Here is a 72,089-nt window from a genome sequence, read left to right as displayed (position 1 = left end):
CTGGGTTTGGAACTCCTCCACCTTCCTCTGGATTCTCCTTTAGCTTCTCCACTTCCTGGGCCAGGTGTGTGAGTTTGGCTTTGTGACAAAGTGTCTTGGCTTTTACAGGATACCCATACCGTTAAGGTCAGAGGAAACAAGAACTGATACGGGTTTTAGTCCATCCTTGAGGGTGCCAGCTTGTGCTTGTGGATTCCACCTTACAGTAGTTCTGCTACTCTGATTGAAGCCTGACTGACACACTTGGAAATAAAATTTCACAAAAAAGGAAGCGTATTTCCACTACTGGCCAAATTGGTATAATATAGACTGAATTTACTCTCCCACTAGAAATAAAAAACTTTGAAAGTGGACAAAAGATATGAAATGGTGGCTTTTCAGTCACTGAGCATTAAGTAATGAAGGACAGTGATCCCTGAAAAATGGGAAAGAAATGAGGTGAGACCCATGTTTACTCAGCATACTGTCTGGAGAGAGTTTGCAGGCCATGACACAGGGAAGAGGAACTCAGGTGGAGTCTGGAAAACTCCATGAGTTAAAGAGGAAGGGGGGAGAATCGGGGAGACCAGAGTGGCTAGGGATTGTTAGACAGAGTACCAGAGAGGGGAAATATAGATAGAGAGGACTCCAGAAACCTGCAGAGGGTTCTTTTGAGTAGTAATGGTCCCCTGAAGAACCGATGGACTCATGGCTCAAGGATGTCAAATTAAAAAAAAAAAGAACTGATGGACACATGTGAGGAAACTACCTAAGGCTAAGGAATTAACCACACAAAAGAACTGGCACACACAGAGCTGGAAATAGTGCCTGTTCCCTTTAGCCAGGCTAGTAAAACCTCATAATTCATGGAACATTGGGTAGAGTACTAAAAAGACTCTTGCATTAATAGTGAAGAATAGTTGGACTCAGAGTGAACAGTGTTCTTGATCTATCTAAAACACCATAAAAGCAAGACCCTAAAGAATCAAACTGTTCCTGTGTATCTAACTGTGTCTGAGAACAAAGCTCAAGAATATTTATAAGAATACAAACACAACAAATATCCCAAAGTTAAAATTCAACAACATTGAGCATTCAATTAAAAATTACCGAGCATGGAAAGAAATAGAAAAACATGACACACAATAAGGCAAAATATCCAACAATCCAAACTAACCCCAAAGTGACATAGACGTTGGAATTAGCAGAAAAGGACATTAAAACAGTTATATCTATATTCCATATGTTCAAAAAATTAAGTAAAGACAGATAATGTAAGAAGGCAAAAATAAAGTTTCTAGAGATGAGATAAACTATACTAGATGGGATTAACTGCAAATTGGACATTGCAGAAAAAAATAGTAAACTTGAAAATATCGCATTAGAAACTCTCCAGAATGGGATATCCAGAAGAAAAGACATCTAAAGCAATGAGCAAAACATCAGTTAACTGAGAGAAAATGATTTGTTTTCTCAAAAAACAAATATATATTCCCAAAAGGGGAGTACAGAAAATATTTGAAGAACGAATAGATAAAAATTTTTCCAAATTTTATGAAAACTATAAACTCACAGATCCAAGAAGCTCAATACATCTCAAACACACAAAAAACTGAATACTGCACCAGGGCATATCATGATTAAATTACTCACCTGAGTGCCAGAGACGATATTAAAGCAACCAGAATAAAAAGTATGTTACATAAAAGGGTGACAATAGATTTAATGTCAGATATAATGTGAGATGACAGAGGAGCAAATTTTTAAATTATTTAAAGAAAAATAATTTTTAACCTAGAATTTTATACCCAGTGAAAATATCAAGAAAGAAGGTGAAATAAAAACTTATTCAGACATAGAAAAACTGAATGCATTATTAGCAAATCCATACTGCAAGAAATGTTAAAGAAATTCCTTCAGGCAGAAGAGAAATGATAGGTGGAAATACAGACTTACATAAAGGAACAAAGAGCACTGGAAATGTTTGAGACAAGAATATATATTATGTGTGTGTGTGTGTGTGTGTGTGTGTGTGTGTATACAAATATCTTCCTTTTAAATAAACGTTTTCCTATTATTTAAATCTCTGAAATATAATTGAGTGCTAAAACAATAATAACAATATAGCATAGGGTTGATAATATACGTAAACGTAAAATGCATGACAATAATAGCTCAAAGGCTAGGAGAGGAGAAATAGAAATTTACTACTATTGTAGTAAATTTCTAAATGGTTTAATATCACATTAAGGTAGACTGTGATAACTTAAAAATGTATACTATAAACTCTAAAGTGACCCTAAAACAACAAAACAGAGAGCTAATGCTAATAAACCAACAAAGGTTAAAAAATTTAAATCATAAACAACATATAATTAATCCAAAATAAGGTAAAAAAACAAGGAAAGTGAAACAAAGAATAGATGAGACAAAGAGAAAACACATAGCAAGATGATAGATTTAAACTAACTAACCATATGAATAATCACATTTAATATCAATGGTTTTCCCCCAGTTAAGTAAGAGATTATCAGACAGTATATTTATGTATGTACGTATTTATTTATTTTGAGGCAAGGTCTCACTCTATCACTCAGGCTAGAGTGCAATGGTGCGATCTCATATCACTACAACCTCTGTGTCTTGGGCTCAAGCAATCCTCCTATCCCAGCCTCCTAAGTAGCTGGAACTACAGGTGCATATCACCATGCCTGGCTAATTTTTTAATTCTTCATAGAGATGAGGGCTCACCATGTTGCCCAGGCTAGTCTGGAACTCCTGGGCTCAAGTGATCTGCCCTCCTCAGCCTCCCAAAGTGCTGGGATTACAGCTGTGACCCACCTCACCTGGCCCAGAGAGTAGATTTAAAAGCAAGACCTAACTATATGTTGCCTCAAAGAAACACAACTTAAACATAAAGACACAAATAATTTAAAAGTAGAAGGATGGATTTGGCAATGATTTCTTGGATATGAGACCAAAAGCATAGTCAATAAAAGAAAAAATAGATAAATTGGACTACATCAAAATTAAGAACTTCTGTACACAAACATGATCAGCAGAGTGAAAAGACAAAATATTTTTTCTATTCAGAATAGAATAAAACCAGAGATTATATAGTACAAGGAAAATACTGTAAGTTAGAGATTGTCAGGATAAAAAAAAAAAAGCAAGACCCCTGGTTATTTCAAGAAATCAATGAAATTGATAAATACCTAGCCCGACCCATTAGGAAAAGAAGAGAAAAGACACAGATTACCAATATAAGGAATGAGAGAAAAGACATCACTACAGATTCGTCCTGGCATTATGAGGATTATAGGGGGGATATTATGAACAACTTCATGTCACTAAAAGTGACAGTATAGAGCAGGGATCCCCAACCTCCAGGCCACAGACTGATACCAGTCCATGGCCTTTTAGGAACTGGGCTGCACAGCAGGAGGTGAGTGGTGGGAAAGCAAGCATTACTGTCTGAGCTCCACCTCCTGTCAGGTCAGTGGTGACATTAGATTCTCACAGGAGCACGAACCCTATTGTGAACTGCGCATGTGAGGGATGTAGGTTGCGTGCTTCTTATGACAATATAATGCTTGATGATCTGAGGTGGAACAGTTCCATCCTAAAACCATGCCCCGACCTCATTCCATGGAAAAATTGTCTTCCACAAAACCAGTCCCTGGTGCCAAAAAAGTTAAGGACTGCTGACCTAGAGACATACTAAGATAAACTCTTTTCTCTAAATCTTTGTCTGCTGTGACTTGAATGTATGTGTCTCCCCCAAATTCATATGTTGTTACCTAAGACCCAGTGTAATAGTAGTCAGAGGTGGGGCCTTTGGGAGTTGATTAAGTCATGAGGGGTCTACCCTTAAAACAGGGCTTGAGGGAACTAGCTAGGTGCTTTTGCCCTTCTGTCTTCTGCCATGTGAGGATGCAGCAAGCCCTTACCAAACACCAAATGCTGGCACCTTGATCTTGGACTTCCTATCCCTAACTGTGAGAAATAAATTTCTATTGTTTATAAATTATCCAGTCTTTGGTCTTTTTAAATACCAGCACAAATAGACTAAGACAGGATCTGAACATCATGGTTTGTGTTGCAGTTTGGGTTCTCCAGAAATAGATCCTGAAATGGAGTTGAGGGTACAAAAAGAGGATGAAGAAGGACTGAGTGAATGGAGAAGCTGAAATATGATGTAGGCCAAACGAAACCTTGGCATGCCCAGCAAAGAGCTCTAGAATGAATATTGCTAATCAGAATGATCCCATGTCAAGCTCACTCAGTTACTAATCGTAGGCTGTCCCAGGAAGGGTGTAACTGGAGCAAAGAGATTCTGCAGCTGAGTCACATCCTAAAGAAGCTGACAGCTATATCCTGCCTGCTGACTGCTCTCTCCAGAGCTGAGCAGTAAGTTCTTCCTAAAAAGGGATCTGGGTACTGTGTCTCTGTTTCTGCAACAATATATCACTTTTGCCACTTGGATACATTTCTCTCTATAAAGCTGGGGAGCAGCTTCTATAGGACTGGAGCTGGCCTTTCCTCCTGAGAGAAAACTCAGAAGAGGGAGGTTAGTGTTACAAACTAAAACCAATACTGTAGTAGTTGGTCTCGGGTTCACAAATGATAATTACAATCTTCTTCTTTGACTACCCATTCTAACTTCTTCTCACCCTCAATGTACAGCCTCCATTGCCTCAGTGGCTTAGCTAGTGGTATGACCTTTCCTCCTTGAGGGGCCTGATTCTTCATCATCATGTCCTTCTCAGTTCAGAATTGCCATACCTGTTCATATACAGTATTTCCCCTGTCATAACTGGGAAAGGTAGGTAGTACCTAGAAATATTCAAGTGGATCATCTGGGTTCTACACATATTTCTGTAGGGAAATAGTTCAACCATGGCACTCTGGCAACGTTGAAGATATTCACGTGGGCAACATAGACAATGCTCAATCTGTCTGACCTAAGTCTTGACAGAATATTCTATGATACTTCCAGGAACATGGCAAGAAAATAGTCTTGTAAGGAGCTATTACAAGGTTATTTCTCATCAGCTTCTCTATGTTGTGGGAGGATGCCATGAATCAGGTTCTCATCTACCTCCCTGGTCTCATGAGGTGTGGCACTATCCACCTTTGTCTCCTTAATATAAAGCTGCAGTCTATAACGCTGATTAGCTGCAGTTTAGAATTGATTCTTCAATGACAGAGTGACCTACCAGTCATGTCATCTGTCACTTGACTCCTATGGTTCAGTATTGTCCTGTGGGATTAAGGATGTGGGGAGCTGACATTGTGTTGATTTTGCTTATGCTGTCTATGTCAGTAATGAACTATGTGTGTTCATTTGGGCTTGTTACCTTACCAGCCAAATCTGGTAGCAAGAATAGCAGCTAACCAGCAGCTGCTTCTGTTCAGACACTGCTGGACAGTTCCTCCCTGTTCCCACTGTGTACCAGTACCCCTACCTCCTCCTGATAATCAGGTTTGACTGACCAAGTTAAGATGGTGACTTTTCTTGCCTGCTGGTCCAAATGCCTAGGTGGCAGCCACAAGTTGTAGTTCAATATGAATCTTGTCTTCTCCATTGGCTAGAGCAGTGGTTCTCAACTTGGGGCAATTTGGCTCCCCAGGGAACATTTGGCAGTGTTTGGAGATACTTTCATCACAGTTGGGGAAAATGTACTACTGGCTTCTAGTGGGTAGAAGCGAGGGATGCTGTGAAATACGTCATAATGCACAGGACAGCTCCCACTACAAAGAATTATCCAGCCCAAAATGACAATAGTGACAACATTGAGATAGTTTGAGTTAGAGTGAGCTCTCTTCAGGGCCGGGACCTCTAACCCTAGAAAGTTCTGAATTGCAGGTAATGGCAAAAGCAAAGTCCCTGAATGTGTCATTAGAAGTGACGGTAAGTGTGGGTGCGCTTGCTTCCACTCCTTTGTTTCTGAACCCATGTATTATTATGTTTTTTAATATTATAGAGATGGGTAACTCACTACGTTGCCCAAGCTGGTCTTGAACTCCTGGCCTCAAGTAATCTTCTTGCCTTGGCTTGCTAAAGTGCCGGGATTATAGCCATGAGCCACTACACCCAGTCTGAACCCATGTATTCTTACTGAAGACGTACACCGTATAAAATTATTTGATTCAATGAATATACTGCATTCTGGAGAATAGGACCCTAACCTCACAGAATATTGATTTTGAGTTGGCGCTTCAGCTGTTCTTCAGCAGGCAATTCCACTACTCTGTCAAAATATCAGTTTTCTGGGTGGTATCATACAGTAGGGAACTAGTAGATCTCATCTTCACAGGTCCACTTCTGTATCTTTTTTGCTGAAAATGAATCCCCTGGTCTAATGTGATGTTATATGATATCACACAGCAATTGACAAAATAGTCTAAGATTTCAGATATCAGTGTTGACTGGGACCCTGTGGTTAAGAAAGGTAAACCCATACCAGGAATATATGTTCACTGCTGTGAAAACAAACTGCTGGTACATCCAGGATAGAAGTGATCTACTGTAGTCAAATTGTTACCAAATGGTCAGTTGGATACCTGAAGTGGTGGTGCCATACCAGAGGCTACACGGTGTCAGGTTGCAGATTAGAGGTGGCAGCAGTTAGACCAGTCTTGTTAAGTATGAGTTCATGCTGTTGGTCTCCTGTTTAGTCTCCACCTCCGCCACTAAGGCTACCCTGTCCATGTCCAATATGCCAGCATTGAAGTGGCTGGCTGATGTTAACTGACCAAGTCATTTTGTATACTTGGTTTTTCTGTGCTTCTTCCATGGTAGACAATCTCCAGTGAGCATTAACATGTGACACAAAGACCTTCACACTTCGTAACCACTGCCATATGTTGATAGACATTCCAGACTCTGTCTGCAATCTTCTGTTTGTGCTCAGAAGCCAATACCTCAAAATAGGGGATGTTGACATGGTGAACAAAAGAAGCCTCAAGGTGTCTCTGACCTCTCTCTATCATCTCTCCCAAAGAAGTTGAAGTTCCTTTATCTAAGATCCAGACCCACCAAAAGGAACAATTGTTTTTTCTTCCCCTCCTTGGGTCGGGGAGGGGAAATGTAAGACCAAGAATGTAACCATTCCTGAATAGGCCCTTTCACAAGATAATGTACAAATTAGTCACTGTTCCCTGATCCATTCATTCTCCCTAGTAAGCCCCTCAACAAAATTCTACTTCTCCCCTGTCCCACAATCTGTTTTGCCAGGATGGTATATAAGCTTCTGAACCACACTGGGGGTGGGTAACCACTCAATGATTTTTTTTTTCTGTGCACATGTTGCGTACGTGTTAAATAAATTCGTATGCCTTTTCTCCAACTAGTCTGACTTTTGTGAGTTTATGTTTTAGGTGACACTTCAGAGGGCCAAGACCCTTGGCCCCTACACTTCCAGTCTTTTTCTTTTCATTTAGATCCTTTCAGTGAAGTTGTGTACCACTGTCCACAAATCTGTACATTGTCTAACCTTTATACATGTATTTTATGTGCTTGATAAACTAGAGGAGAGATTGAACATTATAAGTAAAGACATGGAAGATATAAAACAAATCCAAATCAAACTTGTAGAAATGAAAGCTTCAATATCTGAGATGAAATATATACTGTATTAGATGAATGACAGAGTAGCAATTGCAGAGAAAAAGGTTGGTGAACTTGAAGACACAGCAATAGAAAGTATTCAAAATGAAACACAGAAAAAGACTAAAAATAATTAGAGTATCAGTGAGTTGTGAGAGAATTTCAAGCGACCCAATAAATGTGTATTTGGAGCCCCTGAAGGAGAGGATGGTGTTAGAGTGGTGGCAGAAAAAAATGTCAAGAAATAATGGCTGAGTTTTTTTTCCAAACTTAATGAGAACCATAAGCCTACAGATCCAAGGAGATCTATAAACTCCCAGCACAAGGAACATAAAAATTATGCCAAGTACATCATATCAAGTTGCTTAGAAATAGTAATAAAAAGAAACTCTTAGAAGCAGCAAGGAGGAAGAAAAGGCACAAGGGTAAGGCTGACATCAGATTTCTTGAAGGAATCAACTAGAAGACAGTGAAACAATATCTTTAAAGAAGTGAAAGAAAACACTCTCAATCTAGAATTCTATACTCCTCAAAATATTGTTCAAAAACAAAGACAAAGTAAACTTTACAGGCATATAAAAGCTGAAAGAAACCATCAGCAGTTCTGCACCACAAAAAAATGTTAAAGGACATTCTCCAGGCAGAATGAAAATGACACTAGTTGAAAACCTGGATCTACACAAAAGAATAAATAATCAACTGGAAATGGTAACTATGTGATTAGATATATATAAGATTTTTACCTTATAATTTAAATCTCTTTAAAAGATAATTGTTTAAACGAAAGTATTAACAATATGTTGTGGGGCTTATAACATATGCATACGTGAAATGTATGATAACATTAGCATAAAGTTACCGAGGAGAGAAATAGAAGTATTCTATTGTAAGATTTGTATACAATACATGAAATAGTATAAATAACTTGAAGGTAGATTGTGATGTTAAAGACATAAACTATAAACCAGTGGTTGTCAATCGGGGTGATTTTGACTCCTCGGGAATATTCAGCAATGTCTGAAGACCTTTTTGGTTTCCAAAACTGAAGGGATTATGTGATATTGTGAAATATATATTTGGTCTTCATCCCAGTTTCTTAGCATACAACTCCTGAAATCCTTGGGATCTTCAAAATGGTGTGTCTTTTTGTATGTTTTGTTTTCGTTAAAATTTTTTTCTCACACCATTCTCCCTAACACTTGTATGCTAATGGGTAGGCTAATGGCTGGCAGCCCCTAGGATGGAAACACTAAGGTAGAATTAAAGGGTTGGGACTTTCAACCCCACTCCGAGCCTCTAGGGAGGGAACAGCACTGAAGGTTGATCACAAATTGCCAGTTATGTAATCAATCATGCCTACTTAATGAAGCTTCCCTAAAAACCCAAAAGGACTGGGTTCAGAGAGCTTCTGGATAGCTGAACACATAGAGGTCCCTGGAGGGTGCCACGCCTGGAGAGGAAGTGGAAGCTCTGTGCCCTTCCCACACTCCTTGCCTTACGTATCTCTTCATCTATATCCTTTAAAATATCTTTTGTAATAGACCAGTACACATAAGTTAAGTGTTTCCCTGAGTTCTGCGAACTCCTCAAGAAAATTAATAGAACCCAAGGAGGGGGTTGTGATCACTTTGATTTATAGCCAATTGGTCAGAATCACAGATAAAATAATCTGGGTCTTGCAATCAGCATTGTAAGTGGGGCTTAGTCCTGTAGGACTGATTCTTCAACCTGTATGATCTGATGCTATCTCCAGGTAGATACTGTCAGAATTGAATTAATTAGAGGATGCCCAACTGGTGATGTCTGTTGAAGAACTGATTGCTTGCTTGTTGATGGGGAGAAATCCCCATATATCTGATAGCAGAAGCGTGATGTGAGTGTACAGTAGAAATTGAGTTTGTTTCTTCTTTCTTTCTTTTCTTTCTATTTTTTAGAGAAAGTGTCTTGCTCTGTCACCCAGGCTGGAGTGCGGTGGTGTAATCATAACTCACTGTGACCTCAAATTCCTGGGCTCAAACGATCCTCCCTCCTCAGCCTCCCAAGTAGCTAGGACTGCAGGTGTGCGTCACCATGTCCAGCTAATTTTTAAATTTTCTGTAGAGACAGGATCTCACTATGTTGCTCAGGCTGGTCGAACTCCTGACCTCAAGTGAACCTCCCACCTTGGACTCCCAAAACGTTGTGATTACACATGTGAGCCACCATGCCTGGCTGAGTTTGGTTTTTGTTTTACACAAGGTACTAGTGGTAGCTATTGGATAGAGGCCAGGGATCCTGTTAACTATACTAAAATGTACAGGAAAGCCAAAATAAAAAATTATGAGGCCCCAAATGCCAATAATTCTGAGGTTGAGAAAACCTACTATAAATCCTAAAGCAACATTGAGATAGAACTTTTCTTGCAGAAATTGACAAGCAGATCCAAAAATTCACATGGAAATTCAAGGGATGCAGAAAAGCCATCTGTTGAACAAGTGGTTGTTAAAATAATCTTAAAGACTATTTCCTGATTGCACAACTTACAGAAAAGTACAGTAATTAAGTGTGGTAACTCAAAATAGTTGTAGATCTAAATGTAAGAACTAAAGCTACAAAACACTTAGAAGAAAACATAAGAGTAAATCTATTGTGACCTTGTATTAGGAAATGGTTTCTTAGATATGACACCAAAAGCACAAGCAACAAAAGAAAAAAGATAAATTAGACTTAATCAAAATGTAAGACTTTTGTGCTTCAAAAGATACTGTCAAGAAATTGAAAAGACAACCCACAAAACAGTAGAAAAATTTTGCAAATCTTTTATTTGATAAGGGTCTGGTATCCAAAATATATAAATAATTCTAACAAATTAATAAAAAGACAAATAATCCAATTTCTAAATGAGCAGAGTATTCAAATAATTTCCCCAAAGAAGACATACAAATGGCCAATGTGCACATGAAAAACTGCTCAGTATCATTATTCATTAGGGAAATGGAAATCCAAATCACAATGAGATGTCACTCCACACCCAGTGGGATGGCTATAATAAAAAAATTGGACAATAACAACTGCTGGCAAGTATGTGGAGAAATTGGAACCCTCATATATTGCTAGTGGAAATGTAAAATGATGCAGGTACTTTGGAACACAGTTTGACAGCTCCTCAAAAAGTTAAAACATAAAGCTGCCATATGAGAAATTTCTCCTTCTTCCTTCCCACATTTTGTTCTGTCTTAGTCTATTTGTGCCGCTATAACATGATACCACAGGCTGGGTAATTTATTTAAAAAAATAGAAATTTAGAGGCCAGGCACAGTGGCTCATGCCTGTAATCCCATCACTTTGGGAGGCTGAGGCGGGCGGATCACCTGAGGTCAGGAGTTTGAGACCAGCCTGACCAACATGGAGAAATCCTATCTCTACTAAAAATATAAAATTAGCTGGGCGTGGCGGTGCATGCCTGAAATTCCAGCTACTCAGGAGGCTGAGGCAGAAGAATCTCTTGAACCTGGGAGACAGAGGTTGCGGTGAGCTGAGAGCATGCCATTGCACTCCAGCCTGGGCAACAAGAGTGAAACTCTGTCTCAAAAATAAATAGATAGATAGATAGATAGATAGATAGATAGATAGATAGATAGATAGATAGAAATTTATTTCTCACAGTTCTGGAGGCTGAGAAATTCAAGATCAAGGCATCGGCATTTGGTCTGATGAGGATTTTCTTGCTGTGTCCTTACATGGCAGAAGGCATGAGAACAAGCTAACCAAATGCTGTGAAGCATCTTTTATAAAGGCCTTAACCCCATTAACAAGGGTGCAGCCCTCATAGCTTAATCACCTCTTAAAGCCCACCTCCATATATATGTATAGTCATCCCCATTAGAAGTCTCTATTCCTCCTCCCTCCAACCTCGGGTTACCACTGGTCTATTTTGCATTTTATGAAAATTATAGCCATCATAGAGGGTGTGAAATGTATCTTTTTCCCCAACTTTACTGAAGTATTATTGACAAATAAAAATTGTATATATTTAGGGTGTACAATGTGATGCTTTGATATACATATATACATTGTGAAATGATTAACACAATTAAGCTAATTAATATATCTATCACCTCACATAGTTACCTTTGTCTGTGTGTGTGTGGTGAGAACACTTGAGATCTACTCTCAGCAAATTTCAAGTGTAAAATATATTATTACTAACTATAGTCACCATGCTTTACATTTGGTCTCCAGTATTCACTCATCTTGCAACTGAAGGTTGGTACCCTTTGACCAATATCTCTCCTTTCCCCCCATGCCCTAACCCCTGATAACCACCCTTCTATTCTCTGTTACTATGAGTTCAACTTTTGTTTTCAGATTCTGCATATAACTGAGGTCATGCAATATTTGACTTTTTGTGTCTGGTTTAGTTTGCTTAAGATAATGTCCTCAAGGTTCATCTGCATTGTTGTAAATGGCAGGATTTCCTTCTTTTTAAAGGATGAATATATGTATGTGTGTGTGTGTGTGTATATATATATATACACATTGTGTGCATTCATTCATTTGCTAATGGACACTTAGATTGTTTTTCTATCTTGGCTACTTTGAATAATGCTGCAGTGAATATGAAAACACAGATATGTCTTTGAGACAGTGATTTTATTTCTTTTGGATATATACCCAGAAGTGGGTTGCTAGACCCTGTGGTAATTCCATTTTTAATTTTTTGAGGAACCTCTGTACTGATTTCCATAATGTTTGTACCAATTTACATTCCCTCCCAACAGTGTACAGCAGTCAAAGGGTTTCCTTTTCTCCACATCCTTACCAACATTTGTTATTTTTTTATAGAAAAAAAATTCTAAAATGCATATAAAACCACAACAGAATCCACACAGCTAAAACAATTTTGAGCAGTAAGAACAAAGCTGCAGGCATCATATATCCTGATTTCAAACTATAGTACCAAGCTATAGTAATCAAAATGTGGTACTGTCATAAAAGCAGACACATAGACCGATGGAACAGAATGGAGAGCCCAGACATAAACCCACACATATATGATCATCTAATCTTCAACAAGGTGCCAAAAATATATAATGGGGAAACAATAGTCTCTTTAATAAATGGTGTTGGGAAAACTGGATATGCATATTCAAAAAAATAAAATTGGACTCTTATTTTACACCATTCACAAAAATCAGTTCAAAATGGATCAAAGACGTAAACATAAGACCTTATTGTGGTTTTAATTGGCATTTCTCTAAAGAGTAATGGTGTTGAGCATCTTTTCATGTGTTTATTGACCATTTGCATATCTTCTCTGAAGAAATATCTATTTGGATTCTTTATACATCTTCAGTTGGGTTATTTGCCTTTTTATTGTTTAAGTGTAAGAGTTCTTTACATATCCTGGATACTAGAACCTTAACAGATAGATAATTTGTAAATATTTTCTCTTATTCTGTGGGTGGTATTCTCACTTTCTTGATAGTGTCCTTTAAAGCACAAAGACTTTAATTTTAATAAAGTCCAATTTATCTATATTTTTGTCACTTGTGCTCTTGGTGTTATGTTTAAGAAACCATCGTTTAATCGAAGGTCATGAGGGTTTATGTTTTCTTCTAAGAGTTTTATCATTTATAAATTTTATTTTTTTTTTTATAGGGACAAGGTCTCACTCTGTTTCCCAGGCTGGAGCGCAGTCCAGGAGTCGTTGAACTCCTGGGCTCAAATGATCCTCCCACCTTGGCCTCCCAAAGCACTGGGATTACAGGCATGAGCCAGTACACCCGGTGTCTACAGTAAAATTTAAAATTGTAAGTCTTTCAGTTTTGTTCTTCTTTTAAAAGATTGTTTTGGCTATTCTGTGTCCCTTCCATTTCCATATGAATTTTTGGATCACCTTGTCAATTTCTGGGAAAAAAAAAAAGGTAGTGGGAATTTTGAAAGAATTGAATTTGTAGATCAATTTGGTGAGCAGTGTCATTTTAACAATATTAACCTTCTAATCCATGAGCACAATGTCTTTTCCTTTATTTAGTTCTTTAATTTATTTCAATAATAGTATGCAGATTTCAGAGTATAAGTCTTAGACTTCTTTTGTTAATGTTTTCCTATTTTATTCTTTTCATACTATTTTATTTATTTATTTATTTCATAGAGACAGGATCTCACTGTTTTCCTATTTCTTTTTATGCTATTCTTTTATGCTATAGAGATGGGGTCTCGCTATGTTGCCCAGGCTGGTCTCGACCTCTTGGCCTCAAACAATCCTCCTGTCTTGGCCTCCCAAGGTGTTAGGATTACAGGCATGAGCCACTGTGCCTGGCCACAAACTAGATTTCTAATGAAGAATTTAATTACAGAATTTTCTTTGGCAAAGGCAAAGCACAGTAAGTCAAGGAGGTTTCTTTCTCTTTCTCTCTCTCTTGCTACCCCTTCTTTCTTTTGAGCAAATGGGGAAAAATGCTAGGGTGGGATTAAAAAAACTGTTCTTTGAAGATCTTCATGTTAAAATTTTGAAAATATTTTAATCTAAAAGTTCAGGTATAACCATAAGTAGTTGTAGAATTTGATAGGACACTGTTGGACAAAATGTAGTGAACACCTATTCTATCTGCCACTTCATGGTCATTCACTCCTCTTTGGTCACATCGCCTCAAGTTTCCTCGGGGGATTACCTTTCCCTAACAGTCAACTCAGGCAGTTTGAGTCATGTTGATATCCCTCTTAGCTCCAAGGGTGGGCATGTGACCGAAGCCTGGCCAATCAGAGGTGTTTCTTCCAGTGACCACAGAGATTGGTTCAGGGATTGGCACAGGATCAAATTCAAGCCAGTGGGAGACTCAGAATTTTTATTTTTTTGTAAAAATATTCTTCTATTGATACTATTTTACATATTTATGGGGTATATGTAAGTGTTACATGCTTAGAGTGTATTATTATCAAGTTGGAGCATCCATCCTCTTGAGTATTTGCATTTCTCTGTGTTGGGAACATTTCATATCCTCTCTTCTAGCTACTGTGAAATATGCAATACACTATTGCTAACTGTAGTCACCCTACTCTGCTATCAAATATTAGAATATTTCTTCTATTTAACTGTACACTCATTAACCAACCTCTCTTCTTTCCTCCTCTCCCACTCACACACCCTTCCCAGCTTCTGGTATCTATCATTCTAATCTCTATCTCCATGAGATCAAGTATTTAACTCCCACATGACTGAGAAAATCCAATACTTGCCTTTTTGTGCCCGGCTTATTTCACTTAACATAATGGCCTCCAGTTCCATCCACGTTGCTGCAACACACGTTGTGTGTGTATATATATATACACACAAACATATTACATTTTCTTGATCCATTAATTCTTTGATAAACATTTAGGTTGATTCCATATCTTTGCTATTATGAATAGTGCTGGGATATACATGGGGGTGCAGGTATTCCTTTGATATACTAATTTCTTTTCCTTTGGATGAATACCAAGTAATGGGATTGTTGGATCATATGGTAGTACTATTTTTATTTTTTTATTTTTTTAAAGAAATCCCTATACTGTTTCTATTGTAGTTGTATTAATTTACATCCCATCAACTGTGTATAAGAGTTCCCTTTTCTCCACATCCTCATTGGCATCTGTTATTTTTTGTCTTTTTAGTAACAGCCATCCTAACTGGGATAAGATGATATCTCATTGTGGTTTTGATTTGCATTTCCCTGTTGATTAGTGATGTTGAGTACATGTGGGCCATTTGTATGTCTTCTTTTGAGAAATGTCTATTTATGTTCTGCACCCACTTTTTAACGGGATTATTTTTTTCATTGTTTAGTTGTTTGAGTTCCTTGTATATTCTTGATATTAGTCCCTTGTCAGATGAATTGGTTGCAAATATATTTTCTCATTCAACAGGTAGTCTTTTCATTCTATTGATTGTTTCTTTTACTGTGCAGAAGCTTTTTATTTTATTTTATTTTTTCTTTTTCAGAGATCCCTGTTATGATTTTTTAAGTTCGATATAGTCCCATTTGTCTATTTTTGCTTTTGTTGTCAGATTTTGAGGTTTTAGTCGTAAAATCTTTTCCTAGACCAATGTCCTATGTTTTCTTCTAGTAGTTTTATATTTTGGGATCTTATGTTTAAGTCTTTAATCCATCCTGAGTTGATTTTTGTATATGGTGAGAGAGAGGGGTCCAGTTTCATTCATCTGCATATGTATATTCAATTTTTCCAGCACCATTTATTGAACAGATTGCCCTTTCCCCAATGTGTGGTCTTGGCATCTTTGTCAATAATCAGTTGGCTGTAAATATGTGGATTAATTTTTGGACTCTCTGTTCTGTTCCATTGGTCTATGTATCTGTTTTTTTATGAATGCCATACTATTCTGGTTTACTATATCCTTGCAATATATTTTGAAGTCAGGTAATGTGATGCCTCCAGGTTTCTTCTTTTTGCTCAGGATTGCTTTGGCTATTGAGGTTCTTTTTTGGTTCCATACAAATATTAGGATTTTTTTAAGTCTGTGAAAAAATGACATTGATATTTGATAGGAACTACATTGAATCTGTAGGTTACTTTGGGCATATGGCCATTTTAATGACATTAATTCTTCCAATCCATGAGTATGGAATGTCTTTCCATTTGTTTATGTCCTCTTTAATTTCTTTCATTAGCATTTAGTAGTTTTCCTTGTAGAGGTCTTTCATCTCCTTGGTTACGATTATTCCTAGGTATTTTGTTCTTTTTTGTAGCTATTATAAATGAGATTACCTTTTGATCTTTCTCAGCTAATTCATTAGGTGTATAGAAATACTACTGATCTTTGTATGTTGATTTTGTATCCTGCAATTTTACTGAATTTATTTGCCAGATCTAAGAGTTTTTCAGTAAACGTTCTAGGTTTTTCTAGATATAAAAATTTCAATACTATTTGCAAAGAGGAAAAATTTGACTTCCTCTTTTCCAATTTGGATTCTCGCTTTTTTTTAAACCATTTTGATTTGATTTTTGTATATGGTGAGAAACAGGGGTCCAGTTTCATTCTTCTGCATATGGCTATTCAACTTTCCCATCATCGTTTATTAAATAGAGTGCCCTTTTCTCAGTGTATGTTCTCATTAACTTTGTCAAAGATCAGTTGGCTATAAATATATGGATTCATTTATGGGTTCTCTATTCTATCCCATTGATCTATGCATCTATTTTTATACCAGTACCATGCTGTTTTGGTTACTATAGCCTTGTAGTATAATTTGAAGTCAGGTAATGTGATGCTTCCAGCTTTGCTCTTTTTGCTTGCAATTGCTTCGGCTATTTGGAATCACTGAGCTTCTCTAAAATCAGTATTTTTAATTCCTTTTCTGGGATTTAATAAATTTCTTTTCAATTGGGATCTGTTCTGAAGAATTATTATGTTCCTTTGGAGGTGTCATATTTCCTTGCTTTTTCATGTTTCCTGTGTCCTGGTGTTAATATTTGTGTATCTGGTGTAGCAGTTGCTCCCTCCGATTTTTTAAATTTGTTCTTGTAGAGGAGGACTTTTTCATGATGATGTGTTTATGGTGTTGGTTGGATAGGGCACTTTGGCTCTGATTCTGAGTGCATGCAGTAGCATAGTCTCTGTATGATTTCTTTGTTTACTATTATTATTATTATTATTATTATTATCATCATTATTAGTGGAGACAGAGTCTCAACATGTTGCCCAGGCTGGTCTTCAACCACTGGCCTCAAGCAATCCTCCCACCTTGCTCTCCCAAAGTGTTGGGATTACAGATGTGAGCCACCACACCGGGCCTCTGTGTGATTTCTTTGGCTGTAAGCAACATCTGGTATCTGTAATTTCCTGGATGGCTTAAGGTATGTTTATTAATGACATTTTGCTGGGGACTGAGATACCAGGTGGGCCAGTCTTTGGGCCCCAGTGGCAGCAGCTATGGGCTGTGTCTGTCCTTGGGCCCCAGGGCAGTATATACTGGCACTAACGTCAGTGGGTCCAGGGGTACTGATCTTTGGGCCTCCAAGTGGCTTGCTCAGATGCTGGTAGTGGCAGTGGTGGGCTGGGCAGGTGGGCAGGGCCCTTGGGCAGCCAATGTGGTGTGGGCAATGGCAGTAGCAGTGGCAAGAGAACCCTCTAGGTCCTGAGTGGAGCACACTGGCATTGGTGGTGGCTGCGATGGTCTGGGTGGGCCAGTCTCCAGGTCTGCAGGTGGCTTGTTCAGGTAGGTGCCAGCTGGGTGGTATCAGCAAGGCCGGTAGGCCCAATCTCAGCCACCAGGAGGAGTACTTAGGTGTTAAAGGTGGAACTGGGTTGGGCAGTTCCCAGACCCTTTGACTGTGTGCTCTGGCATGGAGTGTGGGGCAATGCTGGGGTGGGCAGTTCCCTCGACAGTGTGTGCAGACACTTGCCATAGTAGGCAAAGGTGAGGCAATCCCTAGGTCCCAGTGGAATGCTCAAGTGGGGTGTGGCAGCAGCCATGCTGCAGCCCTGCCACTGGGGACTGCAAGTTGCCTTCAGTGGCAGCAGCCTATTCCAGCAGGTGGGGAGTGCATGTTCTTCTTGTATCCCAAGTTTGGTTGTGCCAGGCTGCATCGTGCTTGTGCCTCAGCCCTGTGGCAAACTGCAATTGGGTGGCACCTCAGCCAGGGTGCTTCTGGGCCCCAGGACAATGTGCAGTCAATTGTGGGCTGGGCTCTCAAAATGGCCCTTTGCTGTATGTAGCTGCTTAGGAATGGGAGGGAGTGTGGGGCCCAGCACAGACTCTCTCCCTGGAGCAGTGTCATTGTGCAGTTTCCAGGTAGCTCTCTAGGTTAGTTTCAGGGTCTGCAAGAATCTAGGGGCTCTCCCCTGGCTAGAATGGCAGGGATTCGTGGTGGGAATGTGGGTCCCATAGGGGCCTCTCATTTACCCTTTCTCAGCACTGGGGAGTCTCTCCAGGCTCCCAGTTGATTCCAGCTGATTAGGCTGCTTTGCTTCCCTCTCCTTCTTTGCTTTAGGTGTTTCTTACCACGTTTCTGTTGAATTCCAGTGTTCTTCCTTGGATGGTCTATTCTAAGCATGATTATCTACTCGCTATTTTAGTTCTTATTAGTAGAGGAGGCAAATATGAGATGCCACTAGTCAGCCACTTGAAGCCTCGCTTAAGAATCTTTTATTTTTTATTTGAATTTTCAGGGAAAAGAAGCTTTCTTTTCAATTGGACATTAACCTTTGAGGATGTAGGCCTGGCAAGGCAGGCAGCCCTCTTGCCTATCTTGATTTAATAGAGAGCAGAATAGAGAGGTGGAGAGAGACTACTTCCTAATCACACCTTTGAGTTCCTGGACCTGGCTATGCCTGAACCCAAACTACAACTGGACTTTTCAGTTTTTTGATTTGGTAAATTCCCCTTTATCCTTAAGTCAATTTGAATTTTTTTGTTCATTTGCTTGTTTTGTCACATGCAAGCAAAAGAGTTCTAAATAATATACCAAAGGACACCAGATTAGAAAGTATGAATGAGAAAATTTGAAAAGGGAATAAATACTAAAGAATAGAGAAAAAAGTTCTATAATGGAAAAGCCTAATGCCTTTGACCCCACAGCCATGAAGCAAAGTATGTATGAAAATAAAATTGCCCCAGTCCCTAGGGTTGGTTCAGTAGATGATTCCAACACTATACCAGGCTCCAAGGAGTCTGCTCACAGAACCTCCACTCAGTAACTGTGCTAGATATCGCCAGTTTGCCCCTCCAGATGCACTCTCCACCTTTCTCCGCCCTGCTTTCTTTTTTAGGAGTCTGACCTATATGGTCTGCATCAATCATTTTTTGTTTGTTTGTTTGTTTTGTTGTCCCCCCCTCCTCCACCCCCAGCTTTTGGTTGGGTTTGGCCAATGAGAAAAATTAAGTTGCAGTATTTATTCTCCCTAAAAGATCACCTTGGGTTAGCTCAGTCCTTCAACAAAGTCACCACTCCTCTCAAGGCAGCCAATTGTACACAACTCATTCCTTCTGAGTTCTAGTAACCATTTCCTGCTCCTATACCTTAGGGTCAAGAGATGGTAAGAGTTCAGCTCTTACTAGGCTGGGTTACTGTGTTATTGGTGGTTCCCTATATCTATGCTTCCGTAAGTAATCCCTTTGTAAATAAATCTTCTTCCAATTATCCTTTTTTTTGTCAAGTGTGCTATCTATTTCTTGTTGAGTTATGGTCATATAGGGGTCTGCATGGAAGTACATTCTGCAGAGTAAGCTGTCAGACTGAAAGCCTACTATATTCTGCTTAAAACTTTTGGATCCCAGTATCAACCCTTCTTCCCTTCTAGATTGCAACTAAAGAACTTTGTGAAGTAGTGTTTCCATTTATTTTCCCTTGCCCTTTGCCTCCATACATTGTATCCACTCTCCTTCCTCCCAACATATGCATATAAATACCCAAATCTCCATTTTCTGCCTGGATAAAAGCACAGTGTAAATCACACTTCTGTATGGTTTGGTTAAATTACTTTATTATGTATGACTATTTTAAGAGGGAGGCAGTAAAGAAAATGACTCTAATGAAGAATTAGAAATATGTTGGGATCAGGGATCTGTTGCCTAGCAGACTTTAGACTGAGGCAGCTTCCAAGGAAAGAAGGAAAGTTTCCTGCTACAGCCTAGCCCCTGAGTTGAATAAGGGATTGGAAACATTTATGTCTTTAATTGCAATTGCCATTAGAGATTTGCTCTGGGAGACAGTTTGTGGTTAGATGTGCCTTAAAGCCATTTAGCCAGACTTTCATCAAACATTTTCAAAGTTTCTCTTTGAATTTTGATTCTGTCCCTCCCTCCGCCTGAAAGTTTCTCTTAGTGTTCCTCTCCTACACAAACAAACATAACAGTTTATACCAGGACTCAACCTTGATTTAAAAAAAAAAAAAAAAAAGGCTGCTCTCACAAAGCAGTCTAATGAGAAACCAGAGCACAGAGACTACAAAAGAAAAAATGCCCAGAAATGAAACAACTTTTAGTTTTATCCTCCTATGACTAAACCCCAAGAGTCAAAAAGAGAGGAGAGAGAAGAAAAACAATATTTAACTAATAGGTTGTCAATTGTCAAGTTTTCCACCCACATGGCTGCCCAATATTCCTCTGGGAAAATCAGTGATATGGTCTAGAAAGAGAAAATCGTACATTTCTTTTTTATTTCAATTTATTGTTGTTGACAACTCCTCAAGACAATATAAATGTTTTTTTACATGTTGATCCCCAGAAAATAGGTGCCTAAGAAAGGTTACTTTAGGACAATGATTTCAGGGGCGTAGAAGGTGAAAAATCATAACCAAAGTCCAGCATGGACAAAACCATGAAAACATTTGGAAATAATATTTCTCATTGACAAGCAAGTAAAACCAAGTGCATTGCAACAGATGGCATACAAATCAAATCCTGATGCAGCACAGTATGGGGAACTATTTAAATTAATCTACTAGAAGTTTATTGAACAGTTAAAATATAACTTTAATGAATATATTATCATATCCAGTTCTGTATAGTAAAGCTATATTTTTCATGTCTTAGCTGACAACACAAACTATCTTAGTGCCCTTCAATATTGCTTTGCAATTGTGGACACAATGGATTCCATTGAAAGAGAAATATTGTTTGACAAATGATTCATAATTCCTTGTCTAATAGTCAATGCATTTAACAGGATCATGTATTATGTATAAAATATAGCACCAGTAGTTGAATTCCTGTGAAATGTTAACTATTTTAACTCAAAATTTACATATGTTTCAAAATGTTTGGGATATCATTCATTGATTTTTAAGAAGATGGTACTTTCTGGTAAGCAGCAGCTCAGAGTAGAAAGAGCACTGGACCTGGAGTCAGATGCAATGCAAGTTGTTTTTTCTAAACACTCTCTAATATCCTTTCCAGATCTAACGTTCTATTATCTTTTACTACTGAATCTTGAGAGTTTGATTGTTTGAGGTAATTTTCAAGTGGTTTAAAAGTTGTTGTCTTTTTCATTTTGTTCCTTTTATTTTTAAAGGTTAGTTTTGAAAATTGGATTTGTTAAGAAAATGGGTTGAGAGGAGGCAGTTTCATTGTATGTTTGTTTGTTTTTGTATTTCCCATTAACCTACTGTAGAAGATCCTATATCTTCTATTACTTATTAGTAGTGGTTGGCCTCCCTCTACTCTGTCAATAAGACTTTGAAGGTGTCTGGGAAGGAGATTCCAAAGAGGAACAGCAATTCTTTCCGCCACAATGCCAAGAGAAAAAACACTGTTAGGGACTAGATTGGTGTGGTATGTTTACATGACTGGCTTCAATTCCCAAGATTAAATAGCTTAAAATTTCTTAAGCAAGTTCCCTTAACCCAATGTTGCTTTCGTTCTCATGTTTCCTTCTCCCCAACCCTACATGTGTTTACATCTCCACATCAATGTCTGACCAATAGAAAATCACATCTAAAATGTTCAAAATTGATCTCCCCAAACCTGCTTCTCTCTTGTATTCCCAGTCTTGATCAACAATGTCACCATCTTACCGGTTCTAGCCAAGCTCAAACCTTTGGAGTCATTCTCCAAACTCCTCCTTCCTTATTCCCCATTCCACAGTCTTGTCCTTCTCCAATCACCCTTCACATAGTGGTTGCCAAGTGCTCTTTCTAAAATACAAGCTGGGTGCGGTGGCTCACGTCTATAATCCCAACACTTTGGGAGACTGAGGCAGGAAGATCACTTGAGGTCAGGAGTTCGAGACCAGCCTGGCCAACATGGTGAAACCCTGTCTCCACCAAAAATACAAAAATTAGCTGGGCTTGGTGGTGTGTGCCTATAATCCCAGCTACTTAGGAGACTGAGGCTGGAGAATCACTTGAACCCGGGAAGTGGAGGTTGCAGTGAGCCGAGATCGCACCACTGCACTCCAGCCTGGGCGACAACAGCGAAACTCCATCTCAAAAATAAATAAATAAATAAATAAATAAATAAAGTAAAATAAAATAAAATCCAAATGTGATCACAGAGCCTCCCTGATTAAAATGCTTTAATTACTCATTTTCACCTATTGGATAAAACTCAAAGTCCTCTTTCCGTCCCTGAATACCTCTCTAGCTCGATCTCTTGCCACTCCCTGCCATTCCTCTGAACCCTTTTCATTCCAGTTACATAAATTGCTCACAGTTACCCAGACACACCATGGTCTCTTCATGACTGTGGCTTTGCATGCGAAATTTCCTCTGCTACTTTCTCAGCTCAAGGTATTTTCCCTCATGTTCCCATAGCTTTCCACATACTAGTTTTTTAACTCTCATTAAACTATATTTTATAACTTCTCCACTTGCTTGTCTTCACTACCAGACTGCCGGTTCCCTGTTTTGGGAGAAAGGAAACATCGTAGAGGAGATTCAGACTTTGGATGCTCCTATGTGGCATTTGAACTTGCTTCGGACCCTGATACACTATACTATTCCCTGATGCTTGCTTTTTTTTTCCTTCTTCTTGTGCCAGCCCTCCCCCTGGTGAAGGTGTTAAGAAGCGGTGGAGTGATCAGGTGACCAAAGATAAGACAAAGTGACCTGGCTGATCCACATCCTGGATACGCATCTGCCTCATGTCATTTTTAAAGTAAATGCTAAACTTGCTAATGGGTCTCGGCTTTTGCCTGGCCTGGCAGGAACGTTCTGTCTTGTCATGTATTCATTGACAGACTCTGATTTCAATTTCCAGAGCTGTAGCAGAAGGTCAATGTAACCACCTCTGATGGTCTCAAAAAACACCATGTTATAGTCAAACAAATAGCCCAAGAAGAACTAGCTGGTGAGAATCTTCTTCCATGTTGTCTCCTCTGCCTGAAGCTGAGAAAAACCTGTTTGCAGGAATGTTTGCCTTTAGACGATTACACCAGAGAGCAAGGAATCAAACACCAATCATATCCATATGCTAAGTGTTCTCCCCAGTTGCAGTGAGCCCCACCTCTTTAAAAAGTCACAGGGACAGTCTTCATCTCTATCCCAGGACAATATCCTGTTAGGACTGCTTTTTTCCCAGTTGAAAATAACCTAGTCTTTGAATAAGCATTTAGTTGTCTGTGGGAGGCAGAAGCTTCCTAAGCACCTCTGGATATAGAGGTCTTTAGGTATAATGGTCTAGGTTGTCTAGGTTGGTCTGAGTGGTGATTCCCAGGGAAAGACCTTGCCAGGCAGGTTTTATTTTCTTCAGAGACAGGTTCTCACTCTGTCACCCAGGCTGGAGTGCAGTGCAGCTCACTTCAGCCTTGACCTCTTGGGCTCAAGTGATCCTCCGGCCTTAATCTCCCGAATAGGTGGGACTGCAGATGCATGCCACCATACCCGGCTTAGGCAGATTTTTAAAAAATATGTTAGATTATTAGCCTGGTTGGGAGGAATCTGACCTCTAAAACCAACAGAATTTTAGAAAACATGATGAATTTATAATCATAATAGAAATTCTCCTTGATGGCTATTGCACGGCTATTGTAAATTTTACCAGATACTGTGTTTATGCTACAGGGAGACTACCAGCAGCAAGAACAGGTTTTAGTTTTAAGTGGAGGGAAAGGAAATTAATAAACTCTGTTTGTCATCAGGAGAGACTACCTTTAAAAAAATCAAACAGCTTCCACAATGTCATTTTATACACATGTCATAGGCAAGGAAAGATGATCTGCTGTCTTAGATGTCCATCTGGCTGTGTCCTAACTGAAGAAAAAGAATTCAAGTGCTACCAGAGATACCATGAGATAAAACAGAAACAGAACTGGTAAGAATGGTCCCCTGAAGTTCTTAGGTTTCTATGTTCAAGGTAAAGATTACCCTGCCCACAAAACGATCATTGATGACATCATTTATGATGCCTTTGCCCTTCAGTTGGCACTGCACAGGCACTGCTTGGTTCTTCACCACGTCTGTAAAGTGCATTGCCACCAAGGGGGATGTGTAGTTAACCTGTAGGTAGAAGAACAATAAATTCTAAGTATGGGGAGGTGGTAGGAGGGAAGTGATCAGATAATCACTGCAGGATGATGCCCCTCACAAAGAGAACTGAGCAAATCCCATGATGCCAATTCTCAAATGGCCAAAGCAACTGACATACTCTCCTTGCGCTGGGAAAGTGTGGGAAAATCATACATTTCTCTGATAAGTCACTGTCAAATATCTGATTGTCCTCTGGGAAAAACCAATTCTGACTCAGCATGATATGATTTTTCTGGAGATCAGACCATGAATTAAACCAAAACTAGTGTCTATTGAGTCCCTTTGTTGGGGACTGACCCCAGCGCTTCAAATGGGAGAAACAGAAGCGTGATTATTAATGCAGGTTTAGGCACATTGGTAGTAATTTATCTTTCCTGACTCTGCCACTATCTAGCTGTAAGGTCTTGGGCAAGTCACTTTTTCTCTCTGAACCCCAATTTTCCCATTTGTAAACTTAAAAGGTTAAACTAGGCCATATATGAGATTCTTTCGGATATGGAAAGGAGTGTGGTTGTGATAAGAATTGGTAGAGGGAGCTCCTGGTTATGGCCAGCAGCTATTTACCCCTCTACTATCTCCTGCTCCCTAATTCTCATAGATCCCAGCCAGCTCTTCCTTTGTCACTGAGCCCTTTCTGACAGCAATGACTAAAGGGGATACAGCTTACGTGAGTCAGTTTGCCGTAGTAAGGGTAGTAGCGGAGGTCAAAAGAAGCCGACTCTGGGTAGTAACTGATGGATCGGATGTCATTTTCATCACCTCTCTGTAAGCAAAAGCAGGTATATGTGGGGTGCTGGGTCACAGAGTGGGTTAGAGTCTGAGCTAAAGGGAGTTGTACCTCAGGCGAAATCACTGTGTGACCCATAACCAACTGTTCCAGGAAGACCATGAAAGCAGAATGGGGCAGAGCTCAGCCGTGACCTGTCCCTAGAAGAGCATTTTTAAGGAGTGACTGTGCCTTGTCTTTTCAGTTCAAAGGATGTTGAATAGAAGGCCTGAACTGAGGAGGCCAAAGGTGCTCAGTATGGCTCTCTGTTGGCTTCTGGGGGACCCAGACAGAAGCAGTCCAAAGGGCTTGCAGTATCTGATGCTGCTCTGGAAAGAGGCCCGACAACTTCAGCCTTTCTCCAAAGAATCACACTGAGCCTGGGACACAGTCTTGGACTTTGGAGCTGAGGGAGATATATGTTAGAACATATTTAGTAAATCCCACTCCATGATTTGCACACTGCAGGCTCGGTTCTATTGGAAGTCAGATCAAGTGCATAGGTACCTGATACACAGGCACACAGCCTACAGTTGGCTCACCTAGACTCATGTCTCTGACCATATTCTCTGTAGTGCTTAATTACAGTAGGTGGGGTCAGAGGGGTAAGCAACAAGAGTTTGGGTATGCAAATGATTAAAGTAAACAGGTCTACCCTTATCACATTATGTCAGGCAGGGGGTTGCCCATTCTGCGATACATTCAGCTTGCCCTAAACAGCAGAGGTCTGGGGGCTGGTAAGGACAAATAGTGCATCACTACTAGTAAATTACTCACTAAGGTCATGTGATTACTTCTGTCAATATACTTTAATTGTTCTTGGTACAAACTAATCTCTCCTTAATTTATTCTAGTCATTACCTTTTCCTGCTTGATTTCCACAAATGGGTGTGGGTTTGACCAGTATTGTTTATTATAGAATGTATAGAAATTCTTAATATATGTGTTTAAAAGGACATAAAATATGTAAGGAAGTAGCTAAAAATAATAATTAAAACATTAAAACAATTTTAGAAAGGACAGTTCTCAGCAAGGTTTGATGTAAGCTGAAAAACAAACAGCTTCCATTAGGGAACAATAAGTAGAACTCTGTCCAGTTAATACGCTAGCTTAAGACTAAGTTGGTCTTTATGATTTACTTGTAATACATTCTTCTAAAAAGCAACGAAATTTATTTTTCGTGAAGGTCTGGGGAATCAGTTCGCATAGTTTGTAGTCTCACCTCACACTGTGAATATTTACACATATACATGACAACAGAATGTGCTTCCTACCTTGTTCATTTGGCAAGGACTGCCTGACCTTTCAGAGCTCATCTTCACTTTTCATAGCACTTGTAATACTTCATTGTCTTGATTTCAGAGACAGAGCCGTACTCTTACCTCAACACTTCTAACACCTAGCAGAGGATCTGATATATAATAAGTGATCAATAAATGCTTGCTGAATGTGGGATATTGGCTGAATAAATGCTGCCTTTTGCTGTTTTCTGATCTGCCACCATGAAGACTGAAGTTTTCAACTGTATTTCTCCTACTGAGAACGGGATTACCAGGTCTCACGTATTTGCAAGACAACTATCCAGGTCTGGGGGTGCAGCTGATGTCACAGAACAGGAGAAAGCTACTGCCTGTTTAAGAAGTAAACCCAAGATCTAAGGGCTTTTTCCTACAAGGGAGCTAATTGGTACAGATGAGATGGAAGTTAATGGTCCCTCAAAGGACAGTTAATTAGCATATTAATTGAGTTCTGTTTATACTTCCCTTATAGTCATTTGTGATTGCAACACCCAGTACCACTGGTCATTGCTGCAAAATGTGAAATTCAGTTTTAAAATCTGGAAACTAATGACTCTAATGAAAGCTGTTTGTTTAGTTCAAAGAAACAAGTAATTAGAGCTAAGCAAAAGTGTACACAGAATCTCAATTAATGACTTGGCACACTGTTGTTCCCCGCTGTGGCCCCTAGCTGAGGTTCATTCTTTGGTTTTCACAAGTATTAACCATGACACACTGACTGACACACACACACATACACTATACACACAAACACACATGAGTTGAATGCTTTCTGGAAAGAGGAAAACCTGAAGGAACTAAAGAGAGGTGTAGTTATGAAAAGATTAACCTTTTCCTTAGCCTACCATCCATGTGTAAGTCCTTGAAAGGGATGGACTACCTTTTTGCGTGAAACAGATGTGCTAACAATGCTTACTCAAAAGGCCTCTTTACCTGGACTTTGCAGGAAACCTTCACAGGATCTCCAAGTTCAGGACGAAAGCCTACAACCTATCAAAAGAAAACCAGTGGTTTTTTTTTTTTTAACAAAACATATTTGACAGTAAAAATTGGAGCTTTTCTAACCCTCCTCCCAATCATCCTTCCTCAGGCATATACTTCATCTATTTCACCTTCTCAGAAATGTTACAAAAAGCAAAAAATGCAAAACATCTTTAGAGCTAAGCAGCTCAACTTACTCCGTGTTGTATTTATGCCTGATATTTACACACAAGGGGAAACTTCAGCAAGTCAACTCTAAAGATGTAAAGAACTTTCTAATTTCAAGAGGGGTGTGACTGATAAGGCTCTGCCACACCTAAGTCATGACAGGATGAAAGAAAAATGCATTTTTATGATGTAAGAACTGTCCCCCATGCCACCCTCATGTCAATCCCCTGTTTCAAACAGCTCAGTATTTGATTCCTTATTTAAAATACTTTTTAAAAAATTAAAGATGAGGTCTCACTATGTTGTCCAAGTTAAACTTGAACTCCTAAGCTCCAGCAATCCTTCCTCAGCCTCCCAAGTAGCTTGGATTATAAACTCGAGCCACTGCACTTGACTAGGACCCCATTCTTGACAAAGGCCATCAAGCAGCAGGTTTGGGAGTGAAGGAGAAGAATGGCCACAGGAAGTGCTTGGGGGAGGGGAGAAGAAACTGATGGGCTTATCTGGTTATTTGTATTTCTGATGCTGTCAGTAAAAATGACCAAACCTGTGGTGTGTGAAGACAGAGCCCAAGACAAATGGAGTGGCCAGAGCCCTCCTATCTAGTTCATTCACTTATCACCACCAGATATCAAAAGCCAATATACCCGGTTCATCTTTAGAAGGATGCAGGGCTGTCCAGTAGAGTATCCAAAAGTTGGGTCCTCCAGACCAGAGCAGTTCTTTAGGAAGGAGCGTTTAAATTGGCAGGCCTTCTTGTCCTCATCCTCATTGCCATCTTGGATGAAGTACTGCCCCGGGGGACAGTCTACATTCATTTCCTCTTGAAGACTGTCATTATAACCTAAAGCATGTGTGAGTGGCAACGGGTTATGTTAGACAGGTGCTACAGGGGAAGGCCATGCGTTCAGTAGTCCTCCCTCCCAAATTTCCTTTCTCCAGCTTGTTTGTATGCCTCTGAAAGCCCACTCAGTCTCCCTGTGACCTGGCATCAGGTACCCAACAGCCTTCATCGGCAGCCATCCCTCTAGGAAGTCTTCCTGACTAGTCACTTCAGCCCAGTTTGATTGCCTGTTCCCTTGCTTTTCATTCCCATGGAACTTCTGGATATCCATCTCTGGGTCCTATGTTAGTCACTTTATAATTTTTCTCTATTTTCCACCATTTCTTTTCAGATATGATAAACTGTAAACTTGGAAGGCTGTCCCTTCTACTTCTGAGAGAGAAATAGGCACATAGTTGGTAGATTTTGGAAGAGGGAATGAAATATTCAGGGTATGGTGTATATATAAGGAAGCTAAGTTGCTGGGTTAAATTTCCTTAACTTCACTTAGGAAACAAGGTGAACCCATTGGGTGGTTACAAATTTGGGTGGTCTTTTGGGATTGCCCTTATGGCTACCTGCTCATGGTTCAGTAGCCCTCCCCCCCCACCCCCTCAGCTGGCAATGGATCCAGAGGCCAGCCCAAGCAGCCACCTAGTTCTCTTGGGCTGGGGACCGACTCTGGTACTGTCTTTACTGGCAGGGCACTGCCCACCCAATGTACATGGATTTGATTGCAATAGAGAAATAGTCCTGGGGAGACTGATTTGGGTAATAATAAAACTCCAGTCTCCTGCACAGCAGGCTGAGCATGAATTACTCTTTCTCTATTGCAATACCCCTGTCTTGATAAATCAGCTCCGTCTAGGCAGTGGGCAAGGTGAACCCGCTGGTCAGTTACAATGTCTCCCTTTGAAGTCAGTGAGAGGCACCTGATTGTAAGAGAGTGAGAAGTATGAGTTGTGAGACAGAAGGAAAGCGGAAGAAGAGGAAGAGGAGGAGAAGGAGGTGGAGTAGGAAGGAGAGGCAGAGGAGGAGGCAGGGGAGGGAATAAGCCAGCTCTTCATCCTTTACAGAAGGAAGTTAGCACTGCAAAATAGAAGCATAAGTTAAAAGATAGAAACCAATGACAACCACGGGGTCTCTACGGGGATGGTGAGGGCATGAGATCTTGTCTACTGAGGCCTGAGACATTCAGGGTTAATGTCCTTTACATTGGATGGAATGTAACATGTGTCAAAGGATACATACATCAGGGAGCAAGCTTAAAGAGGCTATTTGTGAGGTAACTCTTTTTTTTTTTTTTTTTTTTTGAGACGGAGTCTCGCTCTGTCGCCCAGGCTGGAGTGCAGTGGCCGGATCTCAGCTCACTGCAAGCTCCGCCTCCTGGGTTCACGCCATTCTCCTGCCTCAGCCTCCCGAGTAGCTGGGACGACAGGGGCCCACCACGTCGCCTGGCTAGTTTTTTGTATTTTTTTTAGTAGAGACGGGGTTTCACCGTGTTAGCCAGGATGGTCTCGATCTCCTGACCTTGTGATCTATCCGTCTCGGCCTCCCAAAGTGCTGGGATTACAGGCTTGAGCCACTGCGCCCGGCCATGAGGTAACTCTTTGGGCTGCCAAATTTCATACATAAAACTGGGCTTTAGAAATTACTGCATTATTTCCAATTTGATTCTAAATGATGCAGCCCAGTTAGTCCTGTTAGACTCAGTCCCTATGTATTAATGTTCAAAGTAGCTCAGTATTTCAGAGGAGATTTTGCACCTATGATCTACCAGAGGTAAAACTCAAAATGTACTGCTGAATTCTCATCTAATAATATCAAACCCACAGGTTGTGACTTGGGTTTGATATTATTAATTGGCAACTGGGAATTTTAAATCTATCCAATTATGGCTATGCCTTTATTTTTTCTTTGACAAAGCTACATTTAATTCAAGGCTTTGTTTTAATTTTTTAGAACAAGAACTGTGCTCAGATAACTTTCTAAATAGAGGCTGCAGTCATGTGCTCATTGTTTCTCTTGAGGTAGTTCCATTAAAAATAATGTGACATGGACATGACCCTTATTGCAAAATCCCAGTCCTCATGGGAGTGAAAGTGATACTCTGGGATGTCTATTTCAGAGATGTGCTTCTTTTTAGCAGGACACATTATCTACTCTTAGAAACTGAAAAACTAGTGCTTTTCCTAACATTTCCTGCTTCCATCATCATCAGGTCAGAATTGGTATTTCTCTGTCTACTAGCTTCTTGGAGGGATTTTCTCAGCAGGGAATCCGGCAATATATTTGCAATCACTTGCAAGCATTCTGAAACAAAAGAAGATACTGTGCTGGCCATGATGCCTAAAACATTTCTGTGGCTAAAAATAGAACTACATGGACTCAGATCCCGTCTCCCCTCATTTCACAGGTAAGGAATCTGAAACTCAGACTTACCCAAAATAACACTGAGCCTTACTGATATAAAGCTGAGTTTCTAACTCTTGGTCATATGACAGCACTGTAGAATTATGAAAAGCAGCATTTCTCAAACTTTAAATTTCCTGCAAATCACCTGTGAATTTTTTAAAAATGCAGATTTTGATTCAGTAGCTCTAGAATGTGGTCTGAGATTTTGCCTTTCTAACAGACTCCCAGGAGATGCCCATGTTGTTGGTCCCGTTATAACACTTACAGCAGCGAAGGGTGTCAAGAACATGAAATGTGGATTCAAACACTGGTTCTGCTGCCAGAGTCTTTGATCAAGTTACTCCCCCTTTCTGAGTCTCAGTTTCCTCATTTATAAAATGAGGACGATCAACTTTATTATGCAGAGTTAAAGTTAAATGACCAAATTTATGTATTTAAATAACACTTCCTAGCACATGACAAGAGATTGTTCTCCTAATTCAGTGCACATGTTGTAATAGTAGCTGCCCCTAGAATGGATCAACCCCACTTCAACCAGGCCAGGACAACCAAGCCAGAATGACTGGCGTTTTTTCCCCACAAAGATTAGGTGCAGAAATGCAAACCCCACTGGAGCTCCTCTTTGATAGCTGCATAAAGAACCTGTGTGCTCTGTTAACCTTAACCAAGCTGCTACCTCAGATATTACCTTGTGAAAAGGTCTCCCACAAAGCCATTCATTTGCCCCTGAAAATTTATCTGATGACACTATAGAGATAGGCACCTCGAAAATATTTGGAATCAGAATGTTGGAGCGACTGCCACCCAGAGATTCTTCCTCTAACTCCTTTCTGGAATGCTGTTAAATAAAGACACTTGGCTAGGCGCAGCAAATCATGCCTGTAATCCCAGCACTTTGGGAGGCCAAGGCAGGCGGATCATGAGGTCAGGAGATCGAGACCATCCTGGCTACCACGGTGAAACCCCGTCTCTGCTAAGAATAAAAAAAATTAGCAGGGCGTGATGGCACGCACATGTAGCCCCAGCTACTCAGGAGGCTGAGGCAGGATAATCGCTTGAACCTGGGAGGTGGAGGTTGCAGTGAGCAGAGATCGCACCACTGCACTCCAGCCTGGGTAACAGTGTGAGACTCCGTCTCAAATAAAATAAATAAAATAAAATAAAGACACTTGCCCTCTCCCTTCAAGTTAGCCCATCTCCAAGAAATGACTTCTTTTATCTTGAGAAAGTTTAGAAGACAGAAACCTTCCAGCTCTGGAGAACATTCTTCTTTTCCCACCACTATTTCCCCCCAGAATTATCTTCTATAAATGATCATTATTGAGCCATCTGGATATGTTCAGGACTTAACTGGGTGCTGTATCGTGTTCAAGAAAAGAAAAATGTTCTCTGCCTCAAAGAGCTTATCTTGCTGGAAAATTGACTTGTATGCTTTCAAGACAACATGCAGTCACACACTAGAGCAATTCTGATTGTAGCTACAGGTGCTAAGGGGAATGCAAAGTAAGGACAGACCATGACGAGTTGGGGTTAGTAAGACTGGGATTCCTGGGCCAGGTGAATTTTGAATTTCGGATTCCCACCCACCACCTTTCAAAAGAACTTTCCACTATTCAGAGGAACTTACTTACCCTGGAGAAAGCCATTTAGGCTAATCACATAATGCTGCCAAGTGTCGGGTTCAGAAACGTTGAAGTTGAAGTTAAGGCTATGGGCGAAGGGTCTGATCATAACGCCTGGCAATGAAAACAGGTCTTGGATATATTAACCCATTCTTGGGATAATTTTTTTTTGTATTGATTCCCATGAAACCATTTCCCCCCAAGCAATCAAAATAAAAAGAACCATAATTTGCCAAGTACCATTTTACTTTTCCTCCTAATAATTGAATCTCTAAGTCATTACCAGGAAGAGCCAAAGTTAATTGAGGCTGAACATGCTGTGCAAGCATATTTCTGTCCAGCAAGTTCTGACAACACAGGGCATCTGGGCACACTCACCAGGAGGCTTTACCCGCTCCGTGAAGGTTGGTATATAGGGACTGATGGTCAGAAATAGTGTGTACATGCAGAGGGTGATCACAGCAGCCAAGGAGGCATAGAAGAAGAAGTAAACGAGTAAGATCAGGCCTGCAGAGCAATCATAGATGAGAGTGGTCAGTGCTTGCCAACAAGCCCTTCCTCCCTGCTTGGACTCATGAACCAGAACCAACCCAACCACAAAATGGCTCTTTAAAAAAATTCCCCAGATTCAGTATGTCCTTGCTTATTCAGATTTCACCAGTTTGGAGTCAGTGAGGATTGTGTCAGGGGTCTAATTGCAGTTTACCTTTACAACATCTCCGATGGAAGGGCTTGCTGAGCAAATGATGGCCATGAACAAGAATACAATGGAGTGGAGTTTAAAGTACTGCAGAGGGCAAATTGCTTGAGAGTCCTCTGGGCAACCGTTGATGTCCTAAGTACAAATCATTCTTTGCTATTCATTAAAGTGGATGCCCTGAAGAGTCCTAGCAGCTTGGTTTCAATAATTATAGGTATTTGCAAGTGATGAAAACAGCATTTCTTTCCACATAGTCTATAATTCAAACTTTTGATGAATTTCCACTGGACTTGCCTCCAGTCAAGGCAAAGTGAGGTTTTGCCCTGCTTATTTCAAATTTTATTCATCTTTATCAAAGATGAATAAAATGGCTCTGCTTTTCAAAAAGAACACTAACACAGGGTGGGGAAGGGAAAAGGAGGAAACAGTACCTAATCACTGACACTTGCCTGTGAACTTTGGCAAGTTATAGAACTTCCTTGCACCTCCAATTCCTTACAGGTAAGATGGGGATAAAAACAGCACTTACCTCAGATTCTTATCTATATCCCTAACAATATCTGAAATTCAGTCTTTCCTCACATCCTATCCTGACTGTACCACTTTCAAGCTGTTTAATCTTGGACATGCTGTTCACCTCTCTGGGCCTCAATTTCCTCGTCTGTACAATAATGGTACTTACTTCTTAGCATTGAATAATGCATATAAATAGCATAACACAGAGCCTGGCGAATACTAAATGCACCATAAGTGGCAGTCATCATCGGTTATTATTAACATTATTATTAGTGCTGTAGGACCAGAAGCATAGTTGTGTGAATTTTCCCTCTTTGGGCTGTATTAGGACTAGGTTTGTCCCAGGATTAGGCAACAATGAGTGAGGTGAATGAGCTTGAGATTGCTGCTGAGAAACTGTTTTCAAGCCCTCCTTGGGGCTCTCTCAGGCAACAACATTTGGCTCTGTTCACAGCAATGACATGATGTTGGACCTACAGATTTGAACTGAATTATGAACCAAAAACTGGAACAAACCACTTAACTTTGCTGTACCCCAAACTGAATCCAAATATTAATTTTTAAATTGAACCATGAACCAAATAAAATTAACCAAAAAAGGTATTGTGGAATGGAGAAAAAACCCATAGTAATCTGACTGGAAATGGAACTAACCCTTTTTATTTTATTAAGATGAACTAAAGCAGAACTGGAACATGAACACATTGATTCAGTTGGAGTCTCTGGAGAATAAACGACAGCACCTGTGTGCCTGTGATACTTGGCTGCTGTCCACTGGCTATCTAATGGGATTTGCCCTGTGTTTCTGCCTCCATTCCTTTACCCCATGCCCATCCTGGGAATGGATCAACAGCTAGAGCCATCCATGGAGATCAAAAGACTCAGTTTCATGGATGAAGGGAAAGCAATGGAATACAGGTACATTCCTTTGGAGATATCTTCCTTTTTTCCCAGGATGTGTGACCAGGAAGTTGTAGATAGGAGAATGACACTAGCAATAAGTCCCCTTAGCCTCACCCAGGAGTTGGTGCCCTAGAGTTTATGATAGGTAATCACAGACTGAGATAGTTAGCTCAGCCACCCCCAGGCAAAACCAAGCACAGTCCCCATCTGAACCCATTGATCCCTCTGACACTTTCTGCCCTGGATGTCCAAGTATTACTTGGGTCTTTCCTCCAGGTACTCTAGGGTTCTTTCCTCAATGCCCCCACCCAGGCTTGGACAGACCACTGAGTAACCATGCTCCCAACTCTTCATTTCTCCCACTAAAACACCCTATCAGGTCCTGAGGCCCTACACATCAGGGCCTTGTTCGTTGTTAGAGTTCATGAAATGGGGCAGTGTTCTGGCAAAAGAATGAACTCTGGTGTTCATCCAACCAGGGTTTGAAATCCCAGCACTGCCACTTAGTAACTATGTGACTATAGGCAAGTTACTTACCCTCTCTAAGCCTCAGTTTCTGCATCTGTAAAATGGGGATAATAATATTACTACCTTGTATGATTCTTGTTGGTATCCAGTAAAATAACATAGAGTTTCCAAGAATAGGGATGTGCAGGTACCAAAGAAAAGGCCCAGATTATATTCATAGGCCTGGTAAATATATTGGGCAGGTTGATGTCCAAGTTGGGACAGCATTAGTAAGTGCACAAGTAGGCACCTTGTTCTCAGGAAAGAAGACAGCAAGGCATGTGCTCTATGGCTGAAGCATTAACATTACCATTTGCCCTTTGCCCAGGGTAGCCCAACAGAAGAATTCCTGGGCTCTACTCAGACCTGCTACTCAGAGGTCTGGCTATGGCCTATCACGCAGTGTCGCTATTACCATATCTTCTCTGGGCACTTGAACCTTCCTCCCTCATCCCCACTTATTGGCCTATGTATTGTCTTTCACAGAAGCAATTTGGATCAGCTCATCTGGTGAAGTTCTAATGGCTGGCTGTTTAGGCTCCCCCTCCCAGAATCACACTTGCATTTCACAAGGCTTGTTTTTCCAGTCCTCTTTAGGCAAGGGAGAAACAGCTGTGCACCCTTGGAGCCCCAGTGAGTGTCCAGTATTTGTCTGCAGCTTCCAGAATGTCGGAATGTTCCTTAAATGGTACATTTGTTCCAGTTGAGAGTTTGTGGGATGGTCAGGGGTGGGGCTGGGAATTGGGGAAGGGCGAAGGGAGATGAGAGTCCCACACCTGCTATTCCTAATTCCAGGAAACAGAGCTGACTGTTTCACCTTGACTGAGCTGAATTAGCAACATTAACTATGAGGGAAAGAATTCTTAGCCAAGGGGCCTTTAGAAGACATGGCCATCAACTTCAGCAACCTAGACCCTTGGCACTAGGGGACTGTTATTTCATCCTTGGCATCCTCTATTTTTTTTCTTCTGTGGATTGACTGAGTTCCAAACCAGCAGCTGCTCTTTTTCTGGGCTGTGCAGAGACTGTGGCAAGTGTGAATTTTACCACTGGCTAAATCTCCTGAGGAGAAGGCTCAGCATTAATAGTTTAAGAGGTGGGTAAGACTGTAGGAGGGGAGTGATGGGGAAGTTGTGGAGTAAAAATGATGGCAGCATATGATGCAAAGAGGAAATGCTAAGGAATATAATTCTGCCATTGATAAAACATGTCTATCATAGCAGAGGAAGACATCCACAAGCTGGGGCCAGGGACATGCCTCCTGGGTCTCCTCTGACATTACCAGGTGATAAGGCCTCATAAAAACACTTGGTCAGATTAGCAGGCATTTGAGTCTCATATCTTACAAGAAGTCTTCTGCATAGTTCTTTCAACTTTACAGTTTTAACATCTAATTGGAGTCTCACTCTGATCCTGTGAGAGAAGCAAGTCAGGGATTGTTTTCCTCATTTGGCAGGTGAGGAAACTGAGACTCAGAGAGGGGAAATGATGAGTCCAAGGTCACATGGATAGAAAGTGACAGGACTGGGACTTTAAAAAGTCATGTGCTTTTTCAATTCATTCTCACTGTCTCTCTGCATTGCAACTGATGTTGAGCCCAGTGAGTTTCAGTTACACAGTCAAGTTTGTTCATCCATTTGGAGTTTGTTCTGATGGAATCTGTCCACAGTCTAGGCATTTCCCTAGGCATTGATGCCTTTACATGAAGTGCAAAGAGAAGTTCACAGACAAGCCCATCCAGCGTATGGTAAAGGAGCCCTGGACACCACACCAAAAGCAAAGGACACCAGACTTTGGCATTGGAACTATTGGGACTTACTCCAACTCTGACCTGTTCGGGCCAGAAACATCCTTCTCTCTGGATCCCACAGGTATTCGTTCATGATCTGCAATTTCTGCCACCAGGCATTGCCTGTTGGCTGACCCTGACCCTCTTCCTCCTCCTTTTCCTCCTCTTCCTCCTCTTCTTTCTCCTCCTCTTCTTCCTCCTCCTCTGACTTGGGCACCACTGTCACCCGTGCCTCTTCTTCTGCTTCCTCCTCTTCATCTGCTAAGTAGTTCTGGTTCACTTCATCCGGATCATCCTGGAGCAGTGACAAAACATAACACCCTTTTTGGAAAAAAATGTACAATGATGCATCCCACCAGCCAAAAATAAATTGAAATGACTCAATATTTGGAGATGCTTCAAATTTCCACTTCCCCATAAACATACATGTTGTTACAAGAGGTGGATTTTCTTTCTCTCTGTTCTTTTGGAGGAAATATCCTTTCTATAACCCATTTTGACTCAGTATTCTTTCCATAGAGGTGCAAGTTTTATTCTCAGCTTCAGGCATTTGGGCTCTTCTCCAAGGACTGTTCATATCACTACTGTGTTCTGGGCCTTGACCTCCCACTTAACCTTGGCCTATCAGAGCAGAGGTGAGCTCACACAGGAAGAGGGTGGAATAGTCTTAGACATTGTGTCCGTGATGGCAAACTTTCAGTCCAAGTCAGCTTTATCCTAACACCCTGTACACATTCAGCTGCTCAACTTCACCATTTTAAGTTGTGTCTAAAAATGGCCCGGGATGGACATCAGGAGGAGAGGCCAACTACTGTACCCCTCCTCAAAACTTAGCCTTCCTTCCCAACAGAAACAATAGATGGGAAGTTATTAACTGCTTCTCTGATTATTGCCCTAGTTTGAATTTCTTCCTACCTTAAATTGGTTGGAAAGACCATCTGAGAGCTGGAACCCCAGGCTTCCTTTAGTCCCCCCTCTATGCCTTAGGCAAAAAGCTGGGCACGTAATACATACTCAGCACATATTTGTTGATTGACTGATTGCAGCCATTACTTTAGATTTGAAACTGTAATCTTCTCTGAGTGATTCTAAGAAAATTAAACTGAAAAAGAGAGAGGGAGAGAGAGAAACCTAGACTTCACCAAAGTGGTGTTTCAAATACCTCCCAGCCACAGGCCGGAGAATTGTATCTTTGCTCTTTGGGGGTTTGCCAAGGCTTATTGCAGCAGCAGAAAATGAGGCTGCCCTCCCTTCTCTGCTGTCCAAGTCAGAAGAGTTGCGGGGCTGTGCACCTGTTGGGGTAGGATGTGTCAAACACTAGAGACCAGGGGCTCTGTGCTGCTCCCTCCCTGCCTGATTCCTCAAAGGCCATTTAGAGGGCATTCGGCTGAAAATGCTGCCTTTGCTGGGGGGAGGAGGGCTCAGCAAATTGGATTGCTCAGAATTAGTAAAAGTGATACAGAATGACAAGGCTCAGCTCTCAGCATTCGGTCTGCACAGCACTATCTAGCTCTTGATTATAAGCCCTCTTGAATTGCTCTCTAATTTGTTCCAATATACAGCTCTACATAAAATATCACATCAGAACCGACAGGGACCTTCAAGATTTACTTATCCATCTGAGGCCCAGAGATGGGACAGGATCTAGCCAAAGCCATGCAGTAAATTCATGATAGAGTTGACAGTCTTGGAACCTGTGTCTCTTGATATCCTGGACAATGATATTTCTCCTCTATCACATTAAGCACAAGTGCCTAGAGGTAGCTTAGCAGATTAATGAAACACAATGCTTTAGGTTCTGTGTTCCTAAAGGATTTTAGGGCTCACGCCTATAATCCCAACATTTTGGGAGGCCAAGAAAGGAGGATCATTTGAACTCAGGAGTTTAAGGACAGCCTAGGCAACATAGCAAGACCCTGTCTCTACAAAATTTAAAAAATTAACCAGACATGGTGGTGTGCACCTGTAGTCCTAGCTACTCAGGAGGCTGAGGCAGGAGGATTGCTTGAGCCTGGGAGGTCAAGGCTGCAGTGAGCTGTGATCATGCCACTGTACTCCAGCCTGGGTGACAGAGTGAAACATTGTCTCAAAAAAACACACAGAAAAAGATTTTAGGTGCTTATTATAATCAAGGATGGCTGACTGACAGGCTCACAGTGTAAGGCTTAGGAAAATAAACTTCATCCATCACTCAATGTTGAATGGATTAATGCATGTTCTTAATATCTTTCACTTGTGTGTGAACCTATGTACACATTTAAACTCCCAAACTACATTTTGAGCACCCAGAGGGAGAGTCCATATTTTCTAGCCTCTCGATGGCCCTCCACAGTGTAAAGCTGACCCAGTATGTCCTAACCAAATATCAGTGATACCTGCCTGACTTAAAATTCCTGATGCAGGACTCTGCAGGAATGCTTTCACAGAGATTGTCACCCTAACTGAGCTGTCATGTATATCACAGTGGGTAGTAATCACGGTCCCCAGAGAATCTACTGCACCCGAGAATCTCAGTGAATTTGAAGTATAACACTTCATTGAGGAGAAATATATATTCCCTTTACATTTCCTGAACAATTTTCTTTTCTTTCCTTGTTACGATGCCTGCCTTCAACCTTCCACAGAGGAGGCAGCTGGTCTAGGCCTCAGCCTGATCTTATTTGTAGATATGGGCTCTCATGATAATCCCATTACAGATGGCTTGTCATTAAAGCTTTACCCTCCTGAGAAGAATTAATCTTCTCACGGCTAATTTGCCCTTACAGCTCTCACACCCGAGAGGCTGTGAGAGGTTCCTGAGCTTTGCTTTAGGAACCTCAAATCTTTCGTCCTCTCCTCTGCTTCCAGGTAAAGGAGATGGTCACACTGTGCAAGAGAGACCTTCCCCAAAATATCCTCATTAATTAAATGTAAAATGTATCTTTGTGAAACTATTTAATGAAATCCAATAGAAAATCCTTTGGTAATGAGAATGCTTATCCCTAAGATTTTGTTTTGTCACTTTCCTAAAGTGGCACTACCCTCATGTGATACTGTGTGTGAGTGTGCTGGGGTGTGGTAGTGGGTGTGCAATGGGGTCATCAGGTTTCCCTAAAAGAGAAGAGTCTGAAGAACAGAGGGTGGCTCCATTTTGAGCAATCTAAATATATAAACATATAAACAAATATATAAATGAACAATATGACCCAAAGGATAAATTTTAAATTTGCGCCTTGCATTGAGCAGTAATACACCATAAACATTTGAATGGCTGGTTAATTTTAAAAGAGAAATTAGCACAGGATTGCATTAATTTCTTTTTAAATTTGATCAAGTATTATAAGGATCAAGATCCCCTGATGCATTTAAAATCCAAGCCTCTTGACCAATAACTGAAATTATACACAACATTTTAGCAAGATTACGTAGAAAAGAAGGCAAGTAAGAAATAGTTTTATACCCCTGCAGATTGTAACTGTTCTGAGAGCTGGAAGAAACTTTGGGGGAAGTTAAATAATTCTTTGAATTGTGGCTAAAAAGCTAAGAGAAACCCTCTGTAGGTTGATAGGAACTTAGAATAATGTATGTTTTCTTCTGCGGGCTGTTGACAGTTTTCACTTAACTCCCTGGTTACGTAAGTGGCCATACCCAAAGAAAAATGGCTTAGACTTTGTTTCCTCCTGGGGCTCAGATCACAATCCTCTCTGGGGAACATTTCAAAATCCTCTCCCCAAAAAGTACTGCGTGTGGCATACATTAATGTCTTATAGCAAAATAAATGCAAAGAAACTTTTGGATCAAATAATTTGTAATACACCCTGGAGATAAACGGTGAGACCAAAACAATGTATACGTGTCTGTATGTTGGGCAGTGTGGTGTGGCAATCAGGATGGAAATGGGTAGTGGCAGATCGGGGGTTTGGAAGATGCATACTGCAAATACAATGGAAAGAGCACAAGATTAGAAGTGAGGATATTGCATTTTCACTTTGGCTCCTCCACTAACTTGCAAGTCACTCCTGTGCTCTGAGCCACAGTAGCCTCCTTTATATAATGAGGAGTTCTGGAGATATATTGTCTAGGATTCCTCCCAGCTCCTATTGGGGATTCTATGATTTTAGCTATAGTTTGGAATTTCTACTTTAGAAAGAGAGCAGCTGGACTCTAAGAAGCTACCACCCAAGGGTACTGAGACAGCTGGGTAGGCAGTGCCTTTCATTTCCTCTTCCTCTTTCCTTCCCTCTTGGCTAAATTTCTTGCTATTAGAATTAAATTTTTATACTCCAAAAGGTCTGTGAAAATTCTATACTCCCAAGAAAAGATTTTATAAGCCCGTTATTCTCTGTTATCTTCTCCTTCCCTTATCTTTGTTTCACAGGAAGAGGGGCTTCCTCCTTTTATCCAACAATTTAGGGTACCCGGGGGTGCTGGGAGTCACTGCTCCTTTTTGAAACCCTGGGTTTCCCTAAACTTCGCTGTTTATGCCCATCCCAAAGAGAGGCAGCAGTAAACCAAGGTCTGCACAGCCCCCAACCCACCCCATTAGAAAAAGCGGTGGGGGGCAGCAAAATATTCTGCTCTCCGGCACTCACGAGTCTGTAGCGATAACTGTAAGGAAAGGATGGAGCCCTTCTGGACCGGAGTTGCCTTCTCATGACTGTTCAGTGGGCAAAGACGCAGCAGAGGCAGGCAATCAGGTGAGAGTTCTGGAGCTTCTGCTGGTACAGGAGACACTGGTTGCTGGGGACACTTGGCGCCTGGTAAAAGTGAACCCTCCTGGCATGAGCCCTTCCCCAAAATAATCTAACATGTCCCTCTCTCATTGGTTGGCCCCTTCCCTGAATCAAGGGAAAGCCCTTATGGAAAAGCAAGCTCATCATTACAAGGAGGGGGAGATATTCTGGGTCACGAGGATGAGCAACTCACCCCCCGCCCCGCCCCCTTTTATGTGTCTTTCCACCCCTTGTCTTTCTCCAGTGCTTGAGATATGATGGGCCCAATGGAAATCTTAAGTCATGTTCTTCTCAATTGAGAGTTGGATATCAGTGCATGCAGGGGGTGGGTGTGGGTGGGAGTTGGGGGTGAGGGGAGACGGCCAAGAATAACTTGCCTTTTTCATAAGGCTGATCTCATGCAAAAGGATCTAGGATGTCAGGAAAGATTCCCTTTGCTCTCTCCCCCTACCCCCGCACACACTCTAAGCCACCTACAATATTTCTTATTTGTGTCAATCCATGAGCTTCTTAAAATGTGGATTATTCTTTCTGATTTTAGAAGCCAGGCTCCTACTTCATTCTTCACTGCCCCAAAGAGGGTCTTAGACATAAGGTAGCCTTTTTCTAGCCCACATGTCAGAGTGGCCCCATCAGTCACTGCCCCTCATACACACACCCCTCCAAATCCTGGCCAAATTTCTGTAGTGGTTGAGATCTATATTTATCCCTTAGCATCAGGGCAGGGAACAAGCCAGAACTTTGCAGTGTCAGTTTCCCAGACATATATAACTCCTGAAACCAACATGGGATCCAAAGAAAGGAAAAATTAGAAGAAACAGTTAAGAATATTGTATAGCATTTTTGGTCTGTTTGGAGTCCACTCCACTGGAGCCTGGGTGGTTAAAAGGTCTGGATGGAGTTTTCGATCCTTCCTTCACAAATCAAGCCCCATTATACTCAAGTGGCTGAGAATGTTGCAGATACTGACATTCTGGGCACATTCATTACTGAGAAAAACAGCACAATAGCTTAGATAGATTTAGTCATAACTCCAATTCAAGGCTATTCTGATGAAAATGGTTTCAATTGCAGTTAATTTTAAGTAAGAATTCCTTTCACTGTAATGTTACTAATCAGAACTCTTCCTTAACAGTGTCTCTTCCCATATCCTTCTCTGAAGAGAAAAAGGCCACTTACAAAAAAGAGAAACTTATTCTTCTTTTTGAATTTTATTAAAAGCAAAATATATTCTAGGGGATAATCTGGTCTCTGGTCTCAGTAGATGTTGGTCTCTATCTTCTACACCTTCTCCAGGCCAGTCTTTTGTGTGATTCCTTATATTAAGTATGAGAATCCCCAGGCCCTTGGAAGCCTCAAAACCAAACAACGGCTAGGCTAACTGGTCTAAGGCTGAAAAGAGAGTACAGTCATTTTACAACATTTCAAAAACTGAGAGTAGGGGGACAAAAGGGAGTTAGGAGTGACATGACTTTAGGTAACAAAATACTCCATTCTCTAGAATCTTCCATTCCTAAGCATTCTGGGTAATTGGAGGTTTGATATATACTTAAGACATTTGCCATGTATTTCAGCTATAGCCCAGGCCGTGTTCTGGAATGCCAGCTGTTGGGTGGGGTAAAATAACCAAATCCCATAGGATGTGGAAGACAGAAATCTGTATGAGTTTACACTCAAAACACTAGTTAGAAGGGAAATGATTCCTGCCAAATTTGAAAAAAAAAAAAAAAAGCAATATGCTTAACAGTCTAGCAGAATGGAGCCACAAGTGGCTAATGGGGATGCAAACAAAGCAGTGGCTACAAAGGGACAAGGGGAGAGAGAAAGGAGAGGCTTTGAATATAACAGCAGATTCAGGGGCACATTATTAAAGTCTAGAAAACCACATGCTCATTTCTTGGACACAGGTTTTAGCAACTGCTTCTATAAGCCCCTTGTCCTGAGTGCCTGCTGTGATGAAACCACAGAGTTGCTGACAATGGTAACTAACTGGGAACAGAAAAAATCTTATGGACTGGGTCCTCCTGTTCCCAAAGGGAGGAAGATATGGTAGCATCCTTCAGATAATCTCTGCCTTTACCATGAGATGGACTAGTTTATGGCATCTGTTCTTGTGGGCCATTTCCACAATTGTGTAGGTTGTGGGTTGGCCACAATGTGTCCCAGAGCCGTCAAAGAGCAGTTGTGTACTTTCCATATCAAGGACTGGCTAGGTCTTCAGGGACTCTGGGAGGTCATGTGCAGTGGAACTTAAGAGTTGTTTGCCATTGGAGTCACCCAAGTAATGTTGAATACTCTCTAGAACCCCAGTCCCTTCCAAGATTAGTGACCTGCGGACTCTGAGGTCACTGGGTAAGGAAGCTCCAGGGCAAGCTAGGGCCTTTGGTTGCCCATGTATGCTGCTCAGCACAGAATGTCATTTTTGAAGTGCATGGAGGAGGGAAAATTCGCTTAGGGCTACAATAATCAGGGAAGGCTTCCCGGAAAAGGTGGGGTTTGGGCTGGACCTTGAAGGGCAGGACTTCAAGCTGAAACAGTTACTGCCTGACTTTGATGATGCCAGTCTGGTCCCCAGTGCCCAAAATTCCCCCTCCTGAATAGCTAGCCTCTGAGTAGTGGCCAGCAGGCATAGCCAGCAGGCTCACTGGCTAAGGCCAGAGGGTTTCCTTGACCTGAAAGGTCCAGATAATGGCCCCAGATCCCTACTTCACTGGGTTCCAAGAAGAACCCTTAGCGCATCACATTCCTGAGCAGAGTTTCCATCTGTCGAGTACAGTTGTACAGTGAGAGATGCTTTCATTTCAAAGGACTGAGGGCTATGGGTTTGCGACTGTATAAGCCTAGACCCCTAGGGGAAAAATGAAAGCTTGGGAAATTGTTAGGTCATTGTGGAGGTTCAAACCTATTTCTAGTGGCTAAAAGGCACTAATGAGTATAATGCAGGCAAGAGACATTGGTTCAAAGGAACAACTAATTGGAATTAAGAGAAGTGTGCAGAGGCCCCTAATGAATGGATATGCTAATTGGTCTTCTTTGCTAGCCCCTTGGGCTTTGGCTGTGACATAGACTAGCCTATTAGATGCCTGCTCTGTAATAGCTGCTGAAGGCTGGGGCCCTTTATTGCCATGGTAACATTGATATCTAGAGTCTAGCTGAGCCCTGGATCTCTTAATTTACTACTCAGGCGGCTACAATTCTTTGGGTTTTATTATTCTTCGTGCCCCGGGTGCCAGAGTGGCAGTGAATCATGCTTATTCATCCTCTGCACCACCCACGGTGTCTTTGAATAAGTCAGGGTGTCTCTTACTGTGTGTGATGAGCAGATTATTAAGTTAGAGCCTATTTCTGCCTTAGCTAGACTGGTGCCTCTCAGAAACCCAATGTACCTCTCCAACCACTTACTTACCTGCTGCCTAAAATGGTTTTGGCAAGCAGAGTGATGGCACTGCAGTGGGCCAGCAGAGCCCCAGTATCCCAGAAGCCTTTGCTTGCTTGGTGGTCAGGGAGGAGCAGCACAGTATAGGTGGGGCGGCACCAATTGGGAGAATGAAGCTTGGAAACACATGCCATCAAAATGGAGCAGTTGGAGGGAGAGAAGAGTCATTGCAAAGAGTCCTGGCTGGGAACTGTGTTACTAAAAGTTTTAGTCCCTGCAGGGTAAGGGGGTCGGGACTGTGTGGAAAAAGACATCCCTTGTTCTGAGTGACTCCAAAAAAAGAAGTAGCCCCCAAAGTTTAGAAGGTGCAGGGGAGATGAATTTCACTTTATTTTATAAGACCTTGGTTACAAAAGCTGATCACTGAGACCAGTTGCCCAACTTACCACTGGAGCTGCCCACACTTTGGCATCTCATTATAGAGATGCTCTAAGCATCCATTGCCAGAGTATGAAAAGCAGAACCCTGCTAGATGACCTCTTACGACTCTTTCAATCTTGCAGTCTTGTGTGTCTATATATGATGTCGTTTAATTTATCAGGACATATGCTGAACTTCAATGATGCTTTGTAAGTACATGTGCTTGATTCAACAGCACATATGCTAAAATTGGAATGATGTTCTATTAGTGTGTGTCTGTGTCTGTCTCCAGCCATAAATGAAATTTTGCAACAGGTGCAGAGATGTTTTCCTGACACCTCTGTCCCTAACAAATGGATAACCTGAAACTAAAGATAAATTGGACAATAAATCCCAAAGTTACAAATGGCTCCTAAAAGCAGGAGTCTTACGGTTGTTGGATTTTGTGGTTTGTTCTGATATTTTTTTTCAGTTCACTGCAGCATTTGCAGCATTTCACTGGGCATTCTCAGGGGAGAATTGGCAGACTACAGAGAAAACTGAGCTACACAAATTTAAAGCACATTTACAAGGATTTTTTTTCTGTTTATTGGGAGTAGAGGGTGTAGGGTGGGGGTCACAGATCTTCTTGAACTAACTAGATTCAAAGAAGTAGAGATGTTTTGCTGTGACAAGCTAGACAGAGAGCTGTAAACCTAAGGACAATCAATCAAGTGTGCTAAGCACAGAAGGGGCTGTTAGGCAACATTAGTTTTTCCTCCCAAACTCTGAAAACCTGCTTATTATCAAGCAGCAGCATTTCCCCACACAGAGGACAGTGATATTAATCCAATCTGAACCCACTCTGGGTTCAGCAAGCACCAGTCAGAAATCACAGTGGCTCTCAGCTGCCTCTTAAATCAAAGTCAGATTCATAAGCAAGAGCTTAAGGTCTCTCCATCAACAGCCTTGTTCTGTTGCTCACTTGCTGTAAGACTACAGGAATGACAATTGATTTCTCTGTTGCAGCATGTTCCCTCCTCGAAAGAAAATCAAGTTCCACGCCCCTGCTTCCTCACTCTGAGGAATGCCATGGGCTTGAAACTCTTCAAAAGGAAATAGTGAGAGGCTCTGAAGTTAGGTAGAATTATTGCTTATTAGAGAGTATCTAATAGTGTTTAAAAGCATGGGCTTTTAATTGGAACTGGGTTTGAATCCAGTTCCCACTCTTTCTTTTTTCTTTTCTTTTCTTTTCTTTTTTTTTTTTTTTTTTTTTTTTTTTGTTGTAGTCTCACTCTGTTACCCAGGCCGGAGTGCAGTGGCGCAATCTTGGCTCATTGCAAGCTCTGCCTCCCGGGTTCACGTCATTCTTCTGCCTCAGCGTCCCGAGTAGCTGGGACTACAGGAGTCCGCCACCACGCCCGGCTAATTTTTTTGTGTTTTTAGTAGAGACAGCGTTTCACCATGTTAGCCAGGATGGTCTCCATCTCCTGACCTCGTGATCTGCCCGCCACGGGCCTCCCAAAGTGCTGGGATTACAGGTGTGAGCCACCGTGCCCAGCCCCAGTTCCCACTCTTAACAGCTGTGTGACATTGGGGAAGTTATTTCAACCCTCTGACCCTCAATTTTCTCATCCATAAAATCACTAGATTTTGTAAGGGTCAAGTGATTTAATTTATATAAAGTACTTGGCCTAGTTCACTCAATAAAGGTGATTGTTATTATTGTCAGTATTATTATCATGTGTCTTACATGGATGTTGTTAGTAAAGTGTCTCCCACACATGACTTCTCAGGGTTCTTCTTTGTCAAGACAGCAATTAAATCGATGGATTCTAAAACAATTTCTGGGGAAACAAGATATTCATGCAGTGTCAAAGTATTACTCCACAGATTATTTATTAATTTCAAAGAAAAAACACACTTTTACAATGAAGAATTCTAGCAGACATCACTTTAGCTTAGTGATCAAATTTAGCATCACTAATAGCAGGGCAATGGGCAATGACATATAGCCCTGCTGATGTGATGCAATGGGATGTCAACAACGTTGCTTCACAGTAGTATTCTTGCCAAAAATGTTTAATCTGAATGTAATCATGAGGAAACAATCAGACAAATCCAGGTTGTATACAAGACAACTGACCTGGACTCTTCAAAAATATCAGTATCATTGAAAAGAAAAAGCCAAAGGTACTGTTCCAGAATCTAGATTAAAGGAAACTAACAAGAAAAAAGCAATCAAATGAAATTCATTATTTTTAATTGAATCCTGTCAACACAAACTGCTAGGATGTTTTGGAGGCAATTAAAACTTGAGAAATTTTAATATGTGTTTGATATTGGATACTATTATTAAAATGTTAAATTTCTTGGATGTGATAATGACATTATGATTATGCAAGACAATTAAAGAATGCTCTTATTCTTAAAATATACATGCTGATGTATTTAGTTGTGAAGTAGCATGGTAGCAATTTAATTTCAAATGCTGTAGCTGAATACATATATATGGGTATTATATTTATGTTTGTGAGAGAGAGCATTGCACAAATGTAAAATATTAACAATTTCTAGGTGAAGGGTATGCTGGCTTTCATCACAATTTACTTTCAATTTTTAACATTTTTCCAAATAAAATAGTAGAGAGCAAAATGTAAATCCTTCCCTCCAGCCCCATTCCAGATGTGCCTTTTCATATCCCCAACAGGTCTCTGCAACCTGGTTCTTATACCTCCAATATCTCCCATCCTGTAGCAACAGAAGCCATTTGGAGTTAAGGAGACAAGAAATAATGGAAAGCTTCAGGAAGGCACTCACATTTGAGTTTGGCCTCCAGGGATGGGGCAGGATTTCATCAAGCAGAACTGAAAGAGAAAGGACTTTCCAGAAAGAGGCAATAACTTAAGTGAAGCTTGAAGAATATAGAGCAGAGGTTCTCAACCTTGTTGTGCATACAGTTATGTGAGGAGCTTGGTAACTGTGCAGATTTCCTGATCCCAGCTTCAACCTGCATGTTGTGCACATGTACCCTAGAACTTAAAGGATAATAAAAAAGAAAAAAAAAATATCCTCATTCTGCAGGTCTGAAATAGGGCCCCAGAAATTTGAAGGTTTAACAAGCACCAAGGAGAATCTGGTGCAGAGGTTCAAGGATTTTGATTTGGGAAACGCTGGCATGAACAGTTGCCTACTGCACACACACACAGTAAACTGGCCCTATGTCTCTTTCTCTCTTTTTCAGCATATTATCTCAAAGGTGAGTTGTTACAAGGCTTACCTAAAACTTCAGAGGGAAGTCCTCTGTACTAGGCCTGTCAGTCATGATGTCTGCCATGTTCAATACTCTACTCATTGCCCCATGTTCAGGAAGGCAAACCCAGCTAGTTGTGGCATGACAGTAACCTTGACTATACTAGGAATGAGCTCCACAATGTGATAGGTAAGGTAGCCTGGCACAAAGAGCTCTTTGCCCAAAAGGATTGATAGTAACACGCTAAGAGAATCAGGCTAACACCCTGTGAACCTGTTCCTATGGATTATGGAGAGGATTTTCCCATTAGTGGCAAGAGGAGACTAGAAAAAACTTACAGAGGCAACAAGGACATTATGCAAGAAGAAGAGAGCAAGATGCTGTTGATTAGAACTGCTTGGAATCTAGTGGTTTTCTAGGCCATATGTATCTTTGTAATCTTTCTTTTCTTGAGGTATACTAATGGACCTCTGTTATCTATGATAAAAGAATTAAATTTATGCGCCCTTTCTGAGGTTCCCAATTCTTAGAAAACTCCTAATGCTAATGCCCACACTACAAAAAAGTATCTCTAGGGTGTGTTGCTGTCCACCTGAGGAGCTGGCATTCCAGAAATAAGCCAATTGCTTCATTGTCTCTCCAAGCAGACACACAAATCAACAAAAGAAACCCTGAGCCCACTTTCTCAAGATCCTTCCTACTTTATAGATGCCTGCATCCCAAATGCCTCCCTTTCCTATCTCTGGTCTTCCTTGCTTGGTTCAGGCTGGTGGACACTTCAAATTGTGTAGTCCTTTTCTGAACCATTTTCTTTCCACCAGCTCTGACTCCAGCCCATGAAGAGCCCAGGTTAGTATATCTATGCCCAGAAGTGAAGAAGTTAAACAATCATCTTCTGTTTAGATAAGAGCAACAGCTGCAGGAAAGGTTCAAGGAGGGGATACTAGAAGGCTGTGAGGAAGTCCCCAATCCCCATCTTTTTGCAGTACGCCAGCCCCTAAGACACCCAAATAACTATCCTGCCTTTGTGGAGGGAAGTATGGTATGGCATGGCGTGGCATTAACTTTGCCCTGCTCTCTGTCCCCTGCTACCCTATCTTCTGGGCAGCATGACCAGAATCTGTAAAAACAAAAGAATCCTTATCTTGATGCTCCTACTCCTCTACCTCCTTGAAACCAGGGCACTATCCTCTGAACTCATTAAGTACCCAGTATAGGGAAACAAATTCTAGCCCCAGAGCTGCTATAAATACACAGTGTGATGTTGGACTAGTTAATCACTTAATTTCTTGGTACTTCAGTTATCTCATAGGACTGTTGTGAGGATGATCACTGGTGAAAGTGCTGGACAAATCATCAGGCCTTCTCATAGAGCAGTCATCTGGGGACATGATAAATGGGAATGGCCTCACTCCTCTGTGGCCTCCTGTTTCTCCTCTACCCAACTCCATGCTGACAGCTGTTTCTCTAGCTTTAGTGAAAAGAGTGATTGATTGTCTAATATCACAACGCTGTTGAAGAGAAAATTAATTTGTAAATAATGAGAACAAAAGATCTACATGAGGATAAGGGATACTTAGGACTCCCAAGATTAGAAATTTCTACTGAAACTACTTATACAATTAATTTTCAGGTTAGAAATATTTGGAAAATGCGATCTTGGGATCCCACCGTTCTACACCCCATGAACTACCACCCAGATGACCCAACAAGGATATAGGAGGACTAGTGTTATCTTTTGATGAAGAGTTTGGCGAGCATCCCCCAAAGAGCTAAAACAAGCTGGCTATTTATGAAGTGTATAAGGTGTTCCAGTTGTGTCCTCTGGGAATTCCTGTCCATCAATATAAATCTGTCTCACAAGGTCCTGACCATTGCAAGAACCATAGCCCTGGGAAAATAGAATGACTAAAAAATGGGATGATAAATTAAGGACTTCTATTAATTTATGTAACAGAGGAGAGAAAATCAGATATTTTAAACCTCTTCTCTTTTCTGTGTAATGGGATACCTAAATCATCCAACTTGAAAAGTAAGGGCAGCTCCAGTGACACATAGGTACAGGGGAAACACAGGGAGGAATGATATCATATAATGTAGCAACTACCCCTGAGCACAGCACAGGAAGCACCACCATCCTGAGAAAAGAGTGTAGGTTCTGGAGTCAAATAGAGATGGGTGCAATTTCCACTTCTGATACATTTCACCTGTATTAATTGTCAAGCTTTGTGAAGGTTCTGAGATTTTTATCTTGCACGCTAACCTACCACATTTCCATGGATGCTAACAGAAGACATGAGACTCCTGGGTCAGAGATAAGGGACTTTGTTTCTTACAGCAGTAGTATTAGCCAGAGTACAAGTATTTTCTTGTGTCACTATCTCTTTCTCCTTCATCTCATAAGAGCTACTTGAAAAGGGCCAGGTGACACCTGCACATGCTGTAGATTGCATTACTGGAAAGCAATACTGAACTTAATAAATCTATATATTTTATGATGGGCAGTAAGTGTTCCTGTCTTTTGCTCCAGAAGGAGATACGCTATCTTCCAAAGCTGTTCACTATACACATATCCTTGAAAAGGTAGTCTGGAAGTCTCTACTCACAAGAAGTACAGAAACATGAGACCCAAGGGAAATTGTCTCACAATAATGATTATAAGAAAGTTACCTAACCTCTTTGAGTCTCTATTTTTTTCATCTGTAAAATATGTATCATAATAGTACCTACCTCCGGCATCAGAAAGATTAAATGAGTTCATACCTGTCAAAGCACTAGACAGTTAGAAGATGCTCAACATTAAATGTTAGTTTCATTTCTCCCAGTCCCACTTTCTCACCACTATGACTAGAAGGCCCTACTATTCTATCCTTCCTTTTCTGTTCTTGTAGTCATCCTCTGGCTCCCAATGAAGACCACAGTTTATTTCCCATCACCTTTACTCATACATTTACTAGTTTCCATCTGCATCCTGTCAAGATTGTAGTCCCACTTAATTAATTAATTCATTCATTCATTTAGCAAATAGTTATTGAACACTTATGATGTGTCAGCTTCTATGCAAGGTTCTAGGAATACAGTAGAGAATGAAAAATACACAGTCACCACCATCATGAAGTTTGCCCTTTAGTTAAGGAGACAAACATTTTTTAAAAAAATCACATAGAATTATTGGTCATCAGGAAAGCATAACATATTCCTCATTTTACTCATTTGACCTCTGCTGCCCCACTGAGAATTAGACACTGTCCACATAGGGTTACATCTCTTACCGCTTTTCCTTAATGGAGTCAAACTTCACTCCTGGGCCCTAACTAGGTGAAAGGTCAATCAAAACTTGTGGACCAGCAAGGATGTCGAACACTGTCCAAGGAGTAGAGTCCTATTACTTTCCAAGACAGGCACCAGCACTAGTGACAGAAAGGAGGGTCGGGGACATAAGGTTTCTGGAATCTGCTGAAGACTTGAAAGAACAGATCTCAGTTAACATTAGCAGAATCATTCTTTAGGAGAAAACACGGTTGCCAAAGGGGTGTTTGAAAGCAAATCTGTTGGCCTTCACTCCTAAAGAACCTATACATTGTCTTCATTCTTTCATAATTAATTAGTTACACAAGTCTTCTTTCTCTTCCTCAAAGGTTATTCTCTCCTCTAGCATATAAAGGATTATTATGCACTCCAAACTAGTACGATATTTCACTGGATTGCTACCACTCTTCCTCCTACGTGAATATTTTTTCACTCCGAAAGGATTATACAAACCTTGAAGACAAGGCCTGTACCTTACACTTCTCTTATAACTGACTTCCACTCCTTCCATTACTAGCATAGCCTGCATCTGTTCAGTGACACAAACAATCTGTTCTTAAAAAATAACTAGCTAAAAAAAGGAATGATGCTGTGGAATGGCATGGTGTTTACAAGCAGATTCATGGTGATTTTATTTATAAAAATTCCCAGACTTCTTTGGTCAGTCACCCTTATGGTATCAACAGAAACATTTTTTCTCAAGTAATTTGTAAGCCCAAACAGATTGGTTTCCTTAGTTTCACAGATAGAAAGTCAGGTGTTAATTTGAACCAATCACATGCTAGTACAGTACTGCTAGGAATAGAAGCAATGAAACATTATCCCTATCTCTCACTTTAATCATTAGCTTGTCCTCTTTCTTAGTCTAATCCCTTTGATCATGAGTCAGGAACCTTTCCAAGCATGCCAAAGCTTCTGCCACTGTCCCTCTATGAGGCAAGGGACAGAGGGTGATTAACTTCTGGGGAGGGAGTAGGGGAGAATGTTGTTACCTCTCAGTTATTCTAACTGGGGATCAAGAGGAGAAATAAACATTTTGGTGAGAGTGGGATTGGAAGGAACTTTCAATGTGGCAGCAAGGAGACCCTCACAAGTAGGGAAGAAGAAAAGGCTATAACAACTGCAAAAATTAGCCCAGGCTAATTTTTGAATTTGGCTGTTCACTTACCAGGACTCAATTTAGGGTACCTTGGGAAGTCAATAATTCTTAACCTGTTTCAGAGAAGAAGAGTGGTATAATGGGAAAAGCATAGAATTTGGACTTTGAAGTGCTCAATATACTTAAGTCTAAAGTTAACATATTGATGCACCCACTAAAAAATGAGCACTATAACAATAATTACTTCTTTCCAGACATTTTTCCCTTTTTAAAATTGTGAAATATACATACAACAATTTTAATAGAGGTTTTAGAGCAGGTTTGACTCACAGCAAAAGTGAGAGAAAGATGCACAGATATACCATATACTATGTAATCCCTACCCCCACGTATGCATTGCTTTCTTATTATCAATATTCCCAGCCAGAGTGTTACATTTGCTACAACTGATGAACCTAAATTGAGACATACATGTGGCCAACAAGCATATGATAAAAAGCTCAATATCACTGATCATTAGAGAAATGCAAATCAAAACCACAGTGAGATACCATCTCACACCAATCAGAATAGCTACTATTAAAAAGTCAAAAAATAACATACTGGCAAGGTTGTGGAGAAAATGAAACACTTACACACTGTTGTTGGGAGTGTAAATTAGTTCAACCATTGTGGAAAGCAGTGTTGAGTTCCTCAAAGAGCTAAAAACAGAACTACCATTCAACCCAGTAATCCCATTTCTGGGTATATACCCAGAGGAATATAAATCAGTCTACCATAAAGACACATGCATATGAATGTTCACTGCAACACTATTCACAATAGCAAAGACACTGAACCAACCTAAATGCCCGTCAATGTCAAACTATATAAAGGAAACGTGGTACATACACACCGTGGAATACTACGCAGCCAAAAAAAAAAAGAACAAGATCATGTGTTTGGCAGGAACATGGATGGCGCTGGAGGCCATTATCCTTAGCAAACTAATGCAGTCACAGAAAACCAAATACCACATGTTCTCACTTGTAAGAGAGAGCTAAATGATGAGAACACATGGACATATAGAAGGGAACAACAGACAATGGGGCCTGTCAGAGGGTGGAGAGTGGGAGGAGGGAGAGGAGCAGAAAAAGTGACTATTGAGTACTAGTCTTAGTATCTGGGTGACTAAACAATCTGTACAACAAACCCCTGTGACACGAGTTTACCTACATAACAAACCTGCACATGTACCCCTGCACCTAAAATAAAACTTAAAAAGAAAGAAACATTATCACCCAAATATCACCCATAGTTTACATTAGGGTTTACTCCTGGTTTTGCACATTCTAAGGGTTTTGACGAATGCATAATGACATTAATGATGTGTATTTACTATTGTAGTAGCATACAGAATAGTTTCACTGCCTTAAAAATCCTCTGCACTTTATTGATTCCTTCCTTCCTCCTAACCCCTAGCAACCACTGGCCTTTTTATGATCTCTATAGTTTTACTTTTTCCAGAATGTTATATAGCTGAAATCATACAGTATGTAGCCTTCCAAATTGGCTTCTCTCACTTAGTAATACATATTTAAAGTTCCTTCACGTCTTTTCATGGTTTGATAGTTTATTTACTTTTAATACTGATTATATACAGATTTGATGCATAAAATATTACTGTACAGCCTAATGAAAACTTATAAAGATAACGTCACAGGATAACCACTGCCTAAGTCAAGAAGTAAGAGACTGAGAGCATTCAAGAAACAACATGTCTCATGTAGACTTCTAAAAAAAAACTAGTCTGGATTCTAAAATTTCAATAACATGAAAAGAAAAGTTAGGAGGTTTGTTTTAAGTTAAATAAATATAAAAGGACAAGCAACAAAATGTAGTGTGTGAATCTTGTTTGGTTGCTGACTTCCCACCCTACCCACCTAAAAAAATTATAAAAGATTCTTGGAGAAACTTGAACATGGACTATTCATTAAATAATACTATAGAACTATGTTAATTTACTCAAGAATGATAACGCATTGTGGTTATATAGGGAGATGTCCTTAATTTGGGAGGCGCATGCAGAAGTACATAGGGATGAAGTTTCCTAATGTCTGCAACATGTTTTGATATGGTGCAGGAAAAATATATGTATGGGAGTTCCATTTCTGGCATAAGAATGTGAGATCTGTGGACTCATTCTCCCATGAAATGAAAAATTATGAAAAACATCCCCAAACCATTAAAAGTCTCTGGAAATGAGCATGAAGACATACAGTGAATGAAGGAATACCCAATCAAGAAAGTCTGCTAAAATTCGGTAAGAACATTGAGAGTTTGGTACTTGAACCAAGACTCATCTTCTCCCTTCTTTCCCAGCTCTATGAGGAGAAATTCAATTCCAGATTGGTACAGCCAAAGACACAAGGCTCCACCTTCCTCCAGCTCCCAGTTGGAAGATTATCTTCTCTGGAGGGGCAGGATGTGAGCGTTTTTCATCCTTCCCTCAACTACCTGTTGCTGAGGCTAAGATCCAGTGAATGCACTCAAGAGGGGTGGGTTTCCTTCTTCCAACCACCCTCCACTTGGTGAGATGGAAGCTCTACCTTGGGCATGGCACTGCTAAGAATACTGGGGCCCTGATCATCCTTGCCCTGGCTTGTAAGATAGTGGTTTCATACTGGTAGAGGCAAGCCTAGGAGACATGACGCTACTGCCCCCCTGCCCAAACCAATTCACGGAGCACTAACTTCCTAGAGTGGGGGTGTCACTCAGAAAAAGTGTGCTGTTTTACCCACCCCCAGCTCCAGGGCCATGGCTCAGAAATTTTGTCTTGTGGGAGAAGCAGGCCATAAACAGAAAGCTCTGAAGGTCTTTCCAAATGAACTGACTTCATTTGCAACAGAGTGCAGAGAAGTTCCAGTTTAAAGGTGTTTTCTGAAACAGTGGAGAGTGTGGTGAAAGGCAGGAGAATGGGAGATTCATTCATTACAGGCTAAACTGTAAGCTGGCTAGTTTGCTGGAGAGAACCTGGAAAAGAGACAGCTAGAAGAAGACTTTCAAGACTTCTAGACAACTAGAAGAAGATTTCAGAACAAATCTCAAATACTTGCCTCAGGAATTGTCCTTTCAAGGGAGTCTGAATGTTTGTTTGTTTGTTTAATTTTTTTATTTCCATAGGTTTTTGGGGGGCAGGTGGTATTTGGTTACATGATAGTGGTGATTTGTGAGATTTTGGTGCACCCATCAGCTGAGCAGTATACACTGAACACAATTTGTAGTCTTTTATCCTTCATCCCCTTCCCACACTTTCCCCCTGATTACAAGGGAGTCTGAATTTGATTGGATTAGTCTGTTGAGTAATTTATGCTCCCAGAGCATTGTTGAAACAATAGGGCAATCAGTTGAAAATTCGTGGAGTTTAACAGCTAGGTTTGGTTAGGGAAAAAGAGACTAAGAGAGCCCTGTGAAAACCACTGTTATCACCGGGTAAGTGTGGGAATACCCAAGGCTGCATCACTAAGAAGCAGTATCACAGCCTTCACATTGTGATGGTAGATAGGAAATAGACTTCACTGAAATAATCCAGACAGCCATTAAACAACAAAACAAAGCAAAATGAAAACAAGCAAATACAAATAACAAGCCTTTAAGCGGGGATCAGTACCCAGAGTTGCTATAATATGTTATCTAAAATATTCTATTTGCAACAAACATTATGAGACATGCAAAGAAACAGGAAAGCATAATCTATACATGGGGGGAGAAAGGCAGGCAACAGAAACTCTTTGTGACAGTGCTATGGACTAAATGTTTGTGTCCATCCAAAATTCATATGTTGAAGCCCTAACGCCAATGTGATGGTATTTGAAAGTGGAGCTGTCTTAGTCCATTTTCTGTTGCTGTAACTGAATACTACAGACTGAGAAATTTAAAAACAGTAAAAGTTTATTTAACTTATAGTCCTAAAGGCTGAGAAGTCCAATATTTAGTAGCTGCCATCTGATGAGGGCCCTCTTGCTGCATCATAACATGGTAAAAGATATCACATGGTGAGAGAGCAAGAGCAGCTCAAGTCTCTTCTTAAAAAGCCACCGTCCCATCATGGGGGCCCCACCCTTGTGACCTTCTCTAATCCTAGTTATCTCCTAAAGGTCCCACAGCCAAATGACATCAACATATCAATTTGAGGATTAAGTTTCCAACACATAAAATGTGGGGAACTTGCCGGGTATAGTGGCTCATGTCTGTAATCCCAGCAACTTGGGAGGCCAAGGCAGGAGGATTGTTTTGTCCCAGGAGTTTGAGACCAACCTGGGCAACATAGCAAGACCCCATCACTAAAAACATAAAAAGGAAAAAGAAAATAAAATTGGGGGGACACACTCAAAACATAGCAAGGTCTTTGGGAGGTAACTGGGTTTAGATGAGGGCATGAGGCTAGGGCTCCCATGATAGGATTAGTGTAGTTATAAGAAGAAAAGACTGAAGCTTGCACACATGATCTCTCCCCCAGTGATGATACAGCAAGAAGGAAGCCATCTGCAAGCCAGGGAGAGGGCTCTGACCAGAACCCAGCTATGCTTGCACCTTAATCTTTTACTTCCAGCTTCTATACATGTGAGGAAATACACTTCTGTTGTTTAGGCTACCCAGTCTATGGTATTTGTTATAGCAACTGAGCCAACTAAAGACAGACAGGGACCATGTGATAGATTTAACAAAGACTTCTAAATAGCCATTATGAACATATTAAAGAATGAAAAGAAATTATGATTAAAAAGAAAAAGCATGATGACAGTATCACATCAAATATAAAATATCAATAAAGGGATATAAATTATGAAAAAGAGCCAAATCTAACTTCTGGAGTTGAAAAGCAAAATAACTGAACTAAAAATGTCTCTAGAGAGACTCAGCAGTTGATTTGAACTGGCAAAAGAAAGAATTGGTCAACTTGAAGATAGACCAATAGAGTTTATCCAATCCAAAGAACATGAAAAACAGATCAATAAAAAATGAAGTGACCTTCAGGGAAATTTAGGACACCATTAAGGACGCTGATATACATGCAATGAGAGTGCCAGAAGAGCATAAGAGACAGAAAACAAAGCAGAAAAATTATTTGAAGAAATGATGGCTGAAAATTTCACAAATTTATTGTAAAACACTTACCTACACATCTAGGAAGCTCAATAATTTCTAAGCAGAATAAACAAAGATATATGAAACAGATACATCATAGTAAAACTGCTGAAAGTCAAAGACAAGGAGAAAATCTGGAAATTGGCAAGTGAAAAATGACTCATCACCTACAAGGGAACCTGAATGAGATAGCTGACTTCTCATTAGACACAATGGAGAATACTTTCATTTGTATATTGGTCATTTGGATTTTTCACTTTTGTAAAGTAACTGTTTATGGCTTTCACCCATTTTTAAATTTTGTATCATTTTCCAGCAATTCTGTATATGTTCCAGGTCCTAGAATTTTATTTAGGACATATTTATAGCTCTATCTATCTATCTATCTATCTATCTATCTATTGGAAATCATGATTAAAGAAGAAAAGGCATGATGACAATAGACAGATATAGATGTTACTTTATAGCTCACTTTTTAATTCTCTTAATGGCATCTTTTGATGAACTGGACTATTTAATTTTAATGTGGTCCAAGTTATCTGTTCTTTCCTTTATGGTCAATGGTTTTGTGTACTGCTGAAAAGCTTTTTCACTAGACCATTGTTGTGAATATAATCATTTACATTTTAAAGGCATAATTTTGCCTTTCAGATTTAGATTTATAATTACTGGTAACTGATTTGAGGGTATTAATTGAAGTAAGGTTCATATATACTCTTACTACCCAATTCTGCTTCTTTCTCGTTTATCTTTTAGAGATGATTCTCACACACTACCAATAAACTTCTTGTATTTCTAACTCCATTTAGTACCTGTTTACTGGAGGTTTTAAAACGACACACCATACTCTATTTCTCTGCATTGCCACCTCTGTCACAAAACAAATCTCCATATATATGAATCTGTTTCAGGGCTCTCTTTTCTGTACTATTTGTCTGTTTGTCTACCTCTGCCAATATTATATTGTCTCATTTACTATAGTTTTATAATATGTCTGATATTTGGTAAAGTGAGTCCTCTCACTTTGTTCTGCTTCGTCAAAAGTGTCTACAATATCCCTAATCCATTCCAATGTTTTAAACATTCTGACATCTTCCACATTTTTATCTGTGTACCAGAATGCCCCTTCCCAAGCTTTAGATTTTTATACACAGCTAGTATCTCTACCTAGATATCTTACAGATATCTCAAATTCCAAAAGTTCAAAATTGAATTAGAGTGATGTGAAAAGCAATAGTGTAGTAAGGAAGAAAAATTTTTCCAAAGAAGTTATGAGAAAAGTGGCAAAAAATGGCCAGAATCAACTTTTTTTTTTTTTATGGAGTCTCACTCTGTCCCCCAGGCTGGAGTGCAGTGGCACAATAGTGGCTCACAGCAAACTCCGCCACCCAGGTTCAAGCCATTCTCCTCCTTCAGCCTCCTGAGTAGCTGGGATTATAGGCACCCACCACCACACCCAGCTAATTTTTGTATTTTTTGTAGAGACAGGGTTTCACCATGTTGGCCAGGCTGGTCTCAAACTCCTGACCTCAGGTGATCTGCCCTCCTCAGCCTCCCAAAGTGCTGGGATTACAGGCGTGAGCCACTGCACCTGGCCCAGAATCAATTTTTTAGACTCTGGAAATTAACCAAAGTTTCGTAGGAAGCAGGAAATGTTTGTTGAAGAAAAACAACTAAATTATGCTAAAAACAAAAAGCTCTGCAATGTTTTAACTTGTTCTATGCCCATCCCCTTCTCTCCAGCTCTGCAGTAGCCTTTAAAACATATCACAGAATAATGTGGAAAATCAGGAGCCTGTAAGTCACTAGAGGAGGCAGAATGGAGTTAGAGCTCCTTCAAAGCCTTATACTCATATAATTGTCATTACTTGACCCATATGGTAGTTTCCTGGAAGACTCTAGTCACAAAGCTTATCTTTATTTTACCTGACTCAGAGCTTGTTCAGTGTGAACAGCCTTTCATTGAAGGTATTTTTTTGAAAATGGTAAGTGGCAATTGTTTAACATCATGGTTGCCTGTTGAAGTGGATAACAGTTGGGGCAAACAATGTAGACTGACAGAAAAGCTTAAAATAAAAAGTGGGGAAATTAAAGCTCCACAGGGGCTTTGACAAGCTCTGACAAATTCTCAAGAACATAGGAGGGAATACATATGCACACGACTTCCCATTCCCAGGGCCGTGAACATGTTCAGAAAAGACCTGAGGACATCCAAAGCTCTCATCCCTGACTGACTTTGAGGCCCTACATGAGGAGGAGATGAAAGCCAAGACAAAGTTGCAAATCAACTGGCCGAGTGCCAAATGCCTCCAAATAAACATAGAGCCCTCAATAAAGAGTGGAAGACTTAATGGTTTTAGGCACTTCAGGAGTATCTGTCTCATCATTAGCTGACCACCAAGCTAATCAAGCAGAGACATCAGTGATCACACATGACAAAAATATAAACTTTACAGATTACTTCAGTAAAACTATTAAACAGCAACAGTAATAAAAACAAATGGCAACAAAAACATGCCCTGGAATTAAGAGAGAATCTTATTTCCAGAATTGCCACATTGCATTATTTAAAATATTCAGTTTTCAAAAAAAATTGAGAAATACAAAGAAAAATAAGAAAGTATGGACCATAATGGCGTGTGTTAGGGGAAGGTGGCAGTAGGAAAAGGCAGTCAATAGGAATTATCTCTGAGAAAGCCCAGACGTCACAATTACTACACAAAAAACTTTATGTGAGATGCTTTAAATATGCTCAAATAAAGGAACCCAAATCTACAGAACTAAAGGAAAGTATAATAATGATGTCTCACCAAACAGGGATTATCAATGAAGAAATAGACATCATAAAAATAATGAAATGGAAAGTATGGAGTCAAAAAGTACAATAACACAAATGAAAAACTCACTAGAGGAACATGATAGCAGAATTGAGCAGATCGAAGAAAGAATTAGTGAATTTAAAGTTACGTTCATTGAGAGTATTGAATCTGAAGGGCAAAAAGAAAAAATAAAGAAAAAAGCATAGAGACTCATAGAGCTGTTGAACATGACCAAGCATACCAACATAGACATAACAGGAGACCCAGAAGGAGAGGAGAGAGAGAATAGGAGAAAAAGTATATTTGAAGAAATAATGACAGAAAGCTTTCTGAATTTCACTAAAAACACGAATCTACACATTCAAAAAACAAAAAGAACTCCAAGTAGTATAAACTTAAAAAGACCCACATCTAGCTGGGCATGGTGGCTCATGCCTGTAATCCCAGCACTTTGGGAGGCTGAGGCAGGCAGATCATGAGGTAAGGAGATCGCGACCATCCTGGCTAACACGGTAAAACACCATCTCTACTAAAAAATACAAAAAATTAGCCAGGCATGGTGGCGGGTGCCTGTAGTCCCAGCTACTCTGGAGGCTGAGGCAGGAGAAGGGCTTGAACCCAGGCGCCAGAGCTTGCAGTGAGCCGAGATCACACCACAAAGCTCCAGCCTGGGCAACAAAGCAAGACTTCGTCTCAAAAAAACAAAACAAAACAAAACCAAAAAATCCACATCTAGACACATTATAATCAAACTGTCAAATGACAATCTTGAAAACAGCAAGAGAGAAGTGACTCATTAGATAGAAGTGTTACTCAACAAGATTAACAGCTAATTTCTCATCAGAAACCATGGACACCAGAAGGCAGTAAGATGATATACTAAAAGTGCTGAAATAAAAGTATTTCAACTAAGAATTCTACAGCCAGCAAAACAACTCTTCAAAAATGAAAAAGAAATTAAGACATTCCCAGATAAACAAAAACTGTGAGTGTTGCTGGCAGACCTGCCTACAAGAAATACTAAAGTGGGGGTTTTCTGGCCACAATGAAAAAGCATGTGATAGCAACTCGAATCTACATGAAAAAGCAAATAAACCAGTAAATTTAACTACATAGTAAATATAAAAGACAATATAAGTGTATTTTTTTCTTTGTTACTCTTTGTTTTGATAATCACCTCTTTACCCCATTGGTGAAGGATGGATCTCCAACCTAGGGTTATGGAAATGGTTGAACACACATGACACTGAACAAATGAGATCAACAGCAGTTTTTTAGTCATGTATACTCATGACCTAGGGGAGGAAGACACATGCCATGAAAGACCACAAGGAGCTTGCGTTTGGGATCAGAGTGAACAAGCAGGGTCTATGAGAGGCCAACTTTGTAATATCAAGAAGATGAGGTGATCCTTGGTTCCCACTGAAGAATGTGATTGGCTCATTTGAATAATGGCATGGGCTGGCAGGAACTGAGGTCTGCTACTCAACAATAAATAACAACTATGTCTGGTCCCCGTGATAAGGAGAGCTTTTTGCTTAGGGTAACTTATCAGTAGGAGCAGAATGGGTAAGGGAACTTGTAGTTAGGCTATTTGAGATCTTCCTGATTTTTCTAGATGTCAAGACAGCACTTACTATTAATTTTAGGATTTATATCACAACTGGCCCCTTGATGTCTTGACATCAGTTTAAACTTATTGATCACTGCAACTTTGAGGGGAATAGAAGCAGAGCATTCCTAGGAAGCAAAGTAGGCACTTGACCAGGAGAAAGATGGGTACATGGTGAGGTGGTCATCAGAAAAACATTAACATTAGAGATATCCCCATTTGTGGCCAATAAAGGCATTTGAGGGACCTGTGTGGTATTGGTACAGGGAAAGCATGTCCCCAGGGGGCATGAATTTAGACTAATCAATGTCTGTGGCAACAGTGACACCCAGTGGGGGGTCCATTTGTCACTTTACAACTTAAATAAGAGTTCTCTGAAGAACCCATTATGCTTCCAATTAAACCAGCTGCCTGGGACCTATAGGGGTGGTAGAAGTTCCATTGAATGCTTTCTTCAAGAGCTCAGCATTATGTATTCCGAGAAGTGAAATGAGGGCCTTTGCCAATATGAGAAATGTCTGGAACTCCAAAGGGGATAAAAAGTATCCTGGTAAGGCCATGTATTGTGGCCTTAGTATACATAGAGATGTGTGTGAACTTGATTTACAGATTGGGCATCTATGAGGCAAGAGATTCCCAGAGTTCTTTACCCTAAAGGAGGCAACTTTTAGGCAGTGGGCCAAGAGTTTGCAAAAATGTCCAGATGGAACTATTTTTTGGCCAGGGCATTCAATGTCAAGATGACTGCCTGAAGTGTGGCTAATTGTGCTGACTCTTGGGTCCCATTCTTTTCAGGGACATTCTGGTTAAGGGATGGAAAAGCAGGAACATTCTGCTGAATTCCATCATGTATGATGGCAAGATACCATCCATAAAGTGTATGAATTTCTATTGCCGATCACTCAGCTGATCCTAAGGAGGTTCTTCAGGTAGCCAAGGGCCTGGGAAAGGGTTGACTTCCTCCAGCATTATGGCATCCAGCAAGTGACTGAGACTATGGGAGGCCAGTCCCTCCTGTAAGATTTACTAGAGTGACCAGGTTTGGCTCCATTATGTAGCAAAGAGGCCTCAGTAGCTGTGCTGTGCTTGTGAGGTTCTGCTTCCATAACACAAGGCATAATGAGCAGCTGGGTATAGAAGATTACAGGTACAGGGGCTGCAAGAGCCTTGATTTTCAGAATAGTCCAGTATGTGGCCAGCAATTGCTGCCCTAATGGTATATAGTGCAGGTCTGAGAAGGACAGTGCAGTTTCTTGCACCAGAAGCCTATGGACAGCTTATGTTCGTCATAGGTGGTCCAGAGACCCCAGAAAACATGAGAGGAGGTTGCTAAAGCTTCTATGGTGAATGAGTCTCTGAGGACACTAACAGGAGTGCCTGTTGATTTGAATTTGGACAGATTCTAGAGCTTTTTGTTGGAGATGGATCCATTCAAGGTGGGCTGATTTGCAAATAACAACATCAGTGAAATTAATTAAATTTGTAACTGAGGAATATGCTGCTTCCAGAACCCCAAAAGTACTAAAAGATGGACATATTAACACTGTGGGTGCTAAAAGGATCAATAGTTTTTTCTTAACAATGTCAGGGATAGAGTAGCCTTCAGTTTACCAAATAATGTTCCGGAATTTAATAGAGGTGGTGGGGCTTTGCTCTATGTGTGGAGCAATGCTCTACCCTCTTTTTGTGAGCTCCTTTGTATTTGTAAGTCCTTAATAAATGTGTCAAATGAATCTCCTTGGAGGAAGACGTCATCAATGTAATGTCATACCTGGTCATACGTGTGCCCCTAGAGAAAGGTTAGTGTAGTTGGGATCTTGCCTGCAAAGATTACATGCCAGGCAATGCCTGGCAAAAGTGTATTGTGTCCTTTAGGTGGTGAAGACAAATGCGATGGAGAGGCTATTGAAATAGGCACTGAACAGAATATATCCAAATCTAAAATAGGGCGATATTTACCAATTGCTGATTGGATGAGTCAGTAATTGCAATAATATTGAGTATTGGGTATGGGGGCCTCCTTAGATGAGACCATAGCATTGAGGTTGTAGCTACCCACTGTGAGGCCCCATTCATTCTTTTCAGGTTTAAGAACAGGACAAACTGAGATGCTAAATAGAGGAGCAGTGGGGATAATCACTCCTTCACTAATTAGGTCTTAATAAATTTTAACCCTTGAAGCCCTATTTTAAGTTACATTGGGCCATAGTAACTATTTTAACTGGGGTGATCCATGGCATCTCATTTAGTTTAGCCAGTTTTTAAGTGTGAAAGACTTAATTTAACTTTATTTATTGTGGGTCAGAGTAACCTCGCCCACCACAGGATATTTTAGGATAATGGGTACTATGACCATAAGGAATTTATAGACAAAATATTAATTCTGATGGTTAAGGTGAGGCATACTTATTTGTCCTCTCTTTCATATTTGGCAACTCCCTTAAGATTTTAGGGGGTACCTTATTTAAATATAATGGGTCCCCATGTATAACTGTAATTCGAGCCTCAGTATTGATTAAGTCCATGAAGGTCTGCCAATTGGTGCATTTCAGCAAATGATTTTTTATTGTTCTTTTCTTTTTTCTTTTTTGTTCCTTTTTTCTTGTTCTTTCAGCAAATGTTGATGTTAATTCAGAACCTATTTTGTAGAGGCACAAAAGCCAATCAGCGCCTTTTTGTCTTTTTGCTGTGAAAACTATTTTGTCAATAATATACAATTATGTCAAATTGTGGACCTCTGTTTCAAGTTAATTTTTTTCCTGCAAGCTTGAAATTTGAGCTCTTTATTGCAATAGAGGCATAAGCAGGAGAGTGGCATAGGAGAAGAGCACTATGCCCACAATTCTGCTACAGACCCACCCTTTCTCCCACACAGGCTTCCTTTTTGTCCACACTTTTTCCTCTGTAAAAATCCCCTCATAATAGGTAGGAGCAATGGTTCATGCCTGTAATCCCAGTGCTTTGGGAGGCTGAGAGGGGAGGATCTCTTGAGGCCAGGAGATCAAGACCAGCCTGGACAACATAAAATGACTCCCATCTCTCTAAAAAAAAAAAAAAAAAAAAAAAAAAAAAAAAAGCCAGGTGTAGTGTAGTGTGCCTGTAGTCCTAGTCACTCAGGAGGCTGAGACAGGAGGGTTGCTTGAGCCTGAGAGTATAAGGTTACAGTGAGCTATGACTGCACCACTATACTCCAGCCTGGATGATAGTGGGAGACCTTGTCTCTAAAAGAAACAAACAAACAAACAAACCAAAATTCCTTTGTAATAATTTAGATTTATAGTCATATAAAGTTGCTGCTTTCAGTTTCTGTCTGCACAATCACCATGATGCAGCCCTTCTTGATGGTTATGGGAACAGGTTTGGGTTCCTGGGGCCCGACTCATAGGTGGTGGCCCCCTCTTCAAGAGAATGCCAGTTGGTCTCTCCGGGGTTGAGTTCCACATCCAGTAAGATAATTTTGTCTGTGGCCTGGATGGAATCTATCAAGTCCTGCTGTCACAAGATTAGCCCTTTGGTGTGCTGGTAAGCAACAGCACTAAACAAATCCCAGGTACATTGGCTAGGGGTTATGTATTGGGAGAGCAATTGAGTACAAAATGCTCCTTCCCATTTTTAAATAATCAGTGTGTGGTCATGGGCCACCATGGATGTGCACCTCAATACCTTTGGAGATCAGGAGAGCACATACAACAGCAGCAATGGAAGCAGTATCACAGGAGAGAAGCAACTCTTGCCTGAACAACAATGACTATTATGCAACCAAAATGCCATGCTTAATTCTCCGCAGGGTGGTGGTCTTCTTCTTTTCCACATACTCTACAAAGGCCATCTTGGGAGTATGCAGTCACAAACAGTTTCATGGCTGTCCCAAGCAGCCAGTGATGGTAACTAGGCTATACACAGTGATCAGAGAGTTCCAGCTCTGCCTTTGGTAAGTGGGACTCAGGTGTCAGCTGATTAGGATGCCGTGTTGTCATCTTCACAGGCAGAAGTCTCAGAGACTATCTCCCCAACACAGGCCAAACCCAGTGGCACATCATGCCAAGGTATAGTCAATAAACAAAAGTTCTTGTCTTGAGGATTATAGCATTTAGAGTGGGAAGAGATGGCGACATCTGGCAAAGAAAACATAGTTCCATGTCAGCCAAAGCAAAGTCCACTAGCAATCAGCAATTCTGTTCCAGGCAGTATTTGCCATATCATTAAACCAGTTAACTAGTCATGAGCAGTTAATTAAAGCTCACCAGGTGTCCTTGGTTATTGTTGGTACATCCCGTTGATGACACCAATTGTTTTGATCACTTCCCCTCCACCCCATTGGTGAGGGAGGGATCCCACCGTAGGGTTATGGGTATAGCTGAAAACACAACACCCAACACTGGACAGATGAGATTGACAGCAGTTTATTAGTCACATATACTTACAGCCTGGGGGAGAAGGACACCACAAAACACACAGGGCCACAAGAGGTTTGCAATCTGGAACAGTGAACAGCCAGGAGCTGTGGGAGGCAGGCTCTATAGTAGCAAGAGGGTGGGTAGCCTTTGGTTCCTGAGGGAGGATGTGATTGGTTCATTTAAACAATTCTATGGGCTGGCAGGGAACTAAAGGCCACTACTCTTAAAGAAAAAAATTATTAAATTACATGGGTTGAAGATGGTAAAGAAGATTTTATTCAGGAGCATCGTGATAGGTGTAGGGACCACTGCAATGTGATCTTGTGGTGTGAGAGAGAGATTGGGCTTAATTCCCAATACAACATAAGAAAATGAGAATTTATACCCAGGGCACAGGGTAGGGGTCAGTGGATGGCAAATTACTAAGAGGAAGCATCAGGGGTAAATGAGAATTTTTTTTTTTTTGATAGAGGTAAGGTCTTGCTATGTTGCCCAGGCTGGTCTCAAACTCCTGGGCTCAAGCGATCTTCCCACCTCAGCCTCCTAAAGTGCTGAGATTACAGGCATGAGCCACTGCACCAGGCCAAAAGGAATTCTGATTAAACCAACCTAGCAGGATGCTTCTTGAAGGTAGGCCATGGTGATGAAACATCATCACCTGGGGGATGATGGAGGATGAAATGAAGAACCTGATTAGATATGGAAGGATCAGATATCAAGGGTGAGATGTTCTGGTTAAACTAACTTCATGGATTCTTGTTAAAATTGGACAATGCAGAGATGCATATGGAATTCTAAAAGTTAGGCCTAGCTGAACAAGAGTTCAGAGGTGCCTGAGCCTGAGCAGAATTTGGTCAATGAGAAAATCTTTGTTAATATTCAGGGATAAGCATGAACTGTGCCTGGTCTGCATGATAAGGAGGGTTGCTTGGCTAGAAGACCTTATCTGTGGAAACAGAGTAGGAAGGAGAATTTGCAGTTAGGCCAATTTTACCATGTCAAGGCAGCACATAATATTAATTTCAGGCCTCATAACACATTCCTTTTTATCTTTTTTGATTTAAAAGACAACTGTGGCCAGGTGCAGTGGCTCATGCCTGTAATCTCAGTACTTTGGGAGGCCAAGGTGGGTGGATCACCTGAAGTCAGGAGTTCGAGACCAGCCTGGCCAACATGGTGAAACCCTGTCTCTACTAAAAATACAAAAATTATCTGGGTATGGTGGTGCATACCTGTAGTCCCAGCTACTAGGGAGGCTGAGGCAGGAGGATTGCTTGAACCTTGGAGGCTGTAGTGAGCCGAGATCATGCCACTGCACTCCAGCCTGGGTGACAAAGCAAGACCCTGTCTCAAAGATAATAATAATAAATAAAAATAAAAACAAAGACAACTGCATAAAGAAATCATGACAAATATGTGTTGATACACATACAATGTATAAAGACGGGTTTTGTACAACAATAACAACACATAGGAGTAGTGATGGAAAGGAACTATTTTGGAACAACATTCTTGTACAATATTGAAAGTAAGTTAGTATTCATTTCAACTAGTTTTTGTAACTTAATATGTTAATTGCAATCCCAAGGGAAGTGACCAAGAAAATGGCAAAAGAAACAACAAAGTAATTAAAATGGTAGGTTAGAAACTATCCATTTAATACAAAATAAGGCAGTAATGAAGGAACTGATAAACAAAAAAAAACCTGCCACATAGAGAACAAATTGAAAAATGCCAGACACAAATCCTACCTTTTGTCAGTTATATTAAATTTAAATAGATTAAGCACTACAACAAAAAAAAAGCAGAGATTGAAAGAATGAATTAAAAATGATCCAATTATATGCTATGTATAAGGAACATGACTTAGATTCAAAGACACAATTAATTTGAAAGTAAAAAGATGAAAAAAAGACACACCTTACAAACAGTAACTGATATGGTTTGACTGTGTCTCCACCCAAATCTCATCTTGAATTGTAGTTCCCATTATCCCCAAATGTTGTGGGAGGGAATTGGTGGGAGGGAACTGGTGGAAGGTAATTGAATCATGGGGGCAGTTACCCCCATGCTGTTCTTGTGATAGTGAGTTCTCACGAGATTTGATGGTTTTATAAGGGGCTTTTCCCCCTTTGCTCAGCACTTCTCTCTCCTGCCGCCCTGTGAAGAGTTGCCTTCCGTCATGATTGAAAGTTTCCTGAGGGCTCCCCAGGCATGTGGAACTGTGAGTAAATCAAACCTCTTTTCCTTGTAAATTACTCAGTCTTGGGTATTCTTTCATAGCAGTGTGAGAATGGACTAATGCAGTAACCAAAAGAGAGTTGGAGAAAATATACTAATACCAGACAAAATAGACTTTAAGACAAGAATTGTTACTAGAGACAAAGAAGAGCATTTTATAATGATAAAATTGTCAATAATTCAGGAAGATATAACAATTATGAACATATACACATCTAAAAACAGACTCCTGATATATATGAAGCAAAAACTGAAAGAACTGCAGGAAGAAATAGACAATTCAGCAATAATGATTAAAGACTTCTATACCTAACTTTATCTAGTGGATAGAACAATTAGACCAGGGGTATCCAATCTTTTGGCTTCCCTAGGCCACATTGGAAAAAGAAGAGTTGCCTTGGGCCACACATAAAATACACTAACACTAACAATAGCTGATGAGCTAAAAAAAATTGCCCAAAAAATCTCATAATGTTTTAAGAAAGTTTATGAATTTGTGTTGGGCTGCATTCAAAGACTTTCTGGGCTTCATGCAGCCCACAGACAGTAGATCAACAAGGCAATAGAAGACTTGACTAACAATATAAACCAATTAGATCTAACAGACATCTTTAGAACACTCCACCCCACAACAGCAAAATATACATTCTTCTCAAGTGCACATGGAATATTTTTCAAATTAGACCATGTGCTAAGCCATAAATTGAGTCTCAGTATATTTAAGAAGGTTGAAAGCATACAAAGTATGTTTTTTGAGCACCATGGAATAAAATTAGAAGTCAATTACAGAAGGAAATTTGGGATATTCACAAACATGTGGAAATTAAACGACAAACTCCTAAAAAAAAATCAGTCAAGGAAGACATCACAAGGAAAATTAGACAATATTTTGAGATGAATGAAAACAAAAAACACAACATACAAAACTTATGGGATGGAGCTAAAGCATTCCTTATGGGGAAATTTATAGCTATTAATGCCTACATTGAAAAAGAAGAATGATCTCAAATCAATTACCCAAGCTTCTACCTTAAGAAACTAGAAAAAAAGAGCAAACTAAATCCAAAGCCAACAAAAAGAAGGAAATAAAATTATTACAAAGGAAAAGATGAAATAGAGGATAAAAATAATAGAGAAAATCAATAAAACTGAAGCTGATATTTTGGAAAGATCAACAAAATTCACAAAACTTTAGCTAGGCTGACCCAGAAATAAAGAGAAAACACTTGAATTAATATAATCAGGAATAGAAGAGGAGACGTTACTATCAACATCACAGAAATTTTAAAAAATATATGAGAATACTATGAACAATTGTATGCCAACAAATTAGATAACCTAGATGAAACAGACAAATTTCTAGAAAGACAAAAGTTGCCAAAACTGACTCAAAAAGAGATAGAAAGTCTGAATAAAACTATACAAATAAAGTGATTGAATCAGTAATCACGTATTCCCACCAAAAACAAAAAGTCCAAGATCAGATAGTTCCACTGGTGAATTCTACCAAGTATTTAAAGAATAAAAGAAGAGCTAATGCCAAGCCTTGTCAAATGCTTTCAAAAAATACAAGAGAAGGGAATACTTCCCAATTCATTCTGTGAGGCCAGTATTACTCTGATACCAAAACCAGAAAAGCCATCAAAACAAAACTACAGACCAATATCCATTCCTTTAAAATCTATTCACTAAAATCCTCAACAAAATACTAGCAAACAAATCCAACAATGTATCAAAAGGATTATACCTCATCACCACGTGGAATTTATTACAGGAAATGCAAGGTTAGTTCAGTATATAAAAAACAACCATTGTAATAACAGCATATTAATAGAAGAAAGGAAAAAATAGCATGATTATCTCAACAGATGCAGAATAAGCATTTGATAAAACCCTTCATAATAAAAACACTCAACAAACTAAAAAGAGAAGGGTACCTCCTTAACTTGAGAAAGGGCATCTACAAAAAATCCACAGCTAGCATCATAGTTAATGGGGAAAGACTAAAAACGTTCTCCCCAATATCGGAACAAGACAAGGATGTCCACCCTCACTGCTTCTATTCAAGATTGTACTGGAGGTCCTAGCCAGTGTAACTAGGAAAGAAAAATAAGTAAAAGGAATCCAGATTGAAAAGGAAGAAGGAAAACTCTCTTTGCAAGTGACATAACCTTGTATGTAGAAAATCCTTTAGAAATCACAAAAAAACTATTAAAGCTAATAAATCAATTCAACAAAGTCCCATGATAAAAGATAGACAAAAATCAACTGTATTCCTATATACTTGCAATGAACAGTCTGAAAAATGAAAAGTGAAAGTAATAAAATAATTGCATTTATAATAGCATTAAAAAAGAGTAGGCTGGGCACAGTGGCTCACGCCTGTAATCCCAACACTTTGGGAGATTGAGGCAGGCAGATCACCTGAGGTCAGGAGTTCGAGACCAGCCTGGCCAATATGGCAAAACCCTATCTCTACCAAAAAAATACAAAAATTAGCCAAGTGTGGTTGTGCACACCTGTAATCCCAACTACTCAGGAGGCTGAGACAGGAGAATCGCTTGAACTCAGGAGGTGGAGGTTGCAGTGAGCCAAGATAGTGCCATTGCACTCCGGCCTGGACAACAGAGTGAAACTTTGTCTCAAAAAAAAAAAGTAAAGTATTTAGGAATAAATTTAACAAAAGAATTGTAATACTTATACACTTGTCGGTGT

At 40.3% G+C, this 72,089-nt stretch overlaps 1 protein-coding gene across 2 annotated transcripts; it reads right to left on the bottom strand.

Moving 5' to 3' along the window:
• Nucleotides 1-20,713: 20,713 nt before the first annotated feature.
• ATP1B4 (ATPase, Na+/K+ transporting, beta 4 polypeptide) lies at nt 20,714-41,748 on the bottom strand. 2 transcript variants are annotated; one of them, XM_011977184.1, is made up of 8 exons: nt 41,602-41,748; nt 37,061-37,325; nt 32,994-33,122; nt 32,625-32,729; nt 28,403-28,599; nt 27,540-27,596; nt 25,210-25,305; nt 20,714-24,512 (listed from the first exon to the last, which is right to left on the bottom strand). In XM_011977184.1, exons 1-8 carry the CDS (start codon nt 41,662-41,664, stop codon nt 24,351-24,353), a joined length of 1,074 nt encoding a protein of 357 aa, XP_011832574.1. In that variant the 5' UTR covers nt 41,665-41,748; the 3' UTR covers nt 20,714-24,350. The 2 variants fall into 2 exon arrangements, with proteins under 2 accessions (XP_011832574.1, XP_011832575.1); XM_011977185.1 differs by having other exon boundaries at nt 37,073-37,325.
• Nucleotides 41,749-72,089: the final 30,341 nt, after the last annotated feature.

Source organism: Mandrillus leucophaeus, unplaced genomic scaffold, assembly GCF_000951045.1.
Source record: "Mandrillus leucophaeus isolate KB7577 unplaced genomic scaffold, Mleu.le_1.0 Scaffold174, whole genome shotgun sequence".
Lineage (NCBI taxonomy): Eukaryota > Metazoa > Chordata > Mammalia > Primates > Cercopithecidae > Mandrillus > Mandrillus leucophaeus.
This window is presented reverse-complemented; position numbering and strand designations above follow the sequence as displayed.

What these genes read in the sequence shown, in the direction of transcription:
- ATP1B4 (XM_011977184.1), bottom strand. Translation starts at nt 41,664, where the DNA reads ATGAGAAGGCAACTCCGGTCCAGAAGGGCTCCATCCTTTCCTTACAGT. An exon ending in CCTAAATGGCTTTCTCCAGG is followed by an intron (nt 28,600 to 32,624) that starts GTAAGTAAGTTC and finishes CACATGCTTTAG; the next exon opens with GTTATAATGACAGTCTTCAA. An exon ending in AGGTTTCCTGCAAAGTCCAG is followed by an intron (nt 25,306 to 27,539) that starts GTAAAGAGGCCT and finishes TTTTGCTTACAG; the next exon opens with AGAGGTGATGAAAATGACAT.